This window comes from Eubalaena glacialis, chromosome 17 (assembly GCF_028564815.1).
Source record: "Eubalaena glacialis isolate mEubGla1 chromosome 17, mEubGla1.1.hap2.+ XY, whole genome shotgun sequence".
Classification (NCBI taxonomy): domain Eukaryota; kingdom Metazoa; phylum Chordata; class Mammalia; order Artiodactyla; family Balaenidae; genus Eubalaena; species Eubalaena glacialis.
The window spans coordinates 87934354-88000507 of record NC_083732.1 but is presented as its reverse complement, the minus strand read 5'-3'; the positions used below and the strand labels follow the sequence as shown (position 1 = coordinate 88000507).

The following is a 66154-nucleotide window of genomic DNA, read 5'->3' as shown; positions in this document are numbered from 1 at the left end:
CCTCTGCAGCCCCAGACAAGGAGGGCCCTCCTCGGGGAGGCCTGAGTGGGCGCGCCGGCAGAAGCGTGTCAGTGGAGCAGTGATGGCGAGGCCATAGCTCCTCACCAGGCAGCCACCAGCCTGCCTGAGACCACGCGGTGGAGCCCCTCCCTGCAGGGCCGCCCCGCCCACCCTGCCAGCCCTTCCCCCACCCCTCACGGCCAAGCCCCGCCTGCCCAGGCTCGCCCGGGTCCCACCTTGTCCTACCAGGTGACCTTGAGCAACACCCTCTGCCCGCGGCAGGTCTCTCCCGCTCCGCGCTCCCGTGGGCTGCGATCCGACCGTAGCTCCTGCTGCGGCGGGAATATTCCGAGGACCAGCGCGCCCCCCCCCCCGGTGGCCACCGGAGAGCCGGGCCTTGGGAGGAGCTGCCAAGGGGGGATGGATGCCTCTCCCCTCCCTCAGAGCCCACTCTGTGCCCTCGGCACCCGGCGCCCGGGGCAGGGAGTGGGAAGGCCGGGTCAGACGCGCGGGCCACTGAGGTCGGACAGAGGGGCGGGGACGCACAGGGCGCGGACCATCCCGAGTCCTCGGGATATCCCACAGCAGGCCGGCTGTGCGGCTGGGATTGGAATCAAGAGGTGGGGGGCAGGGACATCCGCCTCCGGAGAGAGGAGGGTGCTCTGAGCTGGGCCAGCTGGAGCCAGGGAGGAAAGTGCCTCCTCGTGCCAAACTCCGGAGAAGACCCCTCACCCCCACCTGGAAGCCAGGGGTGCAGTCAGCAAACTTCCGGGGGCAGGAGGAGGAGGAGGCAGCCACACGGGGTCAGGGAAGGCTCCGCAGAGCGGCCATCCCTAAAGGGACAACCGAGGCCACCTGGGCCCCGGGTTAGAAATCCCCACCAGGTGGAAGAAGTTAACTGCATGGTGACCAGGCTGTAGCCATGACATAAGCTGCCACAATTCTGAGAACTGGCCTCAAAGAAATGGGAACAAACCAACCCTGGAACTGAAGATTAACTGTACTTAAAACAATCAAGATGACTGCTGATCAAACCACTGATGACCAATTTCAAGATGACTGTCAGAGCTGCCTGTGCTGTTTCTGCATGGAGCCCCCTCCCTCTGTCTATAAAAGCTCTAGCCCACTGATTTTTTTGGGGGTGGGGGGGCGTCGGCCTTTGGACAGGAGTTCCCCTCGCCCTGGTTGCTGGCCTCGGAAATAAACCAAACTTTCCTTTTCACCAACCTGGCCTCTTTATTGGCTTTTGAGCGGCAAGCAGGCAGACCCCACTTTTGGTAACAATGTCATTCATAATGTTCCCTTATTATCTTTGTGATGCTGCTCTGGCCTTTCATAAGGCTCCCGTTGTCATTCCTGATATTAGTGATCTGTCTTGTCTCTTTTCCTTCTGAGCAGTATGGCTAGGGGGTTAAAAATTGTATTGATATTCTCAAAGATCAGCTTTTGGGTTAATTGATTTTCTCTTACTGATTTTCTTCTTCTATTTCCTTGATTTTTTTGCTCTTATTTTTATCATTTCCTTTATTTTGCTTACTTGGGGTTTGATTTACTCTTGTTCTAGTTTCTGAAGGTGGGATCATAGGCCATTGTGTCGAGAACTTTATTTTTTCTCATATAAGCGTTAGTGCCAAAATTTTCCTTCTAAACACTGCGTTAGCTGCATGCACTAACTTTGATATATTGTGTTTTCATTTTCATTCAGTTGGAAATACTTTCTAATCTCCTTTAAAATTTTTCCTTTAGCCCACCGGTTATTTAGAAATGTGTTGCCCAGTTTCTAAACATTTGGTGATCTTATTTTTCTGTTCTTGATTTCTTGATTTAATTCCACTGTAGCCCAATAAAATAATTTGTAGGATTTCAATCCCTGTAAATTTGTTGAGATTTATTTTATGGCCCACAATAGGTCTATCTTGATCAATATTCTGTGTGTCCTTGAAAAGAACGGGCTCTCCTTCTGTACTTATCAAGTAGGTCACATGGGCTGGTAGTGTTGTTCAAGTCTCCTTTATCGTTATTCATTTTCTGTTGACTTCTATGAGCTCTTAAGAAAGGAGTGTTGGGCTTCCCTGGTGGCGCAGTGGTTAAGAATCCACCTGCCAATGCAGGGGACATGGGTTTGAGCCCTGGTCCGGGAAGATCCCACATGCCGCGGAGCAACTAAGCCCATGCACCGCAACTACTGAGCCTGCGTGCCTAGAGCCCGTGCTCCGCAACAAGAGAAGCCACTGCAATGAGAAGCCTGCGCACTGCAATGAAGAGTAGCCCCCGGCTCACCACAACTAGAGAAAGCCCACGTGCAGCAACGAAGACCCAATGCAGCCAAAAAAAAAAAAAAATTCTCTAAGAAAGGAGTGTTGAAATCTCTGGCTGGAATCATGAATTTTCATTTTCCTCCTTTTTGTTCTATCAGGTTTTTTGGCTTTGTGTGTTTTGAAACTCAGTTGTTAGGTGCATAAACATTTAGGATTGCTATGTCCCCTTAATGAACCGACCCTTTTATCATTATGTAACGTCCTTCTTTATTCCTGGCTATATCTTTTGCTCTAAAATCCACTTTGTCTGATATGAGTGTGGTCACTCCTGCTTTCTTTTAATTACTGTGAGCCTGGTGTCTCTTCCTCCGTGCTTTGCCTTTTAACCTGCATGTGATCTTACATGTACAGTGGACTTCTTGAGGGTAGCAGAGACATGACTCTTTCTCTTTTTATTTAATCTGACAACCTCTGCTTCCTAGTTGGGATGTTTGGACCATTCAGTGTGATTAGAGGTGTCATGGTTTTAACTCTCTCATCCTGCCTTCTGTCTTCCCTCTGTCCCACCTGTTCTTTTTCCTTTCCCCTCTTTTTCTGCCTTCTTGTCAATGACCAGATTACTCTCTGTGATTCCATTTTATCTCCTTTGTTATTTTATTAAGTAGAGCTCTTTGATTTTTCTTTTCTTGCTCTTTCTTTACTTTTTTTTTTTTTATTTCTAGAAAAGAATTCTTTTTGCCTTTGCATGTCTGAAAGCATCTTTATTTCCCCTTCACTTTTCAGAGATGTTTTTGGGGGGCATATAATTCCAAGTTGTTTGTTTTGTTTTTGTGTTTTGGTATTTCAAATATTGCTTCACTGTGTTGGCTTGTACTGTTTCTGACAAGAAATCTGCTGGCATCCTTCTCTTCTTGTGCATCACACAATGTCTGCTTTTAGTGGTTTCTCTTATCACTGGTTTTAAGCAATTGATCACGATGTGCTTTGGTATAGTTTTCTTCAATTTCTTGTGCTTGAGGTTCATTGAATTTCTGGGTTCCATGAGTTTATAGTTTCCCTGAGGGGAATTCAGGATAGAGGAAAACAGGATACTCGCCCTAGATAGCTAAGATGCACATCAAAGGAATAATTTCAATGAGCCCAGACTCTTGCATCTTCCCGAACAGAGAAAAGCACTAAAATCATTAACTTACGGTGTCTGCTTTTTGTGACTAGCAGTGATCTTTTGATGTTTGAGTACATTTGTTTGTTTGTTTGTTTTTTCCCAGCAAGAACTCCTGTATGTCCCGGCTCCTCCCTTACCTCTTTGGACCAGTTCCTCAGAGCTGAGAGGCTCTCTCCTGGGCTATAGTTCTCAGTAGGGTCCCCAAATAAAATATTAACTCAAGACTTTTAGGTTGTGTGGGTTTGTATTTTTTTCAGTTGATACAAGGTTTCTCCTCCAGCCCTCTGTGAGCTCTGGGAACTCTTGTGCCTGCTCCTTCCACATCTTGGGGTTGGTTCCTCAAATGTGTGCACTGATGGGCCCTCAGCTGAAGACACAGGCACCCTCTGCTGACCTCCCCAGCCCTGTGGGTTGGAGAGGGGACAGCTCTCTCCTCTCTGCCCTGTGAGATCCAGCTGCTTTGGCTTCCCTGAACTCTCGTCTCCTCAATCAGAGAGTCCTGGGCTCTGTCTGGGTTTCCCCTCCCTGCGCTGTGGCCTGCAGCTCCTTTGTCTCCCCCACCTCCAGGGTCACGGCCCCTGCTGCCTGCTGTGCGACCTCCGAGAACCATGGCTTCATTTATTTTGTCCCATTTTTCAGTTGTTTAAAGGCAAGCGTAAAATCCAGTTGCTGTTAATTCATCATGATCTGATGCTGAAGCCCACAGCATACTTGGGTTTTGACCCACGTGTTTATTTTATGCCCCATTAGAGTGTGAGCTTCATGACCGTGAGAATATTTGGGAACGTTTGCCCGTTTTATCCCCAACTCCCGGCACCCTGTGGCATCTCAGGGACTATTTGGCAAATAGGGTGACCAACCATCCCAGTGCGTCCAGGGAGAGTGCCAACTTCGCTCTGGAGGCTCAGGGCCTAGGGTCCCCAAAGTGGTTCAACTCTTTTAAAGAAAAATAAAACTGAGGGTCAAAGAAAATGTTGCATTTTTTTCCTCACATTAGAAAAAAAAAAATTTAGGGCGCATGAAAATCTTAAATTTTGCCTTAAACATTATTATTACCGTGGAAGGGGGTCCATGAAACAATGGGCTCCTTTCAAGTCTTGCTTTTACGCTTTGTTAGGAGGGACCTGGTGTGGGGACCGAGGCCCAGAGATGCTAGGTAACTTGCCGAGGTCACACAGCAGGTAAAGCGGGGCCACGTGGGGACCCAGAAGCTGGATCCAGAAGTCAGCGCCTGCCCCCCCCCCCCGCCCCGGCACCCGCTGCAGCTCCGCTAACATCCCTGTACAACTGGGCTAAAGGAAGAAGGGGCGCGGGCTGCTGCTGGGGTGCGGGGCTGACTAGCAACACGGGGGTGAGTGGGCGAAGGGCGGCGGGCGGAAGCAGGGAGAGGGAGGGAGGGGCAGAAGACCCCGTCCCCGTGGAGATGGCCCGTGCCCCACCCCGAGGTGCGCGTGCGTCTGAGGGTAGCGCGGGGGTCCCTGCGTGGGGCCTAGGTCTGGGCGCGGTTGGCTCTCCGCGGGGGGCGCTGGATCCCAGCCCCCGCGGGAAGGACGAACTCGCGGGCGGGGCGGGGCGGGGCGGGGCGGGGCGGGGCCTGCGGTGAGGTCACGTGCGATGGGCGGCTCTGCCGCGGGGCGGCGGCGCGGCGTGGTCAGGGCGGGGCTCACGGACTGACGCATTGTCAGACCCGGGCTCGCAGGGCCGGCGAGGGGTGAGTTGTAGGCGCAACGGGGGCTCATTGTGGTGAAGGTCATGGTTGAGGTCACCCCGACAGCCCTCCGAACTTGGGACCGCAGTCTTGGGGGCGGGGCTCTCCGGGAGGGGGCGGGAAGAGCTGGAGCCGCCGGCCCGGCCTTGCTCAGACCTTCGACATCCCAAGGTGCACGCCCGGAAAATGGGTCATGGAAGATGGATTTGTTGTTCTCGGGAAGGGGAGGGTCTAATTTAGTTCCCCGAGGCGGGGACCCGGGGCTGGACTATCCGCGCGGGGAGGGGAGTCGTACTCCAGACACCCCCCAGACCCTTTCCGAGAGAGTGGGCATCTCCGCTCCAAACAGCAGATCCAGACTGGGAAGTTCTTGTCTTGCCCAAGTGCCCTCCTGGAGTGCATTCAAAGCGCATTCCCCCACAGGCTGGACAGAGCCCCGAAGCCTTCCGCTGCTGGTAGCTCTGCAGTACTGACTCAAAACCCCAGGCAGGGCTCTGGAGGTCTTCCGGGAGAGGGGCCCCTAGCTGGGCCCTGAAAGTGTCAGGAAGTGGGGGGGCCCACGTGGGGACACGCCAGGGGCAAAGGGTAGGGGGAGCAGTGAGGATAGACCCACCCCCGGGGCCCCAGGGCCCTGGGTGGGAGAGGGCTGGGTGCCAAGCTCCTGGGCCCCTGCATCAACCATCCCCGGTAGACTGTGGGTTTGGCCTGGCATTCAAGGCCCCTCCAGCCTTCTGGCCTCCCCTTGGCCCCCCACCCCTGCGGGGGTGCCCCACCCCTGCTTCCTTCTCATCTCATTCGTGTCTCCTCCTCCAGGAAGTCTTCCCTGACTCCCAGGCTGAGTTGGGGGGCTCCTCTGCCCAAGCCTGTGGGTCCCTCAGGCCCTGCTGTGACCACTTGTCCTCATCCCCCTCTGTGCAGGGCTATAGCGCCTCCAGTCGACCGGGAGCTCCCAGAGGGCAGGGGGTTGTCCCACCCCCTCTGTGCGCTGCCCCAGCCCTGGCCTGAGTTGAATCGAAGACCAGCTGCTCTCCACTTCCCTGCTCCCACTCTGCCCTCTCACCTCCAGCCATGGCGCCCCTGCTCGCCCTGTTCCTGGTGGCCTTGGTGGGCCTACCTGTGGGTAAGATGGATGGAGAACAGAGGGATGGACAGACCCACCTTTGGGGGCAGGCAGGCTGGAGGGGGTGGGGGCAGAAATCCCAGTGACCGCCTCTCCTCCCAGCTGTTCTGACCTGGGGAAGCTGACGGGACCAGGGGGCTGATGGGCTGGAGGAGGGGGCCTCTCGCTGTTCTCTGACCCCCATCTCCCTCTGGCCCCGGCCCCCGGCCCCCAGCCCAGGCTCTGGACTGCCACGTGTGCGCCTACAATGGCGAGAACTGCTTCAACCCCGTGCGCTGCCCGGCGATGGTCACCTACTGCATGACCACGCGCACTTGTGAGTTGCTGGGATGCCCCTCACAGCCCTGCCTGGGGAGCACGGCGGCGGGTGGGGGAGTGTGAGGGAGGCTGAGGAGGGAGGCTCCCGCCTGCCCCAGGATCCTTTTTGGGAGCTCCTGGCTTAGGGGAACCTGGCCTAATGGCCCTGCATGCTGGGGTTGGCCCCCTCAGGGTCCTGGCCCACCTCCCCATCCCTCTGCAGACTACACCCCTACCAGGATGAAGGTGAGCAAGTCATGTGTGCCCAGCTGCTTTGAGACCGTGTACGACGGCTACTCCAAGCACGCGTCCACCACTTCCTGCTGCCAGTACGACCTCTGTAACGGCGCTGGCCTCGCGGCCCCTGCAACCCTGGCCCTTGTACTCCTGGCCACCCTCTGGGGTCTGCTCTAAAGCCCCGTTCCGCCCTCCACAGACTCACTCAAGGGCAAAGTGCTGAGCAGCACGGCCCCACCCTCTCCCCCTGCACCACCCCCCCTGCCTTCCCCAGACCCACCCAGCCGCATCCAGGAGTGTCTGCAAGAGGACTCTTGACCTCCCCCAGCCACCCTGGGGTCTGCTTCCAGGTCATGACCTGTTGTTTTCAGAAGGCCGATGTGGGACCACACCTCCCAAGGCATCTGGCTTTGATGGGGCAGCTCAGCCCCCTCCTCTGTCCAAGGATGGGGGTGTGGGCACGGTGTGCTGTTTATGGGGGATCTTCAGTTGGCCGGTGAACACTGATGTGAAGGGGACCTCTGCGTCTGCTCTGTAAGTGTGCTGGAGGGGGACGGGAGATTAGGGACCCAGGGGGTGGGGAACAGTCCTAGGAAGAAGGCTCTCCACGGCCCCAGGAGGGCTGCCCAGGGCAGGTGTGGCATGGCGGGCGGATCGGGGAAGCCCTGTGCCCACCCCCCGGTCGGCCGTCCCCTCGTGTCTAGGCAGCCCTTGGCAGGGGAGGAAGTGGCTCAGCCTAAAGAGGCCCCTGAGGCCCCTCCAGACCCGGTGCTGGGCCCCTGCGCAAGGCCTGAGCCTGGAGAGGCCAGGCTATATTTGGTCGAGCTTGAGAGCTGATCCCAGGACTATTTTGGGCCAGGAGGGAAGGGAGCAGAGCGGTGGCCACCCGAAGCCTGGCCTTCAGCCCTAAGCAGGCCCTGGCGAAGTGCGCCTCTTTACGGGGGAGGTGGGGGGGGCGCCGAGGATTCGCCGGGGCGGGGGCGGGGGCGGTGCATCCTTGAACCGGAGCGGGGCGCCCTCTGGTGGACGCTCGGGGCCGCGCCGGGCAGGGGTGGGCTCGGTCCGCCGGAGGGGAGGAGGAGGCAGGGTCCGGGGAAGGAGGGGAGGAGGAGTCGGGGAAGGGAGGGGGACTGGGGTCAGGAAAAGAGGGGAGGGGAGAGGGAGAGGGGAGGTCCGGGGGAGGAGGGGAGGACGGGTCGGGAAAGGAGGGTGCAAAGGGCCACGCTCCCTCCCAGCGCAGCCGGGATCCCCTCGCCCCTCGCAGCGGCTTGACTGCTATCCCGTCGGCAGCAGGATCCCGACTGAACGAGTGCCGGGTGCGCTGGCCTTGGCCCCAAAGGGTTTCGCGGACCCCTCGACCTCTGACTCTGCCCACGGGGAGGGCGGGAGCTCCGCTCCCGCTGGAGCGCTCCAGCCTCAGCTCAGGGAGTGGCTCTCAGGTGCCCCCAGTCAAGCTGGGCCTTGGGACCCCCAGAGACCCAAGAAAGGGCATCATTTAAAAGGCACCCACCCTAGGTGAGCCCCACCCTTGGCCAGCTTGGGGAAACCCGGGTCTGCCCAGCGTCTGCCCAGCGTCTGCTGTTCTGGATCCGGGTGGCCCGGGGAGCCGGGCCCTCCTTCCAGTGAGGCCAGTCAGGACGCGCAGCGTTGTGCCGGGGGTCACACAGCGCCTGAGGCCTCCTCAGCTGACCAGTGCCCCCAGCTCCAGTGTCCGGGGAGGGGCCAAGGAGCCCCTTCAGTTTGGCACGGCCCAAGTGTGCAGGATGGTGGCAGGTGCCCACGTGGGGGGTTGTCCCTGGAACTCAGAAGCCCTTGGCCCCTAAGCATGGCCCATGTCAGGGGGACCTGTGCTGGAAATTCCCTCTTGAGAGCTTCCCTCTGGGACCGCCAGACCTCAGGGGATCAGGTCGCCCTGGGGGAGCCCGGGTAGGAGGTCCTTAGGCAGGCCTGGGTCAGGCTTCCCAGAGGGCCAAGAAGCAGAAGAACCGAACCCCAGACAGCCGGCCAGGTGGCCCCTCCCCCTGATGCCCAGTGTGGTGTGAGCCCCTCCCTGGGGGAGGCTGGGGGGGAGCCAGACCCCACCCCCAGCTCCTCCACCCAAAGACTCCCAGGAGTGGTCCACCTCAGGGAAGTGACCACACTCCCTGCAGAATTGGCTGCAGGGCCACTGCAGCCCCAGATGCTTCCTGGGAGGGAGGGCAGCCGTGGGCAGACTGCCCTCCTGACTCAGCAGGTGAGGCCTGGGAAGCACTTTGTCCTGGGTCCGGTGGCTCCTCGGCTAGATCGGGTCCTCCCTCCCTCCCTCCTGTCCTGGCGGGGATGGAGTAGAGCCCTGCCTGGCCCCCTGTGGGCTCTGGGGTCACTGAGATCAGGGATCCAGCAGCTGGGTGTGCTTGGTGTTGGGGGAGCTTCTCACACCTGCCTCTCGCCTCCATCTGTCCAACCCTCCTCCACCCTGATCTGGTCCCATCCCAATACCCATGGCACCGCCCCCAGCACCGGGGACCATGCTGCCTATCCCACCTCCACAGACTGGGTTCTGCCTGGCCCGGCTGTGGTCGAAACTCAGCACAGACACACCTAAGGTGTTATGCTCACGCCCTGGCTGGGCCCCCTAGTGGGAAGTACGTGGCACTGCAAAATCAGGGGAACGCACGAGTAGGGCCCTTGGAAATCAAACAAGTCAACTTGTCCCAACTGACTGTCCATGAGGATAGTAACTAACATCTGCCCGTTTCCCTGCAGTCGTGGCTCTAAGCACTGCAAGACAACCCTGCAAGGTAGGAGCCGTTATCATGCCCCTTTCACAGATGAGGAAACTGAGGCACAGAGAGGTGAAGTAGTTGCCCAAGCCAGGTGGGACTTCTTGTCCCCCGCCCCCACTGCACCCCTGCCCCACCCTGCAGTCGCTTCTCCCATCAGCTGGGAGAGGAAGGGGAAGCTGAGAAGGTGGGTTTATAAATTTAAGAGGATTTTAGCATGTGAAATCATTATAACAGCTTAGGGTCAGAAAAGATGGAGAAAATCAGCACCAGGAGGTTTGAGAAGCCATGAAGGACAGAGTCAGGGCGTCCAGCCCGGTGTCTGGGTGCTGGGCCAGGGGTGGAATAGCACAGAGGAGGGCAGAGGGGCGCCAGGCACTCCGAGCTCGCCTGGCCCAGACCCCTTCCCCACCTGTGTCAGGATCGTGGGTCCCCAACGGAAACGAGAGCCCGCTCAGCAGGCGGAGAGGCCCAGGCTCTTTCTCACGGCTCTTCACGGCGTTTCAGATCTGGAAGCAGCCTGCCTGTCTCAGGAGCGGCTGCTTGACTGTGTGGTGGCACCTCCATGGACTCCTGTGCCGTCCATCTGCCTGGAACACAGCTGCGGCCCCGGTGCAGACGGACGTGCACAGGGGAGGCTGGACAGCTGCTTCTTACCTCCCTTTGTAACATCTTATTTGTGGTGATGAACGTGTATTTTCTTCATGATTCTAAACCTCTGAGAAAGGTAAAAAGAAAGTGAGAGGTCTCTTTCTTTTTCATCTCTCCCTCTCCCCCAAATTTTGTTGGATCCTATCCCTCAGGCTGATCTGGAGCTTGTCGTTCGCATCTCTGAGCCTCTGTTGTCTTGCTGATAAAATGGGGACAATAGCGCCCACCAGGCTGGGGCATAACTGCCCAGTCTGGGGCCTGGCACACAGAAGGCACCGGGTGGACAGATGGATGAACGGATGGACAGACGGACGGATGGTGCCCTTTCTGTCCACTTCCTGACCCTACCCAGCATGGGCATCGACTTCAGGCCGTGGCCCCGCTCCCTCACACGGCCTCCCAGAGAGGTCTCGTTTGCACCTGCTTGAGCTAGTGAATAAACGGATGAATACGTGTGTCGACTTTCTGTCCCACCAGCCACCCCTCCTGCGCTCACCTCCACCCAGTGGTCTGGTTTGCTGGTCCTGCTGGCTCTGTCTGTCCTAGACTCCCGCCCACCCTGGGTCGTCCAGTCTTGACCTCGAACCAGCCCTGGCCCAGGGCAGGGGATGACTCACGGGAGGGGAGCCAGACAGGAGAGGCAGGAGGACTCCCAGGGTTTACGGGAGCGGCCCCAGTTCTGGTTCCCTGGGAGCGAGGCAGGCCCACCACCTCACCCAGCGGCCCCCTGGGGAAGGCTGACGGGGCTGGTGGGGGAGGTTGGACCCCAGGAACCCCCCCACCACCCGGCTCTTCCTCTCTGCCTGGGAGCAGGGTCTGAGATCGACTGCCCACAGGAGCCCACCAGATAGAGGGATGGACAAAAGCCACTCGGGCTGCCAGGGCAGACAAGGGCCTCTGGGCCGGCAGGGCTGGCCCCCTTCAGACAGCCACCCACACTGCCCCCACGGTGCACCTCCCATTTTGGCAGAATGGCTTGGCTGGCGCATCGCTCCCACAAAGTCTGGCTCCTGCTCTCAGGAGGGTCCTTCTGGGCTCTCACCCATCATGGGGCCTCTCTTAATACCAAGGGCCTTTCTGCTCCCCGCCCCCCAGCACTGGACGAACACCCACAGGTCCTGGGCCCTGAAATACAGTCACGATCATGACCAGGGTCCCTCGTCACTCCCAGGGGGTAGACAGTGCAGAACCACCACTTCTGGAGGGAGGCCCATTTGACAGACAGGAAAGCTGAGGACCGTGCTTTGTGGCTCTTCGGAGGGCAGCTGCTCCGCTAACTCACCGCAGGGGGCCGTGCTGGTGAAGCTTCTGGTTTTGGCGGGCCCTAAGCTTTGTTTGCATGTTTAGGGCCAGGGGCTAGGCCCCCAGGCCTGAGCCAGACCCTCATTCCTGTTCACCCGGGAGGCGAGAGGCTGTGTGCCGAGGGTTCATCGTGTGCCACGCCATCTTACGTGATCCACAATCGTATCATTTGAGGACCAGGAAAGAGGTTTATGGAATTAAATGAGGCTCTCCGGAGGCCACACAGCCATCGAGCCTGGGGACCAGGCTGGACCCCCGTGCTGCCCAGGCCTCAGTCCAGTTCCTCGGCTGAGCTGGCCTCTGGGGCAGGGCAGAGCAGCAGCTGGTATAAGACAGCAGCCCGGGCGCCCTGGGAGCCAGGCCTCTCCCCAGGAGGACATGAGGCTGCTCCTTGGGCTCCTGCTGGCCGCTGCCTTGAACCTGGAGCTGGGTGAGTCCAGGGGTCAGGGCCACCTCCTTCCCAGCCCTCCCCGCTTGCTCTAAGCCTGTCCCTCCGATCTCGGCCACCACTGAGCTGGGACTCCCACCTTGGGGGAGCCCACTTCCTGCCCCCGCGCCCCCTTTCCTGAGGCACTGGCCCTCCCGTCCACCAGCTCCTACCCTCTGCCCAACCCCTCCCCGGACCTGCGGGCCCATCAGCTGAGCCCTCACCCTGTCCTCGTCCCTGCAAGAGGTGCGGACCGCTCAGCGCCCTGGCCCTGGCTTGACCCCTCCTTCCCCCACCCCCACAGGCCTTCCCATTCCAGCAGTGACCCCACCCACCTGAATTTGATGTCTTGGCCTGCTCCTGGGTCCACCCTCTCCTGCCTTCCTCCTTCCTCTCCCCCAGGGAGGATCCAGACCTCTCCCCTTTCCTTCCGGCATTATTCTGGAGGTAGTTTTCCCACTCCCATCACTGCAGTCTTCTCTGGCTCCGCTCACATCCACTGTCGCTGGCTGCATCTGCCCCTGAGGCCTGCTCAAGGGGTCCTCGGGGACATGCCCCAAAATGGGGTTGCCCACACCTGGCCTCGTCATCTCCCCACTGACCCCCGAGTTGGGGTGGCATCTCCACCCACCCAGATGCCTGAACAAAACCAGCTGGGCCCCCCCAATCCAATCCCAACCAGCCCACTCCCCAGCCCTCACCCGTTTTCCCACCTGGGTCAGCACCTGCCTCACCAGCCCCATGGCCCTAAATGAGTTGGACAGAGGAAGCATCTGGACAGCCCCGGCCCAGGCCCGGCGCTCCCCCTCCCAACTGTTTCTGGGATCTGCCCACTGTCTCCCCTTGCAGGGACCCTGGGGAAGGGGGGTCTCTGCCCTGTGGGAAAAGTCTGTGAGGCTCGGGGCCCAGGCCTCACCAATGACCCCCGAGAACTCCCCCTGGGTCATCAGGGTGGATGGATGAGGACAGGAAGACTGGGGGATCTGAGCTCAATGCAGAGAAAGCCCTTGTCACCGCCAGGGCTGAGTCACGGGGGTTGGGCGGCCTCCTCTCCCTCCCCCGGCTCAGCCTATGGCCAGGGGATCATGGGAGCCCCGCCAGGTGCTGAGTGTCCACTGAGACGTCGCTGAGTGGAAAGAGAGGGTGCCATTATGCAGGAGTTACCCTCAGCTCTGTCCCTGTCTGTGTGTCCGTCTGTCTGTCCCTATGCCTGTGGCTGCAGTCCAAGCCTTGCAGTGTCACCAGTGCAAGGGCTTTGGAGGATGCTCCCACAAGTCCAGATGCCCAGCAGGCTCCAGCGCTATATCACTATTGCCACCCATGAGTAGGGGGTGTGGAGCGGGCTGGCCACACCCTCCTGGCCCAGGTGGGGAGAGCCAGGCTCAGAGGGGCATAGCCTGACCCAGGCGTCCAGCAAGTCAGGAGCAGGGCAGGGAGAGAACCCACTGGCCTCAGCCCAGAAGAGGGCCTGAGAGAGGGGACCAGGTCCACCCAGGTGGGGGGCTGACCCTCCGCCCCCAGGGGCCCCCATCAGGGGGTTTGGGGGTGACGGCCAAAGGGTAGGGGTTTCTTTTTGAGACAATGAAAGTATTCTAAAACTGACTCTGATGGTTGCACATATCTCTAAATATGCCAAAAACACTTCACATGGGTGAACTGCATGGTATGTGAAGTATACCCAATAAAGCCGTTAAAAAGAAAAAACATTTTAAGGAAAACAAGACTCAAAATTCAGATTGAGAAAGATTCATGATGACATACAAATCTAAAAAGAAATGCGTGAAAAATGCCATAAACAAAACTAAAAGAAGACAAGGTAGGAAACATTTACTATATGCGAAAAAGAGGTGGATTCCTTTCCTATATAAAGAAAACTACAAATCCACAAGGAAGGGGCAAGGACGTGAGTAGCACGTTCAAAGAAAAAGACATTCAACCACACTTCCAATCAGAGAGGAGCAAAATGAAGGGAGTAGCATTTTAAATCTTTGAGCAAAAAAATGGCAGGACAATGATGCCAAGGGGGCAGGGACACCGCCCGCTGTGTGCCCTTGCGGGAATCGCACAAGGAGGTGCCGCCTGTGAAGCTGTAAGATGTCCCTGGAGTGTTGTTGAGTGCAGGCTCCCGAGAAGTCACCCAAACACCTGAGATGGGAGGGACGTGGGGTAAGAAGCCCTAACCACTGGACCAGGAGGGCCCTGCCCGGGAGGGAGACGGCACGGTACTCGAGGCACTGATCTGGCCCCCGTGTGTGTGTCCCATTGCCCGTGGCTAAAGGCCGTGAAGACGCTGCAGTGGAGGCCCTCACAGCAGTGTTCTGAGCACAGACTGATCAGCCTGAGTGCCCACTAGGACGGAGTAATCCATCAGGGCATCCCGCTGGGTGCTGCAGAGAGAAGAAACGGGTACAGCCACGGCCCCAGGAGCCCTTCACACTGTCTGTGCAGTTTCTTCACATCTTAGAAACATGGGTTTAAGGGCCCTCAGTCTGCTCTGCCGGACACAAGAGGGGCATAGGTAAGTGGAAACCCAGGTAGGGAAACCCCTTGGCCTACTTGGGGATCCACAGACACTGCTCTGAGGAGACAACCCCACAGGCAGGCTGGGTAGGAGGCCATGCCGGGCAGCTGGAGCAGCGGAGCCCCGACCCTGGTCCCACGCTGAGCCCCGACCCTGGTGACAAGCTGAGCCCTGACCCTGGTCCCACTCTGAGCCCTGACCCTGGTCACACGTTGAGCCCCGACCCTGATCCCACGCTGAGCCCTGACCCTGGTGACAAGCTGAGCCCTGACCCTGGTCCCACTCTGAGCCCTGAGCCTGGTCACACGCTGAGCCCTGACCCTGGTCCACTCTGAGCCCTGAGCCTGGTCCCACGTTGAGCCCTGAGCCTGGTCGCACGCTGATCTCTGATCCGGAGGCTCCTGGAGAAACAGAGAGAAGGATATAGACCTCTTAGCAGGGAGGCATCCTAAGCAGAGCAGCCCAGACGCTGGCTGGGACACATTCCTCCTCACCCTAAGTAGGTAGCAACTTTGCAGAAAGGTTCAGCCTGTGTCTCCCCAGCAGGGGTCACGCAGAAACTCTAGGAGGAGCTAATGCCCAAGGGCCAGGTATGTTCTGGAAGGAAAGAACAGGTGGGGGCCCTGGGTCTGAGGGCAGGAAGGCGGTGGGCTGGGCCAGCCACAGCAAAGGAATTGGGCTCAACCCAAGGAAGAACCTCGGCTGTGCGTGGTGGTGTCTGCACCACCAGGATTAGCTGCACCCAGCATCAAGCTTGGCAGCCTGGCGAAGAGCAGACTCAGACAGGCCTGGCTGCTGTCTTGGCTTTTGCCCAGCCCTCCCTGGATGACCGGCCTGTCAGCTCGCTGCTAGAGCCTCCCATCCTGCATCCAAATTCCAGGCATCAGCACTGGGTACCATCGTTGGCTGTAGTGAGAAAAATAAGATTCAGCAGGCGGAGTGTCTGACACACTCTGGGTGTTAAGGAAGGCTAGGTGTCCCCCGACCCAGTGCCCAGGGAGACACAGGCCCTCCCAGTCTCGGGGTCAAAGACCAGACCCCAAATGGAGCTGATGCCCGGAGGCTAGAAAAGGCCGTGGGGTGGTGGCGGGGTGGGGCGGGCGGTCCCAAGACAGAATTTCAACCACGAGAGGCAGGGGTGGGAAGGGCATCCCCGGTGCAGGAAGAGCGGGAGCGGAGTCTGGAGGGGAGTGAGGTCTGGAGCCTTTGGTAGGAGATGGAGGGTGGAGCGAGGCTGCAGCAGAGCCCCTGAGTGCGTCTGCGCAGAGCCCTGTCAGCAACCCGCCCCTACCCTCCCAGCGTGTGCTCCGGCAGCATGGGGCCTGGAGGAGGGGGTGACAGGGTCACAGGTGGGGCACACCTGGCGAGGCTGAGGTACAGGCCGCCCCGGGGGGGGGGGCGCGCAGTGCCTGGAGCCGCTTGAATCTAGGGCCCAAATCCACATCTCCCCCATCTGAGCCGGGGCCAGGGCCTGCCTGTCAACTTCGTGACCTGCAGTTGGGCCAGGGGAGCCCTGCCTGAGGGGCAGCCCCCTTGGCCCTGATCCAGGAGTGCCTGCCCCTCCAGGGGACGCCAGGATTAGCATCCCAAGGCGACCCTGCCCCTTCCCCCTCCCCCCATCCAGGACCTTCCTGTTGACCCAGCACTTTTCCTGTCTTTGTCCCCTTAAGCCTGTGAGCACATTTTGGCTGGTTGTCCTGGCGGCCATCTCCCCATCACTACGTCCCACGTGACCACCTCAAAGAAGCTGGGTGCTGGGGCCTGGGGCGCCCTGGGAGGATTTGAACGCAGAACCACTAGACCAGCAATCCACCCTGGAGAAAGGCGTGGGGACCCCAGGCCGGACAGGTGCCTGACAGAGGCAGGAGTCAGGGTGCAGGAGAGCGCTCATCCTCTGCTGCTCCCTTCCAGGTAGCCTGGGGGTCTTCCTCAGGTGCAGGGATGTCTCAGGTTGGGGTGGGGGGAGAAGGTAGAGAGCCCCACCGAGGGAGTTACAGAGGCGGGTGAGGAACCCCCAATCCTAAGAGGGGGGTCACGAGGGTGCGGGGAGGGGCCCAGACTGCGGGAGGTGGAGGAATGGGGAAGGGGCAGGGAGGGGCGGGGGGTGGGGACCACAGAGGAGCCGGTGTCCAGGTGGAGGCGGGTGGGGCCCAGTGGGCGGGGGGCGGGTCTCCGTGCCTCTGCCACCCACAGTCCCCCTGATCTGCTCGGCTGACCGGTCAGGTGGCTGCAGCGGGTGTTCACCATCCCTGCGGGGCAGGCCCAGGACCGCGCGCTGCAGGGACCAGACTCTGGGGAACACGGCTGGCGCTGCTGGCGCTGGTGCTGGCCGGCGGCTGTGAGCTCGGTGAGGGGTGCGGGGCCGCCAGAGGAGGCAGTGCCTGGGGCGATGGGGGGATGGAGGGAGAGGAAGAAAGCAGGGCGGCAGAGGAGATGTGGTGTGAGAAGGGAGAGGTGGGAGTGGGGTGGGCCAGGCACGGTGGGGCTCTGTGGCAGACGGGGCGCCTGCGACCTGGGCCAGGGTGAGGAGGGGTGTGGCGGGGAGGGGCCTCTCCCCAGGGCTGAGACTGGCAGGCGGGTTGGTGGCCAAGGTCCTGGGTGCCCACTGGAGAACAGCCCTTCATCAGCATGGGGCTCCAGGGAAGGGCTTTCTGCTGGGGTGGGCGGGCAGGGTCAGAATCATGCTCCCCGGCTCCCGGGCCATGGTGTGGGGGCAGGTCTCAGGAGGGGCCTTGCGGACACCAGGGAGGCACCGGGGGGTGGGGGGAGCAGGAGGTGGAGAAGAGGGAAGCAAACCAGACATACTGGGAGACTTGGGGTCTGAGAGACATCCCAGGCCCTTGGGGGGCCCACACCCAACCAGAAAAGGAGCTGGGTTGGGTGGGCCCCAGCCAGATGGTTCTGCCCACTTCCCAGAGGGGAAAACTGAGGTCATCCCGAGAGACACAGCAACAGTCAGCGTGGGTGGAGGGGCCTCACTGTGCACATGGGCGGCTCGGGCTGCCATGGTAGGGGTGGGGCACTGGGGCTGGAGGGAAGAGGAGCAGCCTGTGTGCCCTAAGCCCCCCGCCACCCCACCACCCTGTGCCCTGGCCGGCCTGGGTCCCACTGGACCGTGGCTCTTCTTCCCTCCCTTGTTAAGCTTCCACCAGCGGGCACACCAGGCCCAGCCCGGCCCACCCTGCACGCCACATACCTCCTTGCCTGATCCCTGATCCCCTCTGCAGCCCTTTGGGTCCTGCATTTTGCTGATGAGGATGCCAGGGGTGACCCGCCTGCCCCTGCCAGGCCCTTTACTGCAGGGGCCCCAGTGCCTCCGTCTCCCCGCGCCTCCCCAGTGCTCCCAAAGCTGCTTCATCCCTGCCTGGCCTTGGCCCCTCCAGGGGCATAGTCGGCCTCAGGACTCGGGGACCCCAGCTCGAAGCTCTTGAATCTTCCCTGAGTTTTGGTCGGTGGGCGACTGGACCCTGGGTGGAGCTGTCCCCCTCAAACCTGGGCCTTCTGGTCAGAGGGCTTGGGAGGGCCGGGGCCTGCCTGACCCGTCCCTCTCCACTCCTTCCCCAGTGGTGGCCTTGCAATGCTACAACAGTCCTGAGCCCACCAGCGTGTCCAGCTGAGTCACCACCACGACCTGCAATGCCCACAGAACCACGTGCAAGACCACGCTCTGCTCCCTGGAGATGGGGCAGTGGGGCCGGGTAGGGCGGGGCTGGGGTCCCAGGGTCAGAGCTGCCTCCAGGCCAGGCACCCCGTGGGCAGAGAGCAGTCGCCACCTTCGTCAATTCCAGAAAGGGCTTTGGGTCCAAGCAGCCGGGCCTCCCTCCCTCCCTCGTTCCTCCCTGTCCTTCCTGCGATGGGAACAATCTTCAGCCCGGCTGGGGAGTCACTGGGGGAGGAGTGGCCTCATCCCGCGGGGCATCTGGAGCGAATCACCACGAGTGCTGCGTAATGGTGGTGGACAGGAGGAGGGGCTGGGTCACGGAGGGACTGAGACGGGGGTGGTGACCCCAGAGTGGATGCTGCAGGAGACAGCTGGGCTGGGGCTTGGAGGCCGTGGAGGGCGGGGTCATAGGCCAGCCTGACGCCGGTGCCCCCGTACCCCCAGCGTCCCCCTTCCGGGGGGGCTCCGCGGTGACCAAGTCCTGTGCCAGCAAGTGCGTGCCCTCGGACGTGGACGGCATTGGCTGGACCCGGCCTGTGTCCTGCTGCAACACTGACCTGTGCTACGTGGACGGGGCACCTGCCCTGGGCCTTTGAGCAATCGTGGCCCACGGCCGCACCAGGCCTCCCGAATCTCTTTTCTGGGAGTGGACCTGCCCGCTGGCATGCGGAGGGCCGCCCGCTGTGTCTCAGGCTCCGTCACCTAGGCCGTGTCCCCCTCGGCCCTTCTAGCCCTTCCATCCATCTCTCCGTCCACCTCTGCCCGGCCCAGCTGCCCAGGCTCTCTTGGGAGCTCTCTCTTCGCCCACACTGCTGCCCCGTCTGTCCGTGCGCCCTCCATCTCCCTGTGACGTGGGGACAAGGACGGTCACTAGCCCTGGGACACCCCCACCAACCAGGCAGGTCTCTGCCCTCCTGGCCTCGGGGGCTCTGGGGGCCCCACGGGCAGGGGGAGCACCACATCCACCAGGACTGGATCTGGGGGGCTTCTTGGAGGAGGGGGCATTAGGGCTGCCCTTGAATGACAGAGACATTGGCTGGTAGAGGAGGGCAGGCCAGGCCAGGTGGAAGGTAGGTCTAGGGGGGCCGAGAGTGGCCCAGGATCTGGGATGGCTCCATGAAGCGTCCCAAGGCTCACTGGCCTGGCCCCTGAACAGGGCTTTACCCCGTGGTCAGGCCTGTGGTGACATGGTCCCCTGCGTCGTGCGGTGGAGGGCGCTGAGAGGAGCAGGCTGGGGGGCAGGCTGCAAGCCTTCTCCGAGCCCACCCCGGAAAGCTCCCCTGGCCCCGCCTCACCAAGCCCCACTCCCTGGTGCCCAGGGCAGCCCAAGCTCCAGTGCAGGAGGCAGCTCTGTTTCACCTTGGCCTTGGGCCAGCTCCAAAGCTCCAGACCATCTCCCCAGAGAGCCACCCATCCGACAGGCCTCTCAAACCACTCCCCGACCACACACACACACACACACACACACACACACACACACGTATACACGGTCCTATAAGCACTCAGCACAGGCCCGGGCACTTGAGGAAGGATGGACCCAGGGGAGGGCAGGAGACAGGCCCTAGGTACCCTGGGACGCCCCCTCCTCTCTGCCCCACCACCCTGCCCTGCCCTGCTCCAGAAGCTTCTCCTAGGCCCCTGGGTGAGTGGGCCCCTGGGATCTGGGAGGGGCGCCCAGCACCCAGCGTCTCCAGCCGAGTTGAGATGGGGCTGTGTAGCCTTCCTTCTGCACCACAGGGTGTCCCCCAGCCTGCAACCCTGGGTCCAGAGAGCTCCACTGTCAGCCATCACCCCCTTAAAGGGCCTCCTGCTCCTGGAGGGAGGAAGGCAGCAGCCAGGACTCATGGTCGGGTGCCACCGAGGGTACCCCAGGCCTGTGGGAGAAGAGACCGATGGTGGCCTAGAAGGCCCCCTGTTCCTCGGACCCTGGCAACTCCACACCTCTGCTTCCTGTGGGTAAGACTTGCCGTCCGAGCCAGCTCCCAGCCGGCAGGACCCCCGCAGACCCCCTGCCTTGGGCGGACCCTTGGGCTGGGCGGCCAGGAACGTTCAAACGCTGTCTTGGATGCCACATCTGGGGCTGTGACTGAGCGCTGAGCTTGTCAAGGGGGAGACACTGCCCTCAGTCATGCATCACGCCTCTCACCTGGCTCTTCTCGTGTCTCTCACAAAAACGAGCACAGCGGAGGGTCACTTGGCCTTAAAGCCTGGATTGAGACTCAGTAAACACACACACACACACACACACACACACACACACACACACACACACACACAGCCCTACAGGCAAACACGGGAAGGCTGCGTGCCCTTCCTGGCCACTACCCCGCTGCCGCCCCGGCAGCACCCTCCCTGCCAGCCTCCACCTCCGAGGTCTTCCGGCTCCTTCAAAGCCGGGGCGCAGGCCCTTTCCAGGCAGCCTCCCCTGACAGCACACAGGGTCTCCCGACCTGGAGCCCAGACCAGCCTGCTTCTCGGCATGCCCACCCCACCGCTGTTCCACGTCCACCTCCACTGTGACCTTCACGGGCAAGTTTTCACAGCTGCCCTCTGGGTCGATGATCCTCTGCCTGGTCTACACATAAAGGAAGGGGGTCAGGGTGGCTCATGAGCAGACCTGGTCACACGGGAGGTCGGGGGAGCAGGGACCCACTCAGTCCCCGAGGCTCCAGACCAGACGCTCCCCGGGTCCTCTCACAAAGTCCTTAGTACGCTCGCGGACCAAGCCCCAGGGGAGGGCCGCCCTGCTGCTGTCTGTGCCACACCTGCCGTGCGTGACTTGATGGTCTGACTTGCATTAACCACAGTCTCTCCCTTTGCAAATAACGCCCCTGCTCTGTTTCCTTGCAACCATCTCTCAGTCCACGTGGCCTGGTCACTTCTGCCCTCACAACTGCCCAGGGTCCCTAGTCCCATCATACAAACAGAAATCCAGTCCAGAGGGATGAGAGTCACCCCAAGGCCACACGTGGAGACGGCAGCAAAGCCCAGACCCAGGCCTCCCGGGTGGCAGCCCCGAGCTCCTCCCAGCATGCCATCCTGCCCCGAGACTGGGGTAACTCCCTACCCTGCAGCCGGCCCCCCTCCACCGTCCACACAGCATACACCATTTCATCCACCACCTGCCCATCCACTTGTTCTTTCATCCACCCCCCTTTCCCACCAGCCAGCAACCCCCCCATGCAGTGTCCATCCACTCATTCCTCCCTCCACGCATCCACTCTCTCAAACATCGTCTATCCACCCACCTGTCTTTTCAACCATCCATCCATGCATCCATCCACTCACCCGCCCACCCATCCATCCATCCACACAACCACTCACTGAGCCCTCAGAGGACAGAGAAACCAGAAAGGACTCTGGGTGAGAAGCACCTGGACTGGGGAGGTTGGAGGCTATGATGGGAGACCAGAGAGGCTGCTCAGTGAGAAGCAGAGCACAGGCAAAGGCGTGGAAATGGGAGTGTGCAGTGGAGGTGGGCAGTGAAGAAGATCCAGGAGCCTAGGGGGGGTGGGCAGAGCCCTCTTGTCTGGGGTCTAGAACCAGGAGGCTCAGGCTTGGTCTAAAGGCCATTCGTGGGGAAGGGGTTGGCAGTGATGAGGCGGCTGGTCCGGGCACCACCCTCATCAGCCCAAAAGGGGCCTGGTGGGCCCACACCCCCCGCCCCTCACCAGGCACTCACCTCCTCTGCACCTGGCCTGACACCCCACCTCCGGGCCTCTGCTCTGGTGGGCCCCTGGGTCAGGTATGCACCAGGTAGAGGACGTCTGGGAGTGGAGGAGATGGACCTTGGCCTGGTTGGGTTTGAGATGGACATCAGTCCAGGCCGGAGCCTGACAAACAGGCCTGCAGTTCCTGTGTGGCAGGAACAGGCCGGGCTGCAGGGCCAGGGCGGGCTCCAGCGCCGCGGGGTGCCGCTCCCTCAGGGCCTGTGCGTGCGCTGGCGGCCACGCACCCTCCTGCCAGCCGCCTCCCAGTTCTGCCCTGTGCCACCCAGATGGGGGCCCAAGGGCTGGCTATAAATCCCCACCGGAGGCCGGCACAGGCGGCCGCCCTCCCGGCTCCTGAGCACAGGGAATGGCCTTTCCCAGGGCCCTGCTGCCGCTGCAGCTCACCTCGGCCTTGACCGTGAGCTTGGGCGAGTGCGGCCGGCTGGCAAGGGGCCCTGTCTCTGGTCCTCGCTTGGCCCACCTCCTCAGTGGGGAGGGGGCCACTGGGGGGCTTTGAGGGGAAGGCTTCCTTAGGTCCCCCACTGGGCTCACCTTCCCTCACCCTAAATGAGCTTCCCGGTCCTGAGCCTGGCTTCACCCAGGACAGGGGTCACAGCCCGCTCTCCAGGAAGGCAAACCAAGGCTCGGGTAGAGGGTCGCAGTGTTCAAGTCTGCGCTCAGTGGCCTGGGCCTGAAGGGGCTCAGTAGGGCGAGCCACTCTCCCAGGGAGGGACAGGAGAAGATGCTCCAGGTAGATCCGTGGGGAATGGCCCAGGGGCTGGACCATCCCTGGCCTCTTCTCCAGCCCTTCCTCCTGTGTCCAGGATGGGTCTCAAGGCCAGATGATGAGGGTCTGTCCCTATCCCTCTCCCAGGTGAGGCCTTAAGGTGCTTCCCCTGCGAGCAGCCCACAGCCCTTCCTTTGTGCGAGACCATCACTAACTGCAAGCTGGAGGACACGGCGTGCAAGACCTCGCAGCTGACGGGGGACTCAGGTGAGGCTGGGGGCCCGCAGGCTGGCTCTGTGGGGCTGCATCAGCCTCGGGCTCCCAGCTCCCATCTCAGGGCCACATCGCAGACCCCAACAGGGTAACTTCCCAGGGCAGCAGTTAGTTTAGGGGTCTCAGGGTAGCATGGGAAGAGGCAGGAAGGGCACGGTCAAGTGCATGGAGGCCGGGGCGGCTGAAGAAGGCGCTGGGCGGTGGGGAGCAGGCTCTGATGGCTGCCCTCCCTGGAAGAGTTCCCCTTCAACCACAGCCCCGTGGTGACCAGTTCCTGCTCCCGCTCCTGCGAGGCCGCCGACCCAGACTGCATCGGGGCTGCCCACCCCAGCTACTGCTGCTTCCATGACCTCTGTAATTCTATGGGGGTTGCCAGGCTCAGTGCTGGAGCCCTGGTCCCTCGGGGGCCATAATCCTGGGCCACCTCCTTTCCTGAAGAGCCTGGCACTGCTGGCGGTCAGCGTTGCTGGCACGCCCCCATGGCCCAAGCTCACTGGGCCTCAGGTTACTCGTGGGATCCTAAGGGAGAGAACCGTTTCAGGGCACTCTCTGCCCTCCTCCTCCACCAAACTTGTCGAAAATAAATAAGGTGAGGCTGGAGACGACCTCTTTTCTTCTGGACGCTGAGAGCCCACAGACCGCCTTCAGGCAGCTGGGCTTGGAACCAGGCGTGTTCTGGTCCCTGAGCCTCGTTCTCACCCAGGGCCATTTTGACCCATTTCACAGATGGGAAAACAGAGGCTTAGGGGGAGAAATGCATCCTGAGCCAGCCTTCCTGCATGTCAGACTAGGCAGGACCCATTCCTCAGCCCAAGGAAAATCTGACCCCGCTCCCAGAATATTCCCTGAGACCCTGTAGGCGTCACCCCCACCCCCCACCCCCCACCCCCAGGATGGGGAGGAAACTGGGGTTGCAATCCAATTTTCTCCACGGGCGAGTATGCCTGTCCAGCCCAGGGCTGCCACAGCAGCAAGGGGAGGCTGGGGAAGAGGGCGTGTGGAGCTCAGACAGCCTGCCTACCCAGGCTGGGTCTTCCCATGTAGGAGTGGGGTGCACCTGGGCCTGCTGGCACCCATACATCTCCACGGGCCTCAGTCACCTCCTGTGACAACGGGCCTACTACACCCTGGGCCCTGGGGACAGCTCAGATTAGAGGAGGCTGTGTGCACGGAACACAAAGGCCATGCCAGCTCACCCCAGGCCCCCAGGGCCAGCTCGGGGGTCCAGGCCGTGCTGCACCCGCAGCACTCCCAGTGGCCTGGCCTGTCTGCCCAAGGGTGGACAGCAGAGTGTCCTCGGAGGCTGACCACCCCCCAGGGGCCCAGGGTCCTTAGGTCCCAGGAGGCCCTGTCTCAGGCTCCAGCCCCACTATAGGGAGGCAGAGGCGGGAGCCAGAGTGAGCCCAGGGTGTCCCTGCCCACCGTGCCATCGGGCCTCTGGGCTGGGTACTTCCCACGCTCTGCATTGCGGCCAGACTTCTAGACAGCACCTAATGGACCCTGCACTTGGAGGCCAGGGCCAGGGCCACCGCCTCACCTTGGGGACCCTCACCCCAAGGAGTGGGAGGCTGAGTCACTCCCACCTCAGCCTCACCAGAGGAGCAACAGGGAGGGCACCTCTGGGCTCTTTAGGGGTGCAGAGCAGGTGAGCGGGCGGGTGGCAGCAGGCACCTGCGGGGCCTCCGCCCTGCGCCGCCATGGCCAGCAGAGGGCACGCGCCCCTCAGACCCCTCCCCTGGGCACCCAGGTCATGCGTCTGCCCTGCTGACACCTCCACCGGGAGCTCAGCGAGGTGGTCTGAGCCCAAGGGGGCCCACCAAGTCCCTGCCCAGCCCGCGGGCCTGGAAACGCCCACCGGCCCGCACCCGCCACGGGAGCTGGGGAGGCCGCGGTGGAGGGGCCTCAGGAGTGGCCAGAGGGTGGCCAGCAGCTGCTCACACCATCTGCGGGCACGTGGGGCCTTAGAGGCAAGGAGCTGGTGCCAGACCGCGCCCACGCCCCACCTCCAGTCATGGGGAAGCTGTGGGTCACAGAAAACTGCAAAGGGAGGGGAGATGCCCACCAAGGGTTACCAAGGGCTGCTCAACCCCCCACCCCTGCCCACTGGCAAGGGAACGGAGCAAGGGTCCCTCTTCCATTACGTTAAAATCGAGAAAAGGAGAGATGAGATGAGGGTGTGGAACGCCACCACTGCCCCGCCAGGAGCTCTGGCGCCCCTCCCCCCCCTCCCCCGCCCTGAGTGTCCTGCAGGCAGGTGGCAGGCGGGGGAGTCACCTGAGGAGTCAGATACCCCACAGACAACACAGGGTTGCCGGGTGCTGGCGCGGACATCTCTGTAGCCGTCGGCCTGTGGGAGATGGGGAGCGTGGCCCAGGGGAGAACCAGTGCCCGGCCTGCGTGCAGGCTGAAACAGTCACTTGAATTTCTCAACAAAAGTGGCCAGTCCACGGGATCAGAGTGGGACTTGCCAGAAGAGCCAGGCTGCAGATACATTTCCAAAGCCCCAGCCCTGGCCCGAGGCCCCCTAGTCAACAAGGACCCTCCTCCCCTCTGCTGTTGGCCTGTCCTCCAAATGTGGACCGAGAGCCTCCCCTCCCCCTGCCCAGCTGGGGTGCATCTCCCTGAAGTGGACACAGAAGTCCCCATGCCCCAGGGGCAGCCACATGCAACCCAGATGCCCTTGACCATCCTGAACACCCCTTCTCTCTCTCTCTCCCCCCATCTCTCACTCACACACACACACACACACACACACACACAGTGCCAAGTGGGTCAGGCCATGCCCAGGCACCCCCATCCTGCCTCCGCAGCCCCCCGCCCTGCTCCAGGGCCCCAGCCAGCCACTTAGGACCACTGGCTGGACCTGCCCAGGCCCAGACCATCTGCATGCACCATTTCCTATCTGTGGTCCCACCCGGGAACTTGTCCTGTCTGGCAATGCTCAGCTCAGACACCTAACACGATCCCCCAACCTCCCCTGCCCCCAACCCCTCAGGACCTGTGCAAACACCTCTGACACGAAGAGAAACAGACATTCTGTGTGGGTGCCCATCTGCCCCCTACGTGGCCATTGGCTCAGGACAGGCATGAGGTATGGCCCGTCAGTCCCCAAGGCCCTCAGGCTGCCCGGAAAGGTGGAAAGGGCTGAGGCCTCAGCCGACCACCGTGGTAGCAAACCGCTGACCTGCTCCCCGCCTCTCCAGCCCCACTGTCTCATCGCTGAATGCCTCTGGCAAACCCAGCTGCTTCCAACTGCCCTTCTGTCCCAGGTCCCACTGCTGGCCCTCCTGGGCAGGTGGTCAGAGCACGGACACCACCCACCCCTCCATCACTCACCTGCCTTACATCCCAGGGGTCCCACTCCCTGCCCTCTTGGAGCAGCCTGCGGAACAGCCCCTATGCTCCCCCTGGTCCCCCACGCATCAAGGCCCACTGACCTCTGACCCCCCTGGCACCCACACCCTGCCCAGTGACCCCAGGAGCCTGGGGGCCCAGATCCAGAGTCTGGGGCATGACCTCCCAAGTCCCTGTGGAAAACTGCAGATGAGGAGAGGACCAGGGCTGGAGGGGCTTGGGGCAGCTCCTTTCTGGCCTCGACCCCATGTTCTGTGGAATGGGGACAGCATTCCAGCCTGCCAGCGTGGTCCCCAAGCTCAGCCAACAAGCCCGACAGCCCCCCACACCAGAAAACACACCTGGGGGACCAGGGCTTCGGAAATGAGGACTCCCCAGCAAGCTCACGTTTGAGACCCTTTACTCTTGGGCTTTCTTTAAATAAAACAGAAATACTGCAGTGTTCCCACGGTGGCTGTGAGGCAGATGACACTGTGGGAACAGGGGAGGGATGAGGGGTGCGGCTGTGCTCCTGGCTCCAGCTGGCAGCGGGGTCGTGGGCTGGGTGGCAAGGGGGCAGTCCTGGGCCCCAGCTGCTCTGGCCTGCCCCGTGGCCGGAGGGGGCAGCTGCAGGGGCACAGGTGAGCAGGCACCCTGCCCTGGGCAGCCCCCCACACGGGAAAGCAGCAATCCCACACCCAGAGCCCTGACCTCTGTCCCCAGCCAGCCAGGGACAAGGCCCACCTGCTTCGCCCTCAGCGCTCCTGGAGGCTCCGGGCCAGTGCCTGCTTCTCTCCAGGCCTCCCTTTCTCCAGCTGCAAGGCGGGAGACTGGGCAGGAGTGGGAGCCCTCGGCCGGTGACGCCATCAGGGAGCCCCAAGAGTAGCTGCCAGGACAGAGCCACTCAAGCAAAACCAAGAAGACCCTCTCCAGCCTCAGCCCACTGAGGGAAGCAGCTCTCTGCGCAGGAAGGAAAAAAGTCAACAGCGGGGCAGAATGTCAGGTAGGGACAGCCCCAGCAGGAGGGCAGACAACTGAGGTGCTGTAGGCCCAGAGAGGGCAGGACCCCCCCCAGCGTCACACAGCACAGTCCTATGGGCACTGAAGGGTGCAGATGGGTGAGGGCACCCAGGCAGAATCCCACTCCCCAATCCCTCCTTAGCAGCAGGCCCCAACTAGGACACCCCCAGCTACGACAGTTCACCACCTCCACTGGAGCCCCTGTGCCATCTGACCTGCACTGGCCCCAGCACACTCTCCAGGGCCACAAGCCTCTGCTGCAGGACCTGCCCCCATCCCGGGAGCCTGGTGGCCAGGCCTCCCTCCTGAGTGCCCTTGGGTCAGTCTGCCTGGGCCCTAGTCTGCCAGACTCTGCCCTGGGCCTCCCCTTCCCTCACTTGCAGCCAGAGGGATCTGCCTTGAAATGCTGCTCTGATCCTTCCCAGCTCCTTGCTGCACCCGAATCAGGCCCCCAGGCCCCGGCCCCGGCCAGCCCCAGCCCCGCCTCCAGGACTGCTTGGGCCTCACCCCCACGGCAGCTCGGACTCCAAGCTCCGGTGCTCAGGGCAACTCTAGCCAGACCCCTGCTCCAGGCACTCTCCCCCAACGCGACACATGGACACGGGGCTGCACCTGCTGGGTGGGCCACCCCCAAACCCCGCTGCCTGCATGCCAAGGGCCCTGGGCCTCCCAGTTTGCCCACTGTCATCATCCTGAGCGCAGAGCTGGTCTGGGTGCCTGTGTCACCCGCATCCCGTGCTCCGCGTGGGATGGGGCGTAGAGGGGCATCGATAATGGGGGCGGGGGAGGGCCTTGAGCGTGTGAAGGGGGCTGGGCCGGTCGCAAGGCCACTCCAGCTCAGAGAGAGCCCCGCCCGGCCAGCCCATTCTGCCATTCTGCGCTCTCTGCCTCCTGGCAGGCGGGGAAGGGTGGGCCACTGCCCCCAGGTCAAGGCTGCTGGGCAGGGCGGGTAGGCTGTGGTGCTCACTGGTCCTTTACAACATCGCCGAGCCCGCTCTCGGCCCGGAGCAGCTGGCTGCTGGCCTCATTGTAGGCGATCCAGTGCTGCAGGTCGGCCGGCAGCTCAGGGGGCTCCACCTGCAGGGGAAGACGAGGGTGAGACTCCCACGGGCCACCCGCTGCCGTGGGGACCAGCAGGGCCGGTGGGGGGGGACAGCCAGGTTGCGGTCTTCACACCTCTGGACCTCGGCTCACACCGTTCCCCAGCCCCAGCCCCCTCCCTGACACCCTCCCAGGCCCTGCAGTGCTGGCTCCTCCCCATCCTAGCTCTCAGGACACCACGCCCCTTATCAGGCCTGTCTCCCCCACTGGGTCACAACTGAGGGGCAAAAACCTCTGAGGCCAGCTGGTTGGAGGGGGTGACAGGAGACGGGAGACCCCGAGCGGCCAGAGGCAGGGCAGGGGATGCAGGGGCAGAAGCGGCGTCGGAGCGGCTCTGCCGGGAGAGCCCAGGACAGGGCCCTGCCTGAGGCCCTCTCTCTCAGCGCGCCAACAGGAGCCAGACGCCACCTCCCAGGTCAGCTCGGGGCCTCAGCAGCGCGTTCCTGCGCCCTCCTGCTCAGCCACGCCAGCCGCCTCCCTGCAAACTCGGCCACCATTTTGTGATGGGGCAAGGGGCTGGGCCAGGCTGGAGGGGTCCGAGGACTTGCGGGACTCTCAGGGATGAGGGGAAATGCGCACCCACCTCAGGGCATCAGGGAGGCTGGGCAGAGGTGCTCAGAGCCGGGTCACAGGGTAAGTCTGGGCAGAGCTGGGCCTGGCTCTTGGAAGCATCCTCCTCCCAGCCCAGCTGGAATCACCAGATCCAGACTTGGCTGTAGCCCAGCTCTCCCTGCAAGGCCGTGCTGCCCCACACCAGCCTTTCAGCATGCAGATCTCTGGGCACTGGGCTCAGCCTGTCCCACACTAAACCCAAGACTGCGCCCGGGACCCTCCCGACCCAGGGGCTCAGGCCGGGTGACTCCTGGCCATCTGTGGCCGAGTGTCCTCGCCATGCCATGGTATGGGCCCCCTCGCCTCTCATGTGGATCTCATCCATCAACCCATGCCTGACCACCCTCCCCTGCAGGAAAGTGGCCCTGGCTCCCTCTCCTCCGCCTTTTGCTTGCAGCTCTCAGCCCATCAATTTAAAGCCTCGATGGCCATCCCCTCCCAGCCTCCTGACTCATGAAGGGACATACAGAGCACCTCTGTGGGTGTGGGGTGGGAGGGCTCCAGGCCCTTTGGGGGCGTCCCTGACTCAAAGAGACAGAAAACCAGGGGACTGGGCCTGTGGCCCACTGTGCAGCCTCAAGCAGTTCGCATTGCCCCTCTGAGCCTCAGTTTCCCCACCTCCGATATAAAGGAAAGGCTAGCCTCTCGTGATTAACGTGTGGCTGTGTCCCTCCTCTGCTCCTGTCAAGGGCCAGAGAGGGCAGCACCCTGCCCGAGGGCACCCAGGGGCCCAGCGGGCCCTGGCTTTGGCATGGAGGCTCCAAGCATGTTTTTAGGAACGTGCCTGCAGCAGGAGCCTGCCCTGGCAACCAGCACCGCAGCAGCATCCCCAGGGCCCCGGTGCCATGCTGCAGCAGCAGGCTGTGCTGGGAGGAGCAGGCCCTGGGGAGGGGCCTTGAGCCCCAGGCAGGTGCTGCAGCCTTCTTTTCTCCAACTGGAAAAGGCAGAAGGGCTTGCAGCTCTATAGGGCTCAGGGCTCACCCCTAACCCAGGTGATGGTGACCCAGCCCCTCAGGTCTAAGCTGGGTGAAGGGGGTCTCAGGTCCTTGAGAACTCCCAGCAACCTCCTCTCACTAACGCCCCAGCCCCCATCTCCCCACCCCACCCCCACCCGGCTTTCATGCTACATTCAGAACCAAGGACCAGTGAGGCCGGCTCCGCACTCCAAGCCACACTTAGACTCTTTGGGAGACGCCTGGTCTGGCCTTCCCTGTTCTGGAAAAGGCGTATCGTGGGGCAGGGAGCCTTGAGGGGTTGATAAGGGATGGCAGGAGGGGAGCATGCTGAGTCCGACTACAGAGAGTTGATGACCCTGAGAGGTCCCAAGAAGAATGGCATCAGTGAAGAAGGCCCTGGGTCCAAAGAAAAGGGCTGGAGCGGTACTCGGCCGGACAGGGGCACCCCAAAAGGGGTAGGCGGCAGGCCTTCTCCAGGGGCGGGGGGCAGGGACCAGGAGTCCTCAGGGTCCAGCGGGAGGAGTGCGCTCGGGGCGGGGGACGCTTACCCTGCGCTTGCACAGGTGCTGCACGACGCGCTCCGGCGAGGTGCCCAGCACGTGCTGGCGGGAGCGCAGCAGCGCGCACACGAAACCGTCGCGCAGGCTGATGAAGCGCGCCTCCAGGTAGAAGGCGCGGTCGTCCCAGCCCAGCAGGCGGGTGCGCACCTCGAACGGCTCGAGCAGACGCAGCGAGCGGCGGTAGCGCGCGCACGAAGCGGCCAGCACGGCGCGCGCCCCGAGCGCGCGCAGAGCCCCGAGCACGCCGCAGCGGGCCAGGTGCGCGGCGCGCGCCACGTCGGCCTCGCGCAGGTAGCGCGCGTTGTTCATGTGCAGCAGCAGGTCCAAGTCCGAGGGCAGCACGCGGCCCGCGTAGCTCTGCTCAGCCAGCAGGTCACGGACGCGGGGCTGCAGCAGGCGCGCGCGCAGTACAGCGCACGGCACGCGCACCAGGTACCAGCCGTCCAGCAGCGCGAAGTAGGCGAGCGCCAGGGCCAGCACCGCCATGAGCAGCCCCAGCATCGCGGCGGCGGCGGCAGCGGCGGGCGCAGGGGAGCTGCGGAGCCCTCGGCGCTGGTACCGACAGGGCGCACGGCGGTACAGCCCTGATACCCCAGCTCTGCCGGCCAGCCTGGGAACCGTTGAGCGCAGCGCGGCCGGAGCGAACCATCTCGCGAGGCTGACTGAGGGGGTAGACTCCCCGGAGGCCTGCGCGGAGCCCCGCCCCCCGCCCCGGGCCCCCCCTCCCCGCTCTCAGTGGTCCGTCCTACCCCCGCCGCCCGCGCCGCTTTTGCTTTCCCCGGAGTGGGCGGGGCACAGGGCGGCGCGCCGAGCACCACAGCGGCATCTGGCGGTCACGCCCCGCGCTGCAGGCGCGGGACCGTTCCGGGTCTCCCCCAGCGTTGCCCGCCCTCTGGGAGCGCGAGCCCCTCGCGCCTTTCCCTGGCTCTTGAAGACTTGGAGTGACCCCGGAGATTCCGCCTCTGATCTGGGAGGGTCAAAGTCTCCAGCACTTCTCCGGCCTAGGCTGTGGAATTTGGCAGGACACATGGACATAGGCCGGTCCCTAGCGGCGCTGCTTGGAGGCTGCTGGAAACCGACCCTCCTCTACTCCAGAACCACCAGGGGCTGGCTCCCCACTTTCGCAGGGCGACAGCCCCATATGCGGCGGGTTCAGGGAGTATCTCAGTCTGGCTCCAATACACCTTTTCAGTCTCAGCCTGTAACCTCATTAACCCTCCCCCCACATTCACCACTTCCTCCCCAAAGGTCCTGATAACCGCAACCTCATTTCCAAGCATTCCCACCCTTTGCACTTTTTGAAGCGGGAGCAAATAACGTCCCGGATGGAGAGGGAGGAGTCAGTAAATGTAAATGACTCAGCAATCGATTCAAAGGCCTTGCCTTAGGCACTTGGGACGCCTGGCCTGGCGGGTTGCCACGCACAGTAGGTGTCCTGTCCCTCTTTTCTGCGAGGCCGGGAGGGAAGGCCCAGAGAAGGCCCGGCCGGCCTCCAGGCCTCTCCAACGACGGCGTTTGCCAGTGACCCCGGAGGCCGCCTCCTTAGGTCAGTACTGGGGTCCCGGGATGGGTGGGTTTAAGGAGTGATTGCTGAGGTCCCGAGGCTCTGAGAACGCATCTGGCAGCAGCTGGACTGAGGCAACTGGGCTTTCATCCAGTCCACACCCAGTCTGGGCTCGGGTTGAGGGGTTCTTGAAAGCCCCTGAAGAAGGAGATCCTGGGGTAGCCCCGTTCCACAGTCCACGCTGGGGCTGGGCGGCCTCCCATGCCACATTCACTGTCAGGGCAGAGGCTGAGTTTTTTGCTTTTCTGGCTTTGCTTCTGGGGCCAGCAGCTGGGCAGAGTGGGGTCTGGGTTTTCCTGGGTCCCTGGATCTGCTTGGATACTCCCAGGGACAGGGAACTCGTTTCCTATCAGGGCAGGCCCAGCTGCCCTAGGAAGCCCTGGCGGTAAGAAGGCCCTTCCCGCACATTGCTCACGTGTGTCCGGGTAATGCTCTCCCTGCCCTGGCTTGGCTCTGAGCTGTCTGTCCGGGGGTGAGCTAGCTTCTCAGGGCAAATAGAAGAATGACATGTCCTTGGAGCCCCCCTTGGCTGCTCCTCTGAGAACACAGCCTCCTTGTCACCCACCTTGTCCCGTCCCCCCAGGAGAGGGCCCCGAAGCTAGAGACCTGGTTCTGGAGATGTCAGTGAAGTTTGGTGAATGAGAATCCAGCCGGGAGCTTATGAGACCCCTGCCCCCAACTTCCTCACAGCCTGTGCTGCCCCCACCGCCCCGGCCACCTGGCTTCCTTCTGAGCTTCTGCTATCCAGGAGGCCACCCAACACCACACACACACACACACACACACACACACACACACACACACTGCACATGCTGTTGTCTCTGCCAGGGGACCCTCCCTGCCCCATCTGCCCCTTTCCTGAATCCCGGACTGGGCTAAATCCTCAGAGCCCTGGTCTCACTCCACTTTTACTCACAGATATGATCCGTAGGCAGGGGGGGGCTCTCGCCCTGCTGGACTTTGAGGCCAGGAGGCCAGGGCCTGGTCTGTCTCGTTGATTGCCAAATCCCAGGGCCAGCGGGATGCCCGGTGCACCGAGGGCGCTCAAAACGTGAATGCTGTAAGGACCAGCGCCTTCTCCGCCCCCGCTCCCCCCACCATCGGGCCGCTTCAGTCCCACACAATGGACGCAGGCATGTTGTGATGGGTCACTGGCAGTTTATTGGGAGGCTGGAAGGAGTCCTGGGCGCGGAACCTCGATCCCTTCCCTCGGCCCTGGCTTGGAGTATCAAGCAGGGTGGAGGAGCAGCGGAGGGGTACTTCTGGGTACCCTTGGTTCCTCAAGGACTCTCGTGTCTGGGTAGCACCGGGCGTCACCGCCAGAGGCAGGCCCGCAGCCTAAGTTCTAGAGGCTGCCTGCTTGGATTCGAGGCTCCAGAACCAAGAGGAGCAAGGGCTCAGGATGCCGCCCGGCAAACCAGGAGCAGCAGTGCGAGTGGCCGGAACGCGGCGGGCAGCCCCTCCCTGGACCGGGACCCCACCTCGGCTCCGCCCCGGCCCCGCCCAAGCTCCGCCCCGCCCCGCCCCAAGAGCCGCGCCCGGGCCCCAGCAGCGCCCCGCGCGGGGCACGGATCCTGGCGGCAGCAGCTCTGCAGGCCCTTTTGGCCCAGCCCGTCCGCGTTCGAGGGCTCGCCTTGGTCACCACCACAGTGCCACGAAGGGGTAGCCTGCGGGCGGGACAGAACCAGGGTCGCGAGGGCGCAGACCTGTTTGTCCGCAGTGCGAGCTGGGGGGCCGGCCCATCGTGGACCTGAAACTCAGTTCCGTAAAAAGGGGGCGGTCTCCCTAACAGAGGGTAGCTCTATCGCAGGCCTGGGGGAGACCGACTCGATTACTCCTGTGCTGGGGTTCTTTTCTGGGTGCTGTCTGCCCAGGGCGAGTCCCGAGCCAGCGTCCCTGGTGAGGCAGGCCTGGGCCCGCAGGGCGCGTGCTGACGTTCAGGCAGCGGGCCACGGTGGTGGTCCAAGCACTGGGCACAGGCGAACTGCTCACCTGAGGGCTGCCCCAACACCCCACAGCTTTTGTGGGGTGGATGGATGGGGTCCCAGCTCTGCGCCCTGCAGCTGTGGGCGCTTGGGCAAGAACTCTGCGTCTCTCCTGACTCAGGAAGGGCCCCGTGGGAGTACTGTATGATCTTGGGCAAGTTGCTTCACCTCTCTCTGCCTCGGGTTCCTCCTCTGCACAGCCCTGCCCCCAAGGGGGGAGGAATGAATGAATGACTGCATGGGAGGCGGCAGAGGAGTGCCCGGCCCGTGGTGAGCGCTACGCCGTGTCTGCTCTTGTCGTCACCTATTACTATAGATGCAGACAGACCAGGACAGTATCTCTCCCACGGAAGATGCTCAGCAAATGGCATCTTAAAAACAAAAACACGTCGGTCTGTCCGGAGGATCACCTCAACCACCACGGGGTGTCTAGTCCTTACCAAGGAGAGATAGAGGTTTACAAAAAAAAAAGCTGTTTCCTGAAGAGAGTGTGACCAGGTGTGTAAACTCACAGGATGCTCCTTATTCTTGCACAAGAAGCATCACCATGAGGGTGAAAATGGGGCCGGATACCATCCTAGGGCTTGGGGAGAGGGTTCTGCACTTGCTCTTTCTTGCTTTCCCATAGTTTCTGACGATGAAATGGTGTGGGGTGGAGCGGTGGGGATCCCAGTCCAGAGCCTGCGTTGGGCCGGCTGAGGGACCCTGGGCTGCCCCTGCAGGTGGCCCCCGTGCTGTCCTCACCCTTGGAGAGGCAGAGCCCCCGTCAGCCCTCCATCCTGCAGGAGGGGGAGACCTCTGCCCCGAGGTGCTGGGTCGGGAGCAGAGCAGGCTCCTGGGCCTCCCGGGCCCTGTCCCTGTTCTGGAGGCTCAAGGCTGCGTGACCTCAGGGAGGGCTCAGGAGGCGAGGGGAGGCCCCGGGTTACAGGGCATGGGGAGCGCGGTCAGGCCTCCCACCTGCCGTCTCTCTCCTCTCATGTTGATGCAAAGAATTCAAACCACTGGGGCCCAGGGCACCTCACCTCCATGAGCCTCGGCCCCAGGGCGGAGCACCCCTCCACAGGGAGGCGCTAAGGTGTGGGTTGCCGTGGGCTCTGAGTGTGGAGACCTCTGGTCCTCTGCCCTCCCGACGTCACCACCCGGAACACTGGGCTGCCTGGGGCTCCCTGTGCCCTGGCCTGGACTCTGGTGAGCGTGACCCCACCCCACCTGCTGCTGTGCCAACCTGGAGGGTCCCTCCAGGACCCGGGTTCTAATCCTGCCTCATCCACCACCCAGCGCCCGGTATGGGCTGGAAGCACCGTCCTGTGCAGGCAGGTCTCACCCAGGCCCCGGCCCTCCTGAGCCCTGGCGCCCGAGGGCAGGGGCCAGCTGGGTTTTCAGAAGGACTTTCCCAGGTATGAAAAAGGCCAGGCAGGGGCCGTGTCCCATGGGGCTCCCCCAGGCCTCACAGTTAGTTACCCCGGAAGGAGCCCCAAGCGTGCGATGGGAGCATCCTAGAGAGGGGAGGGGCCCGCGCTCGGGGGTGGGGAACTGGCTCAGCACTGGAGACCCTCTTGTACAGTTTGAATTTTTTGCTCTGGGTGTGAAGCCCTTACAACAAACAAAATAAGAAATTGAAGAAACAGACAGAGGGGCTGTCCTCAAGCTGAAGGGGGAGGACAGGGCAGGGGTCTGGCGGCCTCATGCAGCAGCAGCCCCTGTCACCCAGAAATGTCTCCATGCCTTGGAGTCTCTGGGTCAGTCCTCACAGCAGAGATGGGTCCCAGTGAGCATCTGAGGCTCAGAGAGGTTGAGCAACATGTGCGAGGCCACACAGCAAGAGCCGGGAGGCCCCAGGGACGCGGCCTTGCAGCGATGTCCTCCCTTCCAGCAGTCAGACATTTGCTCCTGCCCTGGCTGGAGCCAAGGGCACGGCCACAGCCACAGACGTGGCCCCAGGTGGCAACCCTTCACAGCCCTGGACCCCAACCTTGACCTCAGCCTGCGGGCATGCAAGGACAGACTCACTGCAACCAAGCCCATGGACCTTTATTAAGGGCCTACTGTGTGCTGGGGTTGCTGCCCCAGGACCCCCATGAACATGGGGAGCTAGTCCCCCCTCCAAGCTTCATCTCTTGGGGCTCCCAGGACCTCACACCCCTGACCCTAATTCTACTCGGAATGTTTCCTCTCAGCCTTTTTGGGGCCCTCCTGAGAGCCTGCTTCATGCTGGGTGCGGGGGACACCACAGGCAGGACCTGGCTCAGCTCGTGGAGGGGGCAGGCAGGGAAGGCTTCCTGGAGGAAGAGGTGCCTGAGTGAAGGTTAAGGGGTGGGTCGGAATATTGGGAAGGGGTCTGATGGGCCATCTGCACGCTGTTCCACATCACAGAGTGCAGCCTGCCGGGCGGTGGGAGCTGGGCATGAGTCCTGGAGGGAGCCAGGGAGGGCTGGAAAGGGCAGAGGGGCATCGCCCGACCTGAGTTAGGGTTCAGAAGGGGCCGTGACTGGACCAGGTGTGTGTGAGGAGTGCCCCCCTGGCCCCTGGGCACCACTGCCCAGCATGGGACACAACAGGATCCTCCTGGATCCTACAGCTGCCCGGGGCCCCAGAACAGCAGCATGCCAAGAACGGTGAGTGGCGTCAGGGTGACAATGGCCGGCTGCAGGGCGGGGGCCCCGCTGGCGTTGCACAGGTCAGTAGAGCAGCATGTGACGTTTTTCTTGCCCACGTAGTAGTTCTCTGAGTCCTCCACGCAGTGCGAGCTGCAGCCCTTGCTGATGAGGGTCAGGAGATCAACAGCACCTGGGGAGGCACGGGGACCACTGGGCGAGGGCCGGGCCCTGGATACTCACCCACCAAATACAGATGGGAAGCTGAGCATCAATATTTATGTGTGGACAGGAGAACAAGTGGGCAGGGGGACAGGTGGACAGAAGGATGGACAGTTCAGCGCAGATGCCTAATCCCAGGCCCTTTGAATCCCTGCCAGTGGAGGGAAGGTGCAGGGCTTCTAGGGGATGGTGCAGGGGGCAGGGCAGGGGCACAGGGAGTCCTGCGGGGACAGCAGGGCCACTTACGGATGAGCTCGGTCCGGCATTGGGTCTCAGAGCGGCTGCAGTTCTGCACGTGCTGGCAGTCCTCGTTGCTGACCTTGGCCTTGCAGGAGTAACACTGCAGGGCGGTGCCTGCAAGGTGGGGGTGGGGTGGAGCTCAGAGGCTGCCCAGCCTGCCCTCCCACGCTGTGGGGGGATGGGGGGAACCTCGTTTTCTCAGCGGTCACACAGAGTAGGGAGCATTGTCTGGTGCACAAGAGCCACAAACCGGGGGCCCCTCACAGGGAGGGCGCCACGCCCACCCCCTGCTTGCCAGGCCCTGTTACGATGCCCATGCTCCTGAGAGGGACGCACACTAGGCAGGTGGGGGCAGGATGCACAGGACCCTTCACACTCCCTCTCAGCATCCCCCTCCCCCCGGGCTGGAGCTGTGAGCCCGTAGGTGCGCCCCTGGCCCGGCCCTGCTCTGTCCCTGGGGGCAGTGGCCCCAGCTGTCGTGACGATCAGGTCTCCTCTGGGTAAAACGATGATGAAGCTGGGATCCACGTCGTCACCTCAGTGCCAACAGGTTCCCCGCGGGTGGCCTGTGCTCGGGCACCGCACACACCGGCCGACCCGTGTGTTCTCGGGCACCACCATGATCCCTGCTTTCCAGAAGAGGGAGCTGAGGCTCTGAGAGCTTTACTGATCACTCGGGGACCCTGGGCCGGGAGAGTCCTGGAGCAGTGCAGGCCCACAGCCTACCCCTGCTGCCCCCATCGGAAGCCGGGGCTGGGCCTGGGGAGAAGGACCCAGTCACTCTTCCCTCTGTCCCTCTGTGGCCCTTCTTCACTTGAGGCTCTTTGCCCCTGTGCCCCCCGCCCACCCCGCAGGCTCTCTGCGCATCCCTCGGTCTGTCACCCGTCCAGCAGCCAGGCCGGCCCCACGGCGCTAGAAGAGAGATCCCCTCACTGACCCGCCTGCTTCCGCCTTGGGGGACAGCTAGGAGATGACCCGGTATCCTGGCTGCACCAAGAGCTGCCCCAGGGGGACCTGGGTGGGGTCAAAGCCCCTTCTCCCCGCCTCTGCCTCGTGTCCTTCCGCCCAGCCTGCCTCCCCCTTCCTCTCTGCCCCTCTGGCCTTCCTCGATCATCCCCCCTGCCCCCGGGCCCTGCTCCCCCCCACCCCCACCCCTTGGCCTCCTGCGGTCTCACCTGGCCGCAGGGCCAAGACAGCGGCTAGCAGGGCAAGGAGGACAGCCATCTTGGTGGCGGGCGGGCAGCGGGGAGCAGACCTTGGGCGGCTTTATATGGCTCTGCTGGCTGGGGTGGGGGGGTGGCCGCCCACGGTCAACACCAGTAGCTTCCTGGCCGCAGGGCTCCAGGGCGGGGTAGGTCCCAATCTCCAGCCCCCGCCCGGCTGCACCCTCCTGCTCCCTTTGGCCTTCTTTCTGCTTCGGGAAGGCAGAGCCTGCCCTGGTCAGGGGCCATGTCTCAGCCACCCCAGGACGAGGCCCCAGACCGCTTCTCCACCACCTCAGAGGGGCGGCGAGGCCAGAGAAAGGAGACCGCATTCCCCAGATTCACTCACTCCTTCCGTCTTTGAGCCCAGGTTGAGGGCCCCTCCCTCGGCCCCACTGTGCTCTGTGCGGGAGCCATGCTGACCCCTGTGGCTGAGTCCCACTGGGGTGACAGGCCTTGATCAGACGGCACAGACAATCAGCAGGAAGGAAATGTGGGCTGCAGAGAGGGGGCCTGGTGGGGACCTTCTGGGGAGGCTGCCAGGGCGCAAGGGTGTGGAGCACAGCGTACGGGCCGGAGCTGCGGGCGTCACCCTCATGACCTTACTCAATACCCCACCACACCGTGGCACTTTAGCTGCAGGGGAGTCCGGGAAATTCTGTGTCAGCGGCCTCTGCGGGACGAGGAGGTGACAAGAGCTTGGCACTGGGCCAGACATTCTCCATCCAGACCCAGGCCCCCTCTCCACCCTGTTTGTGTCCTGGGTCCCATAAGGATCCTATAAAGGCTTCCACTGGCCAAGACCTGAGGGTGAGAGGTTCAGCAGTCAGGCCACCTGTTCTGCCACACCTGACGCCTGGGCCACCATGGCAGCAGCTGCATCCATGTCACCAGCCTTCTCCCATCACAGCGGCTCCAGCCAGCCTCTGGGACTGGCCCTTCCCCTCATTCCTCTGCACCAGGAGGGCCAGTGGCTCCCGGCTGCTGTTGCCCTGGGGGCCATGAGTGGTCCCTGTGGCCCTCTCAACCTGACCCTCCCTTTGTGCCCAGTCTCCCTGGGACCCCTTGGAGTGTCAGCCAGGTGGTGGCAGGCACAGGCTGCACCCACCGCCTGCTGGCCCCAGGGTGTGTCTGGGGGCGAGGAGCTCCTCCCACAGGGGGAGAGGGCCTTTCATTTCCTCAGATCTTCCTGGCCCTGTGGATGGCCTCGTGGAGCATATCTCACTCCCCTCCTTGATTTACCCCCCAGAAAAGGACCCAGGGCACGTCAGGGGTGGAAAGGACGTTGCCAGGAGCAGGGGCACCAGGGGAAGGGGCTCCCTGGGCTGTAGGGAAGGCCGCGGAGCAGGTGACTGCCCCGCAGTGGGGGGACACCCGGGAGCAGGGGTGCCCTGAGACCCAGCCCTCCCGGGATTCACAGCACTCCTGGGGTCTACCCCGACCCCAGCCCCCCGGCTCCCCCCAGGCCGGGCTCTGTCTCTTGGAGCCTGGGGCCCAGAGAGGGAGGAACTTGCTCAAGGTCACACAGAGGTGAGCGTGGCCCCTGCACCGGCGCACCTTCCTTGCCCACGCTGCCCGCCTGGTACTTTCTCTCTGAACACGCCCCCCCCGCCCCCCCCCCCCGCCCCCTCAGCTCAGCTGCCTCACGTGGGAAGTAAAATGTTTGTGCCTTCACTGTTCCCTTGTGGGGCTGCCCGTCTGCGCCCCGCCCCCACCCCAGTTCACGGGGAGCTGCGGTGCCCTGGGCTGGGGCCTTTCTTATCTGTTTTGTGTTCAAGGCACCCAGCACCTAGCACCAGCCTGGAGCACTCATTCTTCAAATATTGACAGTTGCCTGTGTGTTCGTTGATGTGATTTGATATGAAGTGGTTACTGTAAGGCAGTGGTTCTCAGATGGGGGCGTCTCCGTGGCCCAGGGGACGTTTGGCGGGGCCTGAAGACATTTTCAGTTGCCCTAATGGGGGTGCTCCTGGCGTCCAGGGGTGCAGGCCGAGAATGCTACTCCACACCCTGCCGTGCACAGCACAGCACCGCAGGGTCCTCGGCTGCCGTCAGGCAGGACCGCCCGGAGCCCCGGCAATGACGCTGCTTTGCTGGGGTTGGGACCCGCCACTCTCCCTTCCGATTTTTCCCTTTGCGGTGGGAATCTCTGTCCTTGGCCTGTCCCACGGCTGTATTTTGGAGGCACGTAATTTGTCTGGTTGCACAGATTCACAGCCAGAGAGGAATTTGCCAGGATGAATCATACCTGGACTCGGCCATGTCTGATGTAGAGAGGGTCTGGAGGAGACTTTGGGCTTTAGGGGTTAGTGTGGACCCTGTAATGAGTTAAGACTCCTGGGCTTATTGGGATGACGGGAATGCACCGTGCAAGTGAGAAGGACATGAATTTTGAGGGCCAAGGGCACAGTGCTATAGGCTGAACTGTGTCCTCCCCTAATTCATATGTTGAAGCCCTAACCCCCAACCTGATGGTTTTCAGAGAGGGGGCCTCAGGGTCGGATGAGGTCATGAGGTTGGGGCCCTCACGATGGGATTCGGTGACCTGAGAAGATGTGGCACCAGCTCTCTCTCTGCCACGTGAGGATACAGTGCAAGGGAGCCACCTGCAAACCAGGAAGAGAGTCCCCACCAGAACCTGCCCACCCAGGAACCCTGATCTCAGACTGCCGGGCTCCAGAACTGAGAGAGAAACAAATTCTCTTGTTCATGTCACCCAGACTCTGGTATTTTGTTATGGCAGCCCAAGCTGACCGAGATAGATGACCTAATGGACATGACTCAAATATAGAAGACCACGGCTGTGATGCCCTGTGGACAGTTATTAAACTCCACTCCTAATCACAGTTTGAGCTCTGACCTGGGCCCCAAACTGAGCTCTCACTGGGATCAAAGTCTAAGCCCCGACCCTGGTCCCATGCTGAGCCCCATCCCGTCACTCATGCGCTGGGCACGCAGGGAGCCTGAATTGAGCCTGGATCCTTTGGTGGGATCCACCTTCCCGGGAAGGCCTGTAGGGGCGTGGCTCCCCGCAGTCCCTCTGTACAGTGAATGGGGTCGAGGGGTGGCTTCCATGTGACTCGCCCTTAGCCCCCTCCTTTCCTCCGCTCTGCAGCCACCTCCTGGGACTCCAGATTTTCCTGTTCTCTTGGCCCTCCGCCTGCCCGCCCATGGGCCCAAACCGGTTGGGTTCCCTGGAGATCCTGCCTGTTCACATAGCTCAGGGACTTCCCTGATCCTGCCAGTGTTAAGCCGGGGCTGCTAGGACTGGTGGTGGGGCTGGGCACTGGTGGGGAGGCAGGCTGTGTGGGGCAGACCCACCTCACAGGGGTTCCTTGCCAACAGACCACTGCCGCCTCCTGGGGCTGCCACATGGCTCCACACTTTAATGGACATCAGTTTTGGATGAATGCATTATTTTATGCAGAATTAATTTAAAAAATAAAGATGGGGTATTACTGCAAAACCGCAACTGAATTCTCTTCCAGATTTGTAGACATTTTCCTTTAGAAAAGTGCATGTATCACCAGGAGGGTAATTGGTGCACTGCCAGATCCCTGACAGATTGGGGAAAGCGTCCACGGCGCCGGGCTCCCCATTATAGGTTCTCAAAATTAAAGCCGTGTCTTGCAAGCTCCGACTCTGTGAGGTGTCTCTGTCTGTGAAAACTCTATGTGGGAGCGACCGTGTAGAATGCATGTGTGAGGGTGTGTTCCTGGGTGAACAGTGCACGTGGAGGGCGTGTGTAAATGTGCGTCCCACAGCTGAGTGTGCGTGCGGGGCACTGAGACCCCGTCCACCTGATCGGTGTGCCAGCCCCACACCGTCTGTCCTGGGCTCAGGGGTCTCTGTCCCCAGAGAGCCCTGGTCGCAGAGGTGCCCCTCCTATGTGTTCCCAAGTCCTCAGGGCCTCGGTGCCTCTCAGGACTGAGCCCCTAGCCGGCCCCCCTTCTCCTGTCCACTCCTCCCTCCCCAGGTGAAGTCGGGGAGCCAGGAGCTCCGGCCACACCCCTTGCCCCCAAGTAAAGTCCCCTCTGCTGTGAGAAACCCTCACCCTGGCTCTGTGGGGACCGGACATCTCTCCACCCGAGGGTCTGGAACCTGGGCTGGGTGCCAGGCCAAGGGCCATGGGCAGAGGGACCACAGCACTCAGGAGCCCCGTGGGCTTGGAAGACAGTGAGAGCAGGACCTTGCCAGGCCTGGTGGCCCAGGAGGACCTTTCCGGGGCACGTGGGATGCCACGGGAGGGGGCGGGGAGGGGGCGTCCGCTCAGCCAGACCCTCTCCAAGGCGTTTGGGCTGTGGACAGTCTGGCCTGGTCGGGGGCCTGACCCTGTGCATTGGGGGGATACTTGGGGGAGGGGGCCCTCCATGCCAGGCTTCATGTGACACCAGGGGATGGTCTTCCTTCTCCTTGTCTCTTCCCGACCCCTTCCTCTCTGCCAGAGTGGACTCAGTTCTGGAGACGAGGCCCAAGGCTCCCAGCGTGATGGTGGGAGCATCGGCCCCAGCAGGTTCTGGGGGGCGCAAGAGATCCGGTGCCCACAAGGTGGCAGCAGAGTGCCATGCGGGGATGAAGCCGGCCTTCCTGGGGTCAACCTCACCATCCCCGGAGACCCCGCTGGCTAAGGGCTCTCCAGTCCGCCGGGGGCAAGGGTAGAAGCCAGGGCTAGGGGAGGCAACAGCGGGTTCAGGGCGGCCTGGGGGGAGTGAGCAGAGGCCAGACGCTGCCTGGATGTGGAGGGCAGAGCGTGGGGGTGGGGGGACAGAGAGTCAGGGACGACTCCGTGTTTTTGGCTGGAGCGATGGAGACGTGGAGCTGCCACTCACTGCGGTAGGTGGTGTGAAGCTGGAGCCCGGCCGGGGGAGGGGTGCGAGCCCAGGTGTAGAAATGCCGGCTCGAGGGTTAGAAGGCTACGTACGTCGGGACGCTGGGTAGGGCACAGGTGGCTAGAGTTTGCAGGTGGGGTCCTGGCAGGAGGCATAAATTTGGCAGCTGCCTGCCTTTGCTGGTAGGCACAGCACGAGACTGGAGGAGATCCCAGGAGGGGGCGTGGACAGAGAGGAGAGAGCCGAGGGGTGAAGCTGGCCCGTTGAGAATCAGCAGGGGAGGGTGAGGAAGGAGGGCCAGCGGTGGTCGCGTCCTGGGAGCCAAGGGAAGAAGGTGAACGCAGATGGAGCGAACTATGAAAATCTATCCTAGTTCCCTGTTGCTGCTGCAACAGATGACCAAAAACTGGGCTTAAAACAACACACATTTATCATCTTACAGTTCTGGAGGTCAGAAGTCTGACACGAGCCTTACAGAGCTAAAAATCAAGGTGTCCACAGAGCTGGTTCCTTCTGCAGGCTCTTTTCCGGCTCCTGCAGGCCCTGCATTCCTTGGCTAGTGGCCCCTTCCTCCATCTTCTAGGCGCACACTCCATCCTGCGTCTGCTGTCACATCTCCTTTTCTCCCTCTGCCTGCATCCTCACATCCTTCTCCAGCTCTGTGCCTCCTTCCTCCCTCTTATGAGGACCCTGAGATGACACCGGGCCCATCCTCATAATCGGGATAATCTCCCATCTCAAAAATCGTAACTCAATTGCATCTGCAAAGTCCCTGATGCCATGTGAGGTGACCCAGTCACAGGTTCTGGGGATTCGAGCTTGGACGTCCTCTGCCCCTCATGCAAAGTACATTCACCCCATCCGAAGGTCCCCCAAATCTCAACTCATTACAGCATCAACTCAAGTCTGAATCTCATCCAAGTCTCCCCAGCTCAGAAGTTTCAAATCTCATCATCCAAATCATCTAAATTAGGGGTGGATGAGGCCAGGGAGGAGGAAAACAGCGTTGGCCGGTGGACTTCGCAAAGGGAGGGGCTCAAGCACTGCCTTCCTCCATCAGGAACGTCCCCACCCGAGGCCTCCCGGCCGGGGGCGCCGGGCCCACCCTGCCCTGCTGCCACCCCTGCCCAGGACAAGGGCCCCCGCCTTTTCGGCCCAGAGATGCACCCATCTCCGTACCCGAGCCTACGGTCACCGCGCGCCCGCCGCCACCCGCGGAGCCACAGAAACGCCGAGTCCCCCGGGCCGCCTAGAGCGTCCCGGAAGTGGCTGGGGGAAGGCGGAGCGGCGCGGACCGGCGGGGGGCGGGGCGCTTCCGGCCGGCGGTGGCGGCTCGGGGTCTGCAGGTGAGTGGGGTCCAGGCCTGCGGGGGCGCCGGGCGGGTCGCTGGGGCCCGGTGCCGAGCTGCTGTTGCGGAGCCTCCCCCGGGCCCCCGAAACCGAGCTGGTCTCTCCGCAGCCTCCCTCCGAGCTTGGCCGGGGCTTCCCCCCGAGCCTGGCCGGGGCTTCCCCCCGAGGAAGGACCAGCCCCCGAGGTCCCTTCGCCAGGAAGGAGCCGGCCTGAGACCTGGCTACTTTTTTTTTTTTTGGTTTCTGCCTTTCTGCCCCAAACGTGGTCCCCGGCGTTAGAGACGCTATCAAAACAAGCCTCTCCCCTAACCCGAGCCGCCCCCCTGCTTCGGGCTGCCCACGGCCCCGCACCTGCGCCCACGAAGGAGGGGTCTGCGTGGGTAACTAACTGCCCGCCTCCCCTCTCTGCAGGGTGCGCACCCCCATGTCCGCCCCTGACCCAGGACCCCTCCCCAGTCCCTCTTGCCCCTCAAGACTTAATCCAGCCCTTCCTCGGGCCGGAACACTTGTGTCTGGAGTATTTTTCCTGATAGTCGCCCCGCTCCCCACACACACCCTTGCAAACTACTGGCTACTGCCGAGGAAACGTGGTTTCTCACATCCTCCTCCTAAATTCCTCAGGCTCTCCTCTAAGGACGAGCATCTCCCCGCCTGCAGGAAGGGGCAGAATGCAGGTGGTGCCCCACTCTTCTCTCTCCTGCCCCAACTCTGCCCCCTCCTACCGTCCCCTATGGCCCAAGAGGGTATCAGTGGCAAGGCTGCAAACCGTCTTAATTTTTTGGCCGTGTTGTCTCCTTTTGGCTTAAGAAATTGTTTCAGAAGTAATATCTGAATTTCACTTTTAAAGGAAGTTTTTGTCTCTCCAGCGGGACCGGTGTTTCCATCTCCCTTGTATCAGGCTCAGACGTGAGGAAGCGTCCACAGTGAGCCCGTGTCTGGCGCTGAGCCTCCTCCCGGTGCCACGTCTGGCCCTTCCTCCTTCCTTTTGTGCTTAGAATCAGTCCCTCGCAAGTGACCGGGGGTCCCCTGTTGCCTCCTGGTTTTTACGGTGGTTTTATATTAAATGTTTCCTTAAGGATGGATTGTGGCCTTTAGTTCTCTCTGCTCTCCACAGGGCCAAGCAGTGCACAATCACACTGTCACCCAGTAAATATTGCGTTGGCCGAAAAGGTCGTTCGGGATTTTCCGTAGCATCTTATGGAAAAGCCTGAACAAACTTTTTAGCCAACCCAATAGGATGAAAATAGGTCCCAGCAGGCCCAGCACCCGCACTTTGCAGACCAGGAGACTGACTCAGAAGGGTGAAAGGACGTACCTTGGGCTGGCTGTTGACGTGCCTAGGATTTGTCTTTGGGACTCTTGCTACATCTGAATAAACTTCATTTCTGTTGAGCTGTGGTCTCAGGGGGCTACCTTTTTATGTCCCACACGTGAGTAGTCCTGTGGCCTCACCCGTGGCGTGAAGTCGGACAGAGCCGAGTGTGAGGGTTTGGGAGGGAGGTGAGATGGGAGTTGCTGCCTTTCCGCGCTGGGACCTGGCGACGGATGCCGTCAGCTGCCTGTGGTGCTGCCTCAGTGACTGGCAGTCCCTCCCGGGTGAGAGGGGAGCCAGGGGACACAGCTGGCCGGGAGGGAGAAGACAGGACTCGTGGCAGACACGCCACACGGCCCGAGCAGAGCGGCCAGGGCTGGTCAGTGTGGGGATTACAGCTCTTCACTCCTCAGGGGCTGGAGGAAGTTAGCGTTTTACCAGGTGGCATGTGACAGGGCTGTGATTCTCACAGGCTGCCCAGGTCAGCCAGGACCGTCTGCTAAGTCCTACGTGTCTGCTCCACGGAGCAGGGAGGGGTGGGGGGCGTTTGGGGAAATTGTCATAAAGGGATGGACATGACCAGCTGGAAGGGACCGTAATGACCCAGATCTTTATCAGGATGAAAGATGTGATGATGATGAAAGACAAGTTAGACCAGAGCTGTGGGGTTTATATAAGTCACTTTCCTTTATGTTCTCGTACTAGCTTTAACCAAAGACGTGTATGACAACTTAAACACGAAGTTTACTACTTCCAAGGATACATAACTGATGCAGGAAGACCACCCTGCTCCCAGCGGGGCCAGAAGACAGTTCTCATATTTTTGTTTCCAGCATGAATTAGTCATTTATTCATAGACTGTTCTCGATCAACAAGTATTCAGGAAGCCCGCCCTGGCCTGGCGCTTTCCAGTGTCCCGTGTGTGTGTAATGGAGGGAGGGTGCGTGTGAGTGTTGTTTGCACGCTCACGTGTGACTGCATCCAGAGGTGTCCTTGGCGTCTGAGCGTGTCGCTGTGGGGACCAGTAGCTGAGAGACTGGCAGCCCCTCCCAGCTCTGGGAGGAGCCCGAGGCCTACCAAGGCCTGGTTTTCTAGAAGCAGTTTGGGGCCTGCTGTCAAAGAGAGGGTTTGAGGGGACCTTGTTTCAGAAGAGGTTTGCAGGCTCCTCAGCCCCGGAAGTCTAGAGGAATCCCTGCCCCCCCCCCAGCAGCACCTCCATCCCCTGCCTCGGCCGCCCTTGAGGGAACAAGGGCTTTGTGAAGGTGGATAGATCAGGTGGGCCGTGAGCAGCTACAGAGGGAAGGTTGGTTCTGGAGGTGGGACGTGGCTCTCAGGTCGCCCAGCGCCTATGGCTTCCTTGCTTCGTTCAGTGGCATCGCCCTTGGCGTTTTTCCTGGGAGGCCAGGTGGCTTCCAAGAGAGCCACTTTTAATTTGGAGCTGTAGCGAGTGACTCCGAGGTCACTTGTGGAAGCTGAGAAGAGCCAGTGTGCCCAGCGCGCCAGGCAGGCCTCTTCCCTGCGCCACCTGCCGGCCAGCTCGCGTGTTCATCACCTCCATGACACCTCCCCCTGCCACTCCCCAGCACGTCGAAAGTAACGATGTGCCTACGGTGGCCGAGGAGCGTGCCTTCGTAACGTTTTTCTTTCTTCCCCCTTCTGCTTTCCAGCTGCTAAAGCACCATGTGCGTGAGAGAGGCACCCACGGCTCAGACGGTGAAACCTCGATTTGCCGGAAACCAGCTCCCGGGGCCCCTTTACCCTCCGGTCCGTGTTTGAGGGGAGAAGCTGCCACCGTCCCTGCAGAGAAGGCTGGAGGTGCCAGCCGTGGAAGCCTAGGGCGGCTGACGCTGGTCCCCCCCGCAGAGAGGGCCGGGAAGCTGCCGGAGCCGAGAAGGGGCCTTGGCTCGCGGTGGCCCCGCATCAGCGTCAGCATCAGCAGGACACGGGTGGGCGAGGGTGGCGGGAGGGGAGGGAGGGGTGGAAAGGCCTCCAGTACTGGCTCAGGCGCGACCGCTGCCGGCGGGACGAGCCCCCTGCTCATGGCCTGCAAGGCGGCTGCCGGGAGGGGCCCGGGGGGGAAGCGCAAGAGGGTGGTGCTGACCCTGAAGGAGAAGATGGACGTCTGCCGGCGCCTGGAGAAGGGGGAGAGCAGGAGGGCGCTGATGCAGGAGTACAACGTGGGCATGTCCACCCTGTACGACATCAGGGCCCACAAGGCCCAGCTGCTCCGCTTCCTCGCCAGCTCCGACTCGGACAAGGCCCTGGCGCACCGGCGCACGCTGCACGCGCCCAAGCTCGAGCACCTGGACCGCGTGCTGCACGAGTGGTTCCTGGTGAAGCGCGCCGAGGGCGTGCCCGTCTCGGGCCCCATGCTCATCGAAAAGGCCAAGGACCTGTACGAGCAGATGCAGCTGACAGAGCCCTGCGTGTTCTCTGGCGGCTGGCTCTGGCGCTTTAAGGCCCGACACGGCATCAAGAAGCTGGACGCGGCCAGCGAGAGACAGGTGGCCGACCACCAGGCTGCAGAGCAGTTCTGCGGCTTCTTCCGGAGCTTAACCGCCGAGCACGGCCTGTCCCCCGAGCAGGTGTACAACGCCGATGAGACCGGCCTCTTCTGGCGCAGCGCGCCCAGTCCCAGCCTGGAGGGCGGGGCGGTGCCCGGCCCCAAGCAGAACAAGGACAGGCTGACCGTCCTCATGTGCGCCAATGCCACGGGCTCCCACAGGATCAAACCCTTGGTGGTCGGGAAATGCGGCGGCCCCAAGGCGGTCCAGGGCATCCAGCACATCCAGCACCTGCCTGTCGCGTACAAGGCCCAAGGTAACGCGTGGGTGGACAAGGAGATTTTTACTGACTGGTTCCATCACATCTTTGTGCCCGCGGTGAAGGAGCACTTCCGAGCCGTGGCTCTGCCCGAAGACAGCAAGGCCATCCTCCTGCTGGACGGCTCCCGGGCCCACCCGCGGGAGGCCGAGTTGGTTTCGGAGAACATTTTCACCATCTTCCTGCCCGCCAGCGTCACCTCCCTGATCCAGCCCATGGACCAGGGCATTCGGAGGGATTTCATGAGGAACTTCGTCACCCCTCGCAGCACGCTGCAGGCCTTCACCCCCCGCTGCAGCGTGCATGACGCCGTGCTCGACGTGGCCTGCGCCTGGAACGCGGTGCCGGGCGGCGTCTTCAGCCGGGCCTGGAGGAAGCTGTGGCCCGAGGTCACGCTCGTCGAAGGCTCGTCTTCAGAGGAGGAGCCCGAGCGCCTCAGGACGAAGCCTCCCGACCAGACCTTCGTGCACATCCCCGGGCTCGGGGGAGGCGCCCCGGCCCGCCTTGGGAGCGCGGCCACGGGGAGTGCCGAGCTGGCCGAGGCCGGGGAGGGTGACGAGGCGGCCTGGGAGCAGGCGGCTGCATCCTTCGACGCTGTGGTGCGCTTTGCGGAGGGGCAGCCCTGCTTCTCGGCACAGGAGGTGGGCCAGCTGCGCGCGCTGCGCTCCGTGTTCGGCAGGCGGCAGCAGGCACAGCGGCGCAGGGCCCTCAGGGCCGCAGTCAAGCTCGAGGCGCCCTGGGAGCACTCTGGGCCTCGCGGCGCCCCGCCTCGCTCCCCTCTGCCCGGCTCGTCCACAGCGGGTGAGGCCTGAGGCAGCGGGGCCCGACCTGCGGTCTCAGGGGTCATGTCCCTCAGGACGGCCGCCCCATCGGGGTTTTGCCGTGTGGCCTGCCACATGGGTGCCAGGGGGTCTTCCTGAAGGGCCCACCCAGACCCGAAACGTACCGGAGCCTCCGGTGGCCGGAAGCCAGCCTCGTGTTCGCTGGCTGAGCCTTGCTGTGTCCGAGGGTGGAGATGTCTCTCTGTCCAGGTGGGGAAGAGCCGCCTTCAGCCGACCAATGGCGGTACCCGCTGCCACTTGACGGGGCTGGCCCTTCCTGTGGCCCACCGCTCCCCTCCACCGGGACTCAGTCTGCTGGTCTGGGGGCCAGCCCTGGGTCGGGCAGGTCTCTGAGGGCAGGTCACCGAGGGCGGGACTCAATACGAATAAGAGTCGGCGTGGCCCCTGCCTGTGGCTTTACAGGCCACGTGTCCCCCTTCAGTCGTGAGCTCACGTAGCAGCACAAGTCTCTCAGAGCTTCTCCGTGTTGCCAGCACATCCTGCCTCTCAGACTTGGACCCCACGATGCAGCAGGCTGCACGCCGACTTGATGTGGTAGAATTGCTCCGTTAAAGCCAACAGGAGCGGGCGGCTGGGGTGCCCGTCACCCCAATGCGGGGCTACAGGGCACTGCCAGTGTTTCGAGCATCTTGGCTCCGAGTCCAACGTACAGGCCTCGTTCCCCAGAATTTCACATTTACAGCCTCTGCATTAATAAACTTTGACCAGATGTTCAGAAATTAGCCTTAGGCGATATAACAAAAACAGTAAAACATGCAGCTGAGCTGTCTAGCAGTATTTGAACTCCTCTTTTCAGCTGTTTGCCCCACAGTGATTCACGTGTGGAACGCTGGCTGTGCTGGTGGTCTCGTAAAGGCCGATTGCGGGATGACGCGGCTGTGTTTCCTGGGTTGCAGCTGATTCCCAGCCTCTCTGTTCCGCCATGTCGCTCGTCAGCACGGCCGTAGGACAGAGAGCCCCTTATCGGCAGTGGTCGCCCTCTGTGAACGTACATGAAATGGGCGTGCTTTTCTGTACTCTTCTCACTGCTTGCCTTCAGTTGCATCCCCTTCGTGGGTAGCTGAATCGGCCCATAGTTTTCATTCCTGTGTTTGTTGCGTGCCGAGAGCCCTCTGTTCCCGTGAGAGCCGAGGGGAGGTGAGGGCTTGGTTCGCAGTCGGTTTCTCTGGTGTTTTTACATCTTTCCAAACAGTGAGGTGACAGTCGTGGCTGACCTGGCACTGCTCTGTGGACCGTGCGTTTCCCGCTTTAAATGCGTGTGTGAAGATTGTGAAACAAGCACAGATCGTTCTCAGAGTGTCCTTGCTGATTCTTTGGGCCAGGTTGCCTCCTGCTGCGTTGTCACATCGATTTCCTTCACGTGTTTGGGGCGACATCTGTGCACCGTGTACTTTTGTGCCACTTTGGGACTCCTGTGCGTCCCCTGTGCGGTTGAATTGCAGCTGCTTGAGGTGTTAACAGGGTCCGCTGTCAGGGGCGGCAGCGTGGAGATGGACGGACACGTGGAGAAGCTCCCTCCCCGCTGTCAGCCCCTTGACCCCAGCCCAGCGGTTCTGGAGCAGGACTGTGCTGGGGGACGGGGGCGGGTGGAACCGGCTCTCCTAGGCCCCCCGTGGGTGCTCTGTCCCCACCAGACTGTAGACCCCAGGCCAGACTCTTGTCCTGCCCTCACAGCCTGCCCCCGTCCTGGCTGTGTTGTGGCCGATCAATGAGCACTCGTCACTGACCGGCTGAGGGTGTCTGTCCTCCTTCCAGGACCAGACGCGCCCCCTGTGCTGCGTTCTTCAGCCCTGCCTGCTTCCCTCTCCCCTAACGAGCCAGCACGGGCCCCTCCTCATGGCCTCGGTGCTGGAGATCCCGGGCGGTGCGAGGTTTCTCGGGGTGCAGACTGAGGTGCGGCGTGAGGTGCGGGTGCCCGGGGAGGACCGGAGCCCGGCGGCGCCCAGCTGCCCGTGGATGCCCCCGCCTCTGCCCCACCCCCGAGCGCCCACCCCTGGGGCTTTGCTCTTCACTTAATGTTTCTGAGAGGCTCAAGGGGTCAGAATGTTCTGGTCTCAGAATCTTTCCTAAACAGTCTTTGGGGGCCCCAATGGACCGGGTGCGAAATCGGAGCCGGGTGGGAAGGCCTCCTCATCCGCCCGTGCATCGGCCCCTCTGTCTCGTCTCCTGAAGCCCCCAGGGGCAGTGGGGTCTCCGTCCGCTGGCAGAGCCTCTTCCAGGCCCCCTGCTCACCCTGCGGGGGCAGCGAGCTCGGGCACAGCGGGAGCGGTGCACATTCCTCCCGCCCCAGGCAGGCAGCACCGGTGCCCTGGGACAAGCCCAGGAGTCGTCCCTGTCGGGACTCGGCGGCCCCTTCCGGTCTGTTTGCCCACCTTGACCTTCCCCCTTCTCGGTGGTCAAAACGACTTGGCAGACCCCGAGCTGGGAGGAAGCCGCCTGCGGCCACACCGTGTCCTCAGCCTCTCCTTCCCACCGCGGGAGGAATCGGGGCGTCCCCGGAGCTGGACGGGCAGCAGGCGTCAGCCCTGCCTGCGGTGGATAAGGGACGGTTCCTGGGCCGGGATCCAGGGGGAGGAGGCCAGGGTCTGCTGGGCGGCCTGGGGCCCCCGACCCAGGACGGGCAGCCTCCGCCGGGGGTGCCCCTTGCCTGAGCCTGGCCGAGCGGAGGCTGGACTCGCAGGCTGTAGATGGAAGTCAGGCAGCTGCCAGGGGGCTGGGTGGGTCGGTGGTCCTTCACAGTCTCTTTTGCTTTGGGTCCGCTGCCTGCAGTGCCTGCTCCCCGGTGCTGGGGGGTCTGCAGGCGCCCCAGGTTAGACCCACAGTGCAGTGTGGGAGGTCCTGGAGGTCGTCCAGTTGGGGAAGGCTGAGCCTGCGTAGGGGTCTGGGGTGAACCGCCCCGCCTCACCAGTGTTTCCTGCGGGGGCGGGGGGCGGAGGGGCGGGGGAGGCAGCTGAGGCCCTGCGCTGGGCGTGTCCGCGTGGTAGCACTCACACCTCTGGTGGGCCGGGTGGTGGGGTAGGGGGGATTGGAGGGTGGCTGGGTGGAGGGCAGATGAATGAAGAAAGGAAGGCAGGCAGTTGCAGCCTCTGCTTGGACCTTTTTCGGCCAGGCTTACCCAGGTCGGGAGGCAGGGCCCTTTGGAGGCAGCTCGGGGCCACCGTGGCCAGCTGTTCCTGGAGGGATGGGGGTCGGCGGCAGGGCCACACGCTGCTTCTCTTCCTGGGAGGCTGTGGCACAGGGGCAGCAGAATTTTGGGCAACAGGACCCGCCTGGGCAGCCCCAGGAAGGAGGCATCCACAGGCACCAGCTTCAGCGGGTTTTCTCGGTGCGTAAACGTGCTTCTGTTTCGTCCACGCGTAGCATTGCTCAGCGCCTGCTGCGTGCTGGGCGTTGGGCTCAGCTTGAGGCCAGAGGGTGGTGAGACACAGTCCCTGTCCTGCTTCCAGGGAGCACAGGTCTCCCGAGAAGGGCTGCTGGGGCGGCCGCCCTGTCCGGCAGTCGCGTCCCCGGGTCGCAGCCGCCGTGTCCGTGAGGACGCGGGGCACGTTGCTGAGGGGAGCCCAGGTCGTGTGTGAGGGTGCGCCACCTGCATGGCAGGCCCGGGAGGCCTGGATTGCTGCCCCTTCCACCTACCGCCTAGCTCCGGAAGCAGGGCTGTCACTCACCCCCAGCCCCAGAGCCGTGCTCAGAGGTTCTTCCCGGGGAGGGGCGGGCCGTGGGACAGAGCTAGTCCCTCTGCTAAGGAGCTGACTTCGTTTGCTGCGGAGTGTGGAGAAGCGCAAGCCTAAGGCTGCTCTCAGAAACCGGACGTCGTGGAGAAAGGCCAGTGGGAGGAGGTTGATAGATTTACTGGTGATGCAGGCTAAACTGGAGGCTGTCTGTGGGTCAGGGAAAAAATCTCAAGCACTGATCTCAGTATCTATTCCTTCAAAGGAGCCAAATTTGACTGGATTGGTCTGAGAAGCAGCTTACGCCCAGGGCATTGTTAAAAACAACAGAGCAGTCAGCCAGCTGTGAGTGGAACTTAACAGCTGGCTGTGGGCAGGGACCACACAGAGCTTTGGCAAAACCACTGCCATGGGGTGGGAGGTGGGCGGAGTGTGGGCCTGCTGGAGGCCGCCCCCCTGAGAAGGAGCACTGGGGGCTCCGTCAGGGGCTGCAGGGGAGCCACTGAGATGACCCAGCCAGCCAAACACAAAACAAGCAGATAACCAGTCCCAGTACCCAGAGTTGGTAAGATATATTTCCTAAAAGGATCAGTTTCCAACCAAAAATTACGAGCATGCAAAGAAACAGGAAAATATGGCCACATCCCATATTGTTGCCAAAAAGCAGGCAACGGATACTGCCTCAGGGAGTGAGATGTTGGATTTAACAGGAAAAGACTTCAAATTGGCCTTTACAAATGTGGTCAGAGAACGAAAGGAAACCATGATTAAAGAAGTAAAGGGGGGAAAAAAGAAAGGAAGGTATCAAGTAGAGAGTATCTATAAAAAGATTATAAACAAAAAGTTATTTTAAAAAACCTGGAGGGACTTCCCTGGCGGTCCAGTGGTTAGGACTCTGAGCTTCCACTGCAGGGGGCACGAGTTCGATCCCTGGTCCGGGAGCTAAGATCCCACATGCCGTGGGGCGTGGTCTAAAAACAAACACACCCTGCTTCTGTGACCATCTTAAAGGAAACTCAGCTATCTTAATTAAGAATAGACAGATGACACCTTAATACAAGTATTAAAAAAAACAAAACAAAAAACCATTCCTCTTAAAAAAAAACCCATGGAAATTCCAGAGTCGAAAAGTACAACAACAGATGAAAAATTCACTGGAAGGGCTCTACAGGAGATGTGAACTAACAGAAGAATTAGTGACCTTGATAGTGCTCGAGACTGATAGAGATTATGCCATTCGAAGGACAGGATGAAAATGAAGAAGATGGATGGTCTCAGAGCCACGTGGGACCATCTCACCCACTGCCCAGAAAGGGAGGCCGAGGCGGCAGCAGCAGCCTGGCCCTCCGTCGCGGTTGGAGGTCGTGGCGCTGGGCCCTGAGCCCTCCCGAGCCACCGCTGCTGCCTGCCGCCTCTCCTACCCAACTGGGCCTACGGGGGGCACAGGCCTTCGCGGGTGGACGTGGGGCCCGTCCCCGTGACGGCCCCATTTCACGGACGGGTCCCGAGGCCTGCCCCAGACCGCAGACTTCCCGCTGTGTGACGCCCGGTCAGTGTGGCCACCGCTCTGGACTTTGGGCAGGAGGGGATTCTTGGGCAGTGCCGGAAGGGTGGGCTGGAGACCCCAGGCTCGGTGGGGGAATGGCCACGTCCGTCTGACACGTGAGCGGGCGCAGAAAGCCCATCGCGCTGGCCAGGGCCCGGGAGCTGGGCTCTGGAACCGAGTCCTGCTTCTTGTCGTGAGCAGCCCCAGTGAGAAGAGGAGCCAGAGGTCCAGCGGGGTGGGGGCCCCAGGGTAGCTCCTGGGGTCTGGGTTTCACTGGCTGCCCCCAGCCCCTGGCAGAGGCCAGGCTGTGAGGTGTGGTGGTCACCCCTCTGACACACCCTCTCCAGGGACCGTCTTCCAGCCTGGGGCCAAGGGGTGTGTGGATGTGGAAACTGCAGGGGGTTGTGGCACCCTCACAGACCCTTCCAGAACAGGGGCTTCCTTTGTTCTGTCTTCAGGGGCTGCACAGTGCCCTCTGCTGGGCTCACGAGGGAGTGTAGGCGGCCCCAGCCTAGAAGCTTGAAGGAGCTGGAAGGTTCCTGATCAGCCAGGACGCAGGGATCTGCTGTGCTTGGCCTGGGTGAACCCTGACCCTGGTCCCACGCTGAGCCTGGCCCTGGTCACACTCTGAGCCCTGGCCCTGGTCACACTCTGAGCCCTGGCCCTGGTCCCACTCTGAGCCCTGACCCTGGTCCCACTCTGAGCCCTGACCCTGGTCACACGCTGAGCCCTGACCCTGGTCCCATGCTGAGCCCTGACCCTGGTCACACTCTGAGCCCTGACACTGGTCACACTCTGAGCCCTGGCCCTGGTCACACGCTGAGCTCTGGCTCTGATCACAAGCTGAGCCCTCGCCCTGGTCCCACTCTGAGCCCTGACACTGGTCCCACTCTGAGCCCTGACCCTGGTCACACGCTGAGCCCTGACCCTGGTCACACTCTGAGCCCTGACACTGGTCACACTCTGAGCCCTGGCCCTGGTCACACGCTGAGCTCTGGCTCTGATCACAAGCTGAGCCCTGGCCCTGGTCCCACTCTGAGCCCTGACCCTGGTCCCACTCTGAGCCCTGACCCTGGTCACACGCTGAGCCCTGACCCTGGTCCCATGCTGAGCCCTGACCCTGGTCACACTCTGAGCCCTGGCCCTGGTCACACGCTGAGCTCTGGCTCTGATCACAAGCTGAGCCCTCGCCCTGGTCCCACTCTGAGCCCTGACACTGGTCACACTCTGAGCCCTGACACTGGTCACACACTGAGCCCTCGCCCTGGTCCCACGCTGAGCCCTCGCCCTGGCCCCCATGTTCCCTTAGCTCATAAGGAGGGCAAAACCAGGGAGCCTGGAGCCCTGTGTAGGTTTCACTCCTCTCCTGGGGGAAGGTAAGAGCCTTTGCTGACCTCCTCCCTCCTCCCCCACATGTGACTCAGTGCTCTCTGTGGTCACAACACTCCCCTTCCTCCGCCTCTGCCCAACTCCAGGTGCAGTGCGGTTCCAGGTCCTGGGTGACAGTCTCCGGGGGTGGAGAGTGACTGTGGAGCTGACTCACTGCAGGGCGGGGGAGGTGTGAGTGTCAGAGCTGGGCTCGCCCAAGTGCAGACCCCAGCTGGTCCAGGCGGCTCCTGGGGGAACATCAGGGCTGCGCCAGGCCCCGGTCATCTGGTGGGCAGGCACACGCAGGGACCAGAGCCGAGACCCCTCCAGCCAGCCCCATTCGCAGAGACCACGGGGCTTGGGGGCCCAGCAGCCAGCTGCCCTGCCTCTGCCCCTCCCTCTCCAGGGACCTGGGCTCTGGCTCCTCTCAGTCGCCAGCTGGGGCCAGTGGCCTCTGGCTGCAGAAGTCAGGCTGTAGGCTTTGCGGTGGGGAGGGGCCCAGAGAGCCCGCCGGGGGCATCCTGCAGGGGCGGGGAACTTCCTTCTCTGTCCAGCCTGGCCCGGTGCTCACTCAGACACAGGTCCCACGTCCACGGGCCCGCAGACAGACACCGGTGGAGCCCGGGGGCTGGGAGTCACAGGCTGAGAGAGCTTCCCAGGGGGACAATGGGAGGCCAGAACAGGCCTGTGAGAGCAAAAGGCCAGTGTCCTGGAAGGGGCGGGACCTGCCTGTTGGGGGCCCCTCTGCCAGGCTGTGGTGTCCCGACTGCAGTTGGGAACCTCTGAAGGTGGGGATTGGGGGACAGAGGTGTGAGGTGCGAGGGGCTGGGGAGCGGGTGATGGGCAGGCCCTGTGCCCTTGTTCCCCAAGGCTGCGGTGTGAGCTCAGTCCTCAAGACACTGAGACACCGGCTGCCACGAGGGCAGGCGGGGCCTCACTGCAGTGGAGAAGATGGACCCCGGATTTTACGTCTGGACCTGGCAGGAGTGGGGGCCTGTGCCCGACCTTCCTGCATCCCTGGAGTTCCCCAACAAGGCCTGGAGGAGGCCCTGCTCCCCACTTCCAGATCAGGACCCCACGGAGCAAGGGTGAGGTGGCCCTGGGTCCGGGTCCCGACCCTGTATCCTCCAGGCTCGCTCTCCATCTCTTCCCCACGAGCAGCATACCTGCAGCCTGGCCAACAGCAAGGGGGAAGCTGAGGCCGCACTAGCAGCAGATGGAGAAATGGAGAAGAAGGGCGAGAGAGGGCCGGGGGTAGGGGGCAGCCGGAAGAGGGATCTAAGGAGGGATCCGTTAGCTTAGGAAGCAGCTTGGGCCCCAGGATTCTCCTCTGATAAGGAGGCTCAGCTGCGGTCTCCAGCGAGTGGGCAGCTGTTCCCTCATTTTATTAATGAAGCGGCGCAGTGATGTCACCGGGCTCTCCGTGAGCCAGCCACTCCACTGACCGATTCTTCCTAATTACGAAAGAGGAGTCCAGGTGTCCTCGGGAGGCTCTGCAGCGGAGTCCACGAGGCCTTGAGTTGCCGCCGTCCACTAGACGCGGGCGTCTGCGCTGCCCCGCCATCCTAGAAGGGGGGCCCAGCCAGCAGGCGCGGTGACCTCGGCATTGAGGCTCAGGCCTGGTGGTCCTGGGCGGCCAGAGAGATGCTGCTGGGCCCCAGGCTGGCAAAGCAGCCTGGGCCGGGGGTGGGCAGCTGCTGCTACGCCCCAGCTGGAGGCCTGGACGAGACCGTGGGGCGGCAGCTAAGGGTTAGAGCTTGCGGCGCCGGCCGGCCCGGTTCAGTGCCCGTCTCCTCGCCTGCCGTGGCCCCGTGTCACCTCCACCCCGCGCAGCACTAGTCCTTGTTCAGTGGTTTCTCACTGAGAGGACTGAAGGTTGGACGTCAGAACACAAAATGGGTATTTCAGCAAACACTTCGAAGTTCACCGTCCCCTCAGCTCTGGTTCTCACCGGAAGGGACTTTCTTCTTTAGTGACAGAAAGGTCCTCCCAGCTTGTTTGCAAGAACGGGGGCTGGAAGCCACGCTGTGTTGAGGGCAAGCACGGTGCTCCCCGCGCCCCGCCCCGGGTCCGCGAGCTGCCCGCGCTGCAGTTGCATCTGATCTGTCCGACAAAGCGGAATCTTCCAGACGCTTGACGACAGGGCCTCACCCGACCACTGGGTCACAAGCTGTCATCCCATGATTCAGACACCCCTTGGAGACTCTCCTGGGGGCTGGAGATGGGGCCACCTGGACAGACAGCCGCCCACTGCCCCCAGAGGGCAAAGTTGTCCTTATGGGAAGCAATGGTCTGGAGTTGGGCAGTGAACTCCTTTTCTCCAATTAGGAAGGTGGGTTCAAGTGCCGTGGCCACAATGATGAGCACGACTGGAATCTGAGCCCGGGTCTGCCTCCCTCAAGGCCCTCACTCTTCCTCAGTGAAGCGCACCGCCAGCCAGAGGGCAAGCTCGGTCAGGGTGGTCGTGTGGGTGATGAAGGCGGTGATAGTGATGTCGATGGTGGTGCTGGGAATGACGGTGGGGTTGTGGTGGTTACGGGGGCTGGAGAGGAGATGGCGGGACACAGTGACAGTGGTGATGGTTGTACGTATTGTGCGCAGTGGCGGTGGTGGCTTTGACGGTGGTGACAGGAGTGATGGGGGGTTGAGAGGATGGTGGGGATGGTTGATGGTGGAGGTCACGGTTATGATGGTGGGTGTGGTAGAGGTGACAGTAATAGTGGTAGTGGATGAGGATGCTGGTGATGGGGGGTGCTATGGTCTGGATGTTTGTATACCCCCCCAAATTTAACTGTTGAAATCCTAACCCCAAAGGTGATGGTATTTGGAGGTGGGGGCTTTGAGAGGTGATCAGGTTATGAGGGTGAAGCCTTGATTTGGATTAATGCCCTTAAAAAAGAGACCCGAGATAGCCCCCTCGCCCCTTCCGTCACGTGAGGACACAGCGAGGTCTGCAGTCCACATCCAAGAAGAGGGCTTTCACCAGAACCCTACCACCCTGGCACCCTGACCTTGGATTTCCAGCCTCCAGAATGGTGCGAAGTAAATTTCTGTTGTTTGCGAGCCACCCCGTTGGTGGTATTCTGTTCAGAGCAGCCCAGGTGGAGGAAGGCGGGGATGAAGGTAGCGTGGTAGCAAGGGTGCTGGTGCTGAAAATGGGGCAGTGAGGAGCTCGTGGTGGTTTTAACGGTGGTGGTGATGTTGGGGATGGTGGGTGCTGTGGACTGGATTGTGTCCCCCTGCCCAGAGTCATGTGATGAAGCCCTAACCCCAGCAGGACAGTGTTTGGAGATAGGGCTTTTAGGAGGTAATTATGGTGAGAGGAGGTCATGAGAGTGGGGCCCCAATCTGATAGGACTAATGCCTGTATCAGAAGAGGATGATCGCTCTCAGTTTCTCTCTTTCTTACAAGCCAAGAAAAGGCCCTGTGAGAACACTTCAAGAAGACAGCCATCTACTAGCCAAGAGAGCTCTCACCAGAAACCTAGTGGGCTGGCACCCTTATATTGGACTTCCCAGCCTCCAGAACGGTGAGAAATAAACGTCTGTTGTTTAAGCCACCTGGTCTGTGGTATTTTGTTGCAGGGATCTGAGCTGACTGAGACGGTGGGGATGGTGAGGGTGGTGGTTGTGATGGAGGTGGTGACGATGATGGTGATAACTGTGGTGGTGATGGTGGTGATGGTGGTGACGGTGGTGATGATGATGGTGGTACTGGTGATGACGGTGGTGATGACGGTCATGGTGATGATGATGACGGTGGTGATGATGGTGATGACAGTGGTGATGATGATAGTGATGGTGATGATGATGATGGTGATGATGATGGTGGTGATGATGATGGTGGTGGAGGGGGTGGCGGGAGAGCGCCAGGCAGGGACCCAGGCAGGAGGGGAGCAGAGGGCAGGGGCGGCCGTGGGTCTGGGCAAGTGGGCCGCGGCAGGGAGGGCCCTGGAGCCCACCCATGCCTCCGCCCGAGACCTTAGGGGTCCCAGAGCCCCCTCACCTCCAGCTGAGGGGCAAGGGCGGCACCTCCAGGGAGGACACCTGTCCACAGGGCAGTCATGGGCCGGCGCCAGCACGGGGCAGGGCAGGACTGCTTCCAGAGCTGGTGGGCAGCGCCGACCCCCAGGACGGCTGGCTCTACCCTTCCTCGCTCTGAGGCCCAACCCGGCCTGAGCCTGCGGCCCCCCAGCCCTGGTGCCGGGCCTTCTCTTAGGGGCCTGTCCTCTGATGTGCTGCCCCGCCTCCACCCTGGGGCCTGATGCCCAGTCTGCATGGCCAGGGAGGAGTGAGGGTGTGTTTAGAAGAATCCATGAAGTGGGGTGAGGGTGGGGACACCCATGGTGGTCTGGGCTGTGCAACCAGCTCCTCGGCCATCTCAGGCGATTCCTGACTCTTGGGACGTCACAGTCTCCCGGGCCAGCCCGTGGTTAACAGCCCGCTGGAGCTCAGCCAGGGGAGGGAGGCGGGGACAGGAGGAGGCGGGCGCTGTGTCCGGATGGCGGAAGGAGCCTAGTGGTCTGTGCGGGCCTCCGGGGTCTGCCCTGGCCTGTGGGGATCAGACAGGCACCCCCAAACCAGGAAGAGGCACAGCGCCAGCATGTGGTAGGGCAGGCGAATGTCCGAGATGTCATCACCCTCCCTGAGCTCCCCCAGCCACCCGGCGCGGCGGCCTCCACACCCTAGGGAGGGCTTCCAGAGGTCGCTGCCACCCCCTGGTCAGGCACCTGCCTGGACACGGATCTTAGGACCAAGGATGCAGAAGAGGGGACGTGGGTTGGAACAAGGCATGCGGGTCAGGTGTCCTGCTGACCCGCCCCCCACCCTGAACCTCCGAGGGGCAACCCTCCCCCATCAGCTGAAGAAACTGAGGCTCAGAGGGCTTCCGGAGTAGCCCGACCCTGGACTTTGACAGTGGCCGATGGCAGCGGACAGTCAGACAGGATCGGCCTCAGGGCCAGGAGTCTCGGTCATTTGCTCACCAGCCGGTTCCCCAAGCACATTCCCCACCCTCTCTGCACCTCAAGTTCCTCAATGATGGTTTGCCCAGCCTGTTCCAAGGTGCAGGGGAATGCTCGGCACACAGTGGGGCCCCTTCTCCCACACGCCTTCTGTGTCGACCCTCTTTCCAGAGAGACCCCAGAACCAAGAAGGGGACCCTGGCAGGTGGGACTGGCTGCATAATTGGCGGGGTCCGTGGCAGAACAGAAGCACAGGCCCTTTGTTCAGAGTTAGTAAGAACTACGCGGCAGCAACGGCAGAGCAGAGAGCCGGAGGGAGCGGACAGTGCCCCAGGGACAGATGCCCAGCGAGGCACCCTGTGGGGCAGCCCGGGGACATGTCGAGCTGAGACCTGGGGCCAGGAGGCTGAGGCCTGGCAGACACCGGGCCCCTGAGGGCCAAAGATCATCGTGGCCCATGCCTGGCATCTGAGAGGCCGACAGCAGACAGGGAGGTGCCCACTTCCAAGGGCGGGGGGTGGGGGGTAGCGGGGGAAGACGCCAGCCTGGGGCCGCCCAGGAGCCTGCAGCTGGGCAGGGCACCCGGGTTGGCGGCTGTGGGATCAGGAGCCCAGGAGAGAGGCCTCAGCTGGACCAGGTGGCCTGTGGGTGTGGACGAGATGCCCAGGTGGGGCAGGCAGCTTGAAGGGCGGGGGGCTCAGGCCCCAGCCCCCAGGGCGGGGAGGGAGAGGCAGCAGAGGGAATGGAGGAGGGACCGCGGGCCGGGGAGGAGCTGGGACAGAGCCTGCCTTCCCTGCGGCAGCCTGCTGCCCGCACCTGCGTGGGGAAGCTCCTTGCGCCGTCACACGAGCTATTCTCAGCCTCTCTCCTTTTATGGCTCCGGAAGTGAGCGGTGGAGGCTGGCGCACTGCGCTCGCTCTGAGATGGAAATGGAAACACAGAGAACAGAAGGACAGCAGCCACCGCCCCCTCCCTGGCACGGGCATCCTCAACACCCAGCTCCGGGGGCGTCCAGCCGAGCCAGCTGGCAGAGAACCACTCATCCTGGCTGAGGGGCCAGCAACCCTTGGGGTTCCTGCTGCACGATCTGGGCCCGCCTGGGCGTCCAGGGAGGCGGTGGCGGCCGCATGCAGCCTGGCTGGAGCCCAGTGGGGTGGAGAGGAGGGGGCGGCCGCCCAGCTCCAGCTCCCCAGGCAAGCTGCCCAGCCCTCATGCTCCTCCCGCCCCTGACGGCCGGGACCACCGGGGACACCGGGACCGTGGCTCTCCCCTCATCCCTGACCCTTTAAAGAGCCCTCAAACCAGCCCATCGGCCTCCCCTGCACCCACGACACCCCACTCACCCTCAGGCTGTCCCTGCCTGGCAGGGCCCCTCTGGGCTGCTGGCACACTTGGGGTATGGGGGCACCTCTGGCCGGACGGAGACTCTTCAGGGCAGGAAGCAGGGGTCTGTCCACTTCATGTGCCCAGAGCAAGCTCAGGGCCTGGCAGTCAGCGAGCAGGAGCACGCCTTGGCTGGAGAGATCAGGAGGTAGCTGAGCACACACACTCTTACACACTGACACACACACACACACACACGCTCTCAAACTCTCACACTCACAACACACTCATAAACTGGCACACGCAGGAAGACGCCGTGCTCAGGGGCTCCGAGGGGGGCACGTAAGAGGGAGGACAAGGCTCACAGAAGACGGGGTTAACACCACACTGGGAGGCTGGGAAGCCTTCCTGGAGGTGGTGACCCTGGCTCAGAGGTAGACCCCACGTAAGCCGTGCTGAGCTTCTATGCTTGGGTTTCGAAACTGGGCAGGTCTTTGTGAGCTAAACAAGGAGCGGTGGGCGGCAGGCTGGCCGGGGCATTCCTGTGGTGGGAATGGTGCACTCAGAGGTCCAGCCCTTTCCTCCTCACCACCCACCACTGCCATCCACCCCCGTTGTGTGATGAGGATGGCGGGAACAGAGGGGTTAAGTGATTTGCAGGAGGTGACACAGCCAATGCCTTGGGGAGAAGCAGGGGCGGGGGGGAAGAGCAGGTGCCTGACTCCCATCCCGGCTCTGTGGACACGCAGACCCGGCCAGGGCACCTGCCAAGCCGAGGGGACATTTAACTTCAGATGCCGTGTGGGTGATCGCCCAGCGAGCGGCATGCACGGAGGTGTCCTCGGCCTCAGCCCTGTCCAGTGTTCCTGCCCCTCACACCTGCCTCCTGGCTCCACCCCGAGCCCCCGCCGGTGGAGCCACACGGCCTCCCTCCCCTCGTCTCACCTCGCTGATGTCCCAGCAGGCTCCCTGGAAGCTGCAGCTGCTCCTTGAAAAGCCTGAGCCTCTGAGCAGAGGCACGGCCTGCTGGTGCCCGCAGTGCCAAGGGTGGTGGCCCAGCAGGCAGCACGCCTAGGGCCACACGCAGCCCAGCGTCCTCCAGGGACTGTGTGGGGTCACGGTGATGGCCCTATTTCATGGGGTAAACTGCACTTCCCTGCTACCTCACCTTGCTCAGCTCCTGCCAAGTCGGGCTCCGGAACTGTTGTTTGATTGGCTGACTCACCTCACAGCTGAGCAGGGCAGAGCTGTGGCTGTACCCACTCTATGGGTGAGGAAACTGAGGCCAGGGAGGGGTGGGGCAGAGGGAACTCACCCACGGTCACGCAGGAGGTGAACCGTGCTCACGACGCCTCCGGGAGCTGGCGGGCTCATCCCCACATCCTCTCACCAGCCTTTCCTGGCTCTGGCTTCCCGGCTGAGGGGCTCGGACCAGCCCCAGACCCTCTCGGGGCCTTGGTTTCCCTTCTACCATGGCTGGGGGTGGTGAGGAATGAAGGTCCTTTGAGGATGGGCTCCCCACCCCCGTGCCTATGGTCCCGCGGCTCGGCCCCCTGGCCTGGAGGGTGCAAGGAGCAGCCAGGTCGGGCACCGCCGGGTCGGGCACCGCCGTGCCGGGATCATCGGAAAAATACAAAATTTTCCTTGGAGACCGGACTGGGAGGCACTAAGGCAGGAGGGAGGAGGGAAGACGGTCTGGAGTGTGGAGGCCCGGAATGAACAGGCTGCCTGTTCCGGGGACAGGACGCAGCGCACACCCTGCCAAACCAGGAGAGAGGAGGAAGTCCGGGAGGAGGGGCAAGGATGGGAAAAAAAAATGTCCCTGCGGCTCTGGGCGCTTGGAGCCCTCCCCGTGGCCCAGCGCCGCTGCTTCCCACGGCCCCCGAGGTGGGCCCAGCCCCCTCCCTCGTCAGCTCCTGTCTCAGGTCAGTGTGTGCCCTGCCCTGCCGGGTCTCCCGAGACCCCTCCCCGTTCTGCCCTGGCCTCCCGGGGTCTCTCAGGGCCCGCTCTGCTGCAGCAGACATCTCGGGCAGGTGTGGCAGAGGGACCCCAGCTGTGTCACCTGCCGGCTCAGGGCCTGGGGAGGGCCCCCACCTCACAGAACCTCTGTGAGATGAGGGAGAACATCTCCCGAGACAGGAGCCCGCCAGCCCTGGCGTCTCTCCCTCTTGCTGCCCCTCCATTTCCCACCTGGACGCTCTCTTTCCCGGTCTCAGCTCCAACCCCTGTGTACCGGGCCCTTGCCCGTCCCTGTCTCTCCCTCTCTGCGGTCCGGCCCCGCTGCAGGTGGTCTCAGAGGAGGGTGGTGGCCGGACGCCAGCCGTGGCGGGGGCAGGCCCGTGGGGCGCCTGGCGTCCTCCCAGCTGCCTGGGCTCAGACCCCTTCTGCCAGCTGCTCCCCCAGCGCCTCTGCTCGCCCCTCATCCCCGGGGCCTGCGCAGACGTCCCTGGCCCCAGTGCTGCCTCGGGGGGCAGAGCAAGGAAGTAGCACTGAAGTCCCTCCCGAGGGGCCACAGGGAGGTGATCCTGACCACGTCCCACCTCCCAGATCCCAGAAGTGACACTCTGACGGGAGGCTGTCGGCAGGATGAGGTGGGGGAAGTCCTCGGGCAGGGACCGGGTGAGGCAAGAGGGCCAGCACTCGGCCTCGCTGGACGCCAGGCCCTGGCACTGTCACCCCATTTTACAGGTGGAAAGTTGAGGCTCAGGTGGGCAATGGCCAAATGTTTCCCAACCAGAAAGGGAGGGAGAAGGGCCCATAACTTTGTCCGTTCCACGGCTCATCCCGAATGTGTGCTCTGTTCCAGGCTCCGGCGACTCAGCTGTGAGGTGCAGACACAGGCCCTGGTGCCAGAGTCGCAGCCAGCGAGAGGGAAGCAGCAACCGAGGGAGGCCTGGATTCGGGCCGAAGGAAGGAGCGGCCTGGTGCGGGGAGCTGGGGCAGGTGAGCGGCCAGAAGCAGCTGCGGCCGAGGTGGGCAGATCCTGCAGCACCGGGACGCCTGGGCCGGGAGATGCCTTTGGCAGGCTCCCGGCGGGCACGAGGAGATGGAGTGAGGCCACGTGACCCAGGACGGTCCCACTGGGCGGCAGGACAGGCAGTGGGTACGTGTGGAGGGTGGGCACTTGGACCCCAGGCCAAAGCCAGACAGGAAGGGTCAGGTGAGAGTGAGCCGCGGACAGCCGCCCTGGCCCAGCTTCTCCTCCGCGAGCAGCTGCCACCGCGGCTCCTGGGCAGGCGGCCGCGATCGGCGGGGCTGGGCCGGGAGAGCGCGTGTGCGGGAGATGCGGGAGCTCTGCCCCAAGGCGCTCCTGCGAGCGCTGGGTGCTCACGTGAGGCTGGGAGGCGCAGGACTGTGGCCGGGGCCCTGCTGGAGGGCAGGCCAGCTCCGGCCCCCAGGAGGGATGGGGAGGGAGGCTCGGGTTGCACGGCCTGTCCTGCCCTGCTGAGGGGTACCTCCAGCACCTCTGGGGGCCCAGGGGCCGGCACCGAGGGGTCTGCAGAGGCCGGGGTGAGCCCCGTCGGGGACGACTTGGTCACAGAGCAGAGCAGCCCTGGGAAGGCAGGAGCTGCTGGGAGGGAGGGGGCTGTCCGGGGAAAGTGGAGAGACCCAAGGCTCTGTTTGGGGTGGGTCTCCTGAGGCTGTGGACTTGGGGGGAGACCCCCCCCTGAAATAAGCATCTTAGCATCAGGAGAGCAGCACCTGGGGTCTGGGAGCCCGGAGCCCGAGGGGCAGAGGGGCGGAGCCCCAGAGGGGCTGGAATGGGGGCTGCCTGGCTCCCAGCGCTGGGCAGACCCTCCTGTGGTCACCCTGCCTGCCCACCCTCCCCCACAAAGCCCCCACCTTCTAAGGCAGGCGAGGCCTCAGGAGCTGTCAGGCCTGAGGAGCAGCGGACCAGCTTGGCTCTGAGAGCTGGGGAAGC

At 62.5% G+C, this 66154-nt stretch overlaps 5 protein-coding genes across 9 annotated transcripts; 3 read left to right on the top strand and 2 right to left on the bottom strand.

Annotated features, from left to right (window-relative positions):
- Positions 1-5064: 5064 nt before the first annotated feature.
- LYNX1 (Ly6/neurotoxin 1) lies at positions 5065-10636 on the top strand. Of its 4 annotated transcripts, XM_061171925.1 has the most exons (6): positions 5065-5134; positions 6050-6251; positions 6466-6567; positions 6772-7319; positions 9531-9565; positions 10055-10636. In XM_061171925.1, exons 2-4 carry the CDS (start codon positions 6200-6202, stop codon positions 6960-6962), a joined length of 345 nt encoding a protein of 114 aa, XP_061027908.1. In that variant the 5' UTR covers positions 5065-5134; positions 6050-6199; the 3' UTR covers positions 6963-7319; positions 9531-9565; positions 10055-10636. The 4 variants fall into 4 exon arrangements, with proteins under 4 accessions (XP_061027908.1, XP_061027910.1, XP_061027909.1 ...); XM_061171927.1 differs by lacking the exon at positions 9531-9565 and having other exon boundaries at positions 10351-10636; XM_061171926.1 differs by lacking the exon at positions 9531-9565.
- Positions 10637-15763: 5127 nt separating this feature from the next.
- Positions 15764-18705, top strand: LOC133077070 (ly6/PLAUR domain-containing protein 2-like). The gene is given in 4 exon segments (XM_061171740.1): positions 15764-15822; positions 16672-16802; positions 18013-18130; positions 18552-18705. Coding segments are annotated over 4 exon segments (462 nt in total).
- Positions 18706-27951: 9246 nt separating this feature from the next.
- Positions 27952-30902, bottom strand: THEM6 (thioesterase superfamily member 6). Of its 2 annotated transcripts, none has more exons than XM_061171911.1 (2): positions 30390-30902; positions 27952-28249 (listed from the first exon to the last, which is right to left on the bottom strand). In XM_061171911.1, exons 1-2 carry the CDS (start codon positions 30900-30902, stop codon positions 28136-28138), a joined length of 627 nt encoding a protein of 208 aa, XP_061027894.1. In that variant the 3' UTR covers positions 27952-28135. The 2 variants fall into 2 exon arrangements, with proteins under 2 accessions (XP_061027894.1, XP_061027895.1); XM_061171912.1 differs by having other exon boundaries at positions 30549-30902.
- Positions 30903-35979: 5077 nt separating this feature from the next.
- Positions 35980-38230, bottom strand: PSCA (prostate stem cell antigen). The gene is made up of 3 exons (XM_061171928.1): positions 38182-38230; positions 37013-37120; positions 35980-36737 (listed from the first exon to the last, which is right to left on the bottom strand). The coding sequence occupies exons 1-3, from the start codon at positions 38228-38230 to the stop codon at positions 36523-36525; spliced, it is 372 nt and encodes a 123-aa protein (XP_061027911.1). The 3' UTR covers positions 35980-36522.
- Positions 38231-44346: 6116 nt separating this feature from the next.
- Positions 44347-50644, top strand: JRK (Jrk helix-turn-helix protein). Its single transcript, XM_061171901.1, has 2 exons — positions 44347-44383; positions 47366-50644. The coding sequence occupies exon 2, from the start codon at positions 47738-47740 to the stop codon at positions 49331-49333; it is 1596 nt and encodes a 531-aa protein (XP_061027884.1). The 5' UTR covers positions 44347-44383; positions 47366-47737; the 3' UTR covers positions 49334-50644.
- Positions 50645-66154: the final 15510 nt, after the last annotated feature.

Excerpts from the sequence above, each read along its gene's own strand:
- JRK (XM_061171901.1), top strand. The coding sequence starts at position 47,738 with ATGGCCTGCAAGGCGGCTGCCGGGAGGGGCCCGGGGGGGAAGCGCAAG.
- THEM6 (XM_061171911.1), bottom strand. The coding sequence starts at position 30,902 with ATGCTGGGGCTGCTCATGGCGGTGCTGGCCCTGGCGCTCGCCTACTTC. Across the intron at positions 28,250-30,389 it reads AGCACCTGTGCAAGCGCAGG|GTGGAGCCCCCTGAGCTGCC; the intron begins GTAAGCGTCCCC and ends CTTCCCCTGCAG.
- PSCA (XM_061171928.1), bottom strand. The coding sequence starts at position 38,230 with ATGGCTGTCCTCCTTGCCCTGCTAGCCGCTGTCTTGGCCCTGCGGCCA. Across the intron at positions 37,121-38,181 it reads TGTCTTGGCCCTGCGGCCAG|GCACCGCCCTGCAGTGTTAC; the intron begins GTGAGACCGCAG and ends CCCACCTTGCAG. Across the intron at positions 36,738-37,012 it reads ATGCCGGACCGAGCTCATCC|GTGCTGTTGATCTCCTGACC; the intron begins GTAAGTGGCCCT and ends GTGCCTCCCCAG.
- LYNX1 (XM_061171927.1), top strand. The coding sequence starts at position 6,200 with ATGGCGCCCCTGCTCGCCCTGTTCCTGGTGGCCTTGGTGGGCCTACCT. Across the intron at positions 6,252-6,465 it reads CTTGGTGGGCCTACCTGTGG|CCCAGGCTCTGGACTGCCAC; the intron begins GTAAGATGGATG and ends CCCGGCCCCCAG. Across the intron at positions 6,568-6,771 it reads CTGCATGACCACGCGCACTT|ACTACACCCCTACCAGGATG; the intron begins GTGAGTTGCTGG and ends ATCCCTCTGCAG.